This window comes from Onychomys torridus, chromosome X, assembly GCF_903995425.1.
Source record: "Onychomys torridus chromosome X, mOncTor1.1, whole genome shotgun sequence".
Taxonomy (NCBI): domain Eukaryota; kingdom Metazoa; phylum Chordata; class Mammalia; order Rodentia; family Cricetidae; genus Onychomys; species Onychomys torridus.
This window is the reverse complement of record NC_050466.1, coordinates 49,582,545-49,654,633: the sequence shown is the minus strand read 5'-3', so window position 1 is coordinate 49,654,633 and position 72,089 is coordinate 49,582,545. Positions and strand designations below refer to the sequence as shown.

Genomic DNA, 72,089 nt, shown 5'->3' with positions numbered 1-72,089 from the left:
CTGAAAGTTTCCAGGAGAGACAGGATAGTCTATAGGAAATAACTTTTCAAACTATCTTAGCTTGTTTTTCTGAGAACTCACTGTCAGTGGCAGCTGTCTCTCTTACCAACTCTACCCTCCTCACCCTTTCTACCCTCTTACTGTTGAGAGGAGGTGCAAGGGAATATAAGCCTAGATTTTTCCAGATATGTAGTTGTCCACACAGCATCTGCACTATATTGGATGTAAAAGTATCCCAAACATGGCTTAAAGTACACAGGCAGATGTGCATAGGAGTTATGAAAATAATGTGTGATTTTACATAAGGAACCAGAGCGTCTCAGAACTTCTGTTGTCCACAGAAGGAAAGTATCTATGAATCAGTCCCTTGCAGATGAGAAGAAAATGGCTGTCTATATGACAGGAAGACAGCTCTCACCATAAACTAATTGTGCTTGCATATTGGTCTTGGACTTCCCAAAGTTTATAATAGCAAGGAAAGAAAGGTTTGTTGTTTCAGGTACTGATTTATGGTTTTTATTCTAGGAGCACAAGCTAATATACCACTAATAAGTAACCAGGACTTTACCATTTACATGCATGTTCATTATCAGCTCTGTAACCTACAAATAGTGCAGACCTCATTCTGCAGGGAGGAAACAGGTCCCAAAAACATCCTCACTGACCCAAGGTCCCAGAGTGATATCAGCCAGAGTTGTGACTCAATTCTATGACTTCAGAGTCCAAGCCCTGCCTTTTCAAAGCGTGGCCCAAGACCAATAGAATCCCCTAAGGGGATCTTGTACAAGCAGATTCAGGGTCCCATCTCAGGATTGCCAAATAACTACATTAGAAGATGAGCAGATGAATCTTCACTTAAACTAGTTGCCAATTTTCAGATTTCCTCTCACAGAAAGAGCTGCTTTGTTTTGCTCAGGCTGTCATGACAGAGTGCCATGGATCAGGTGGCTTAAAAACAGAAATGGATTTTTCTACAGTTCCAGAGGCTAGAGTCATGAAACCAAGGTAGGGGCAGAGTTGGTTTCTTATAAGGCCTGTGACCATGCTTGTTGTGTTCACTTTCTTGTCCGTTCTCATAAGGACAGCATTCACATTGGATGAGGACCAACATTAACATTTTTATGTTACTTTAATCACTGCCTTAAAAATACCTTCTACAAACACAGTTAGAAATTTAACATAGAAATATTGAGAGGACACAATTTAATTTCTATAGGAAAGCTTAAACCAAATCATGATTCTTAAGCCATAAAAGCTCAATGAGAAGCAAATCATTTCTCTGTCTCTTTTTCTCTTAGTTCCAAATCCATTTAAAATAACATCATGTATCTTAACCTTGGTTGATACAGGAGCCTTTATATTTATTTATATACCTCTAAACCCAACAGGGGCCTTTGGCAAGCCTTAGGAAGCTGTGCTCAGACGTTGTTCCATGATGTGTGTCTATAAGTAACATATGGCGTATGACCTGGTGACTTGTGAAGAAAAGCTCTTGCCCTCAAGTATGTAAGTCTACAAGTCTCCTAGAGCAGTTATTAACACCAAACCAAGGGAATGCTCAATTCCAGAGGTAATTAAAATACAACAACTGCCCATTTTGGTATTCTACTTCCTGGTTGCCCAAGGCTGATGCTCCAAGGGTCACTTTCCAATGTTCCTAGATATGAAAGCATGTGTGTACTTGACCCTTAAGCATCCAAGAATCTCTGGGACATGACACAGAGTGGGAAGAGAAGTTTTGATGAGCTGTTATGTTCAAACAGGACTAAAGCAGCTTCTCAAGAAGCAGGAGGAAAGAGTAAGGAACAAGAAAAAGTAAGAAGAAAATAAAAGATGTCATGGAAGCTATGCTGTGTGTGGAGTATGCATGTCAGAGGCAATGAAAGCTCAGTCAGGGACCTCTCAAGTTTCCTGAGGCCACTCTGCTTATTCTTGCTGACTTATGACCTGGAGGTTGCTCTATAGATCTGCTTCCTAATCCAGATGTCGACCCTCTTTTCACTTTGATGGTAGAAATAGAAAGAAGGGAGATGCGGTATCTGTCCCTGAGTGAAGGTTTCTGAAGAGGGCCTAAGCATATTTATAAGACCCATCCCAACCAACTCACATTCAACAGACTGAGTATAGCAGCCCTAGAAATCAGCTGTTGCACTATCATCCCTTGAAGACAGCTGTGTGTCCCAGTAGGAGTGTGATGTCATCCCCCAGGCATCTGGAGTGAGATTTAAGAGCTCCCTTAATCCTGCCTTTGCCTTATTTATGAGCACATCTGTATTCTTCATTTAAGTGAATGCCCTTACAGTCAACAACTGCATCTGATTCCTGTTTCTATCACACTCATCTCTCTGCTCACATCCCAGAACCTGGCTCTGAGTACATGGTTCAATGTCCACAAGGGAACCCAGTAATCCAAGAAGCCTATGAAGATGAAGTATGAAGTCAGCAATGTAGATATGGGTTAAGAGATCATTAATTTTGGACAGGCATCCTTTCTCCTGAGACACAGCAATTGCCTAGCCCTGGGGCTGGGGCTGATGTGAGAACTATATGACTTTTTTTTTTAGGAGAGAAGTGAATGTTTTTAACTAAAATATAATTATATCCTTCCTCTGCCCCTTCCAACCTCTCCCATTATCACTTCCCCATCCTTTCTCAAATTCATACCATCTTTTTCTTTAATTCTTGCTGTTACATATATGTGTGCTTATATACATACAAACAACCCACTGAGTACATTCAGTATTTCTTGTACATATATGTTTTTAAGGATGGCCTCTTGGTGTTGGCCCATATACAAGGAATTAATGACCACTGAGAAAAGGATAATTAGTCTTCCCCAGGATGAGCTGTATGTTTATTAATTCAAAGGAGAATAACTGGCTGGCTGCTGTCCACCACTCACAATCAATGGGCAAAGCCTTCTAAAGAAGCATTAATTTCTCCAAAATATTCCCATACTCATGCTGGCTTTGCAAGGGTTCCTCTTTCTCCTCTTCTTCATTTTCCTTTCCCTCCTCCTCCTTCTGCCCTGCTAATGTTCCTCTCCCTCATCCTACTTTTTATCCTCTTCTTCCTTCTCATCTTTCTCTGCATATGTATTGACTTCTTTCAATTTGCCAGCAATACAGTATCATCATGGAACCTTTGACACATTCTAAATAAGACAAAGAAGGAGAAATCATCCACAGTCTAAGTACCCAAAGATATCCCCAGTTAATATGGAATGTTATGCTCCTGTGTTCCCTTTGATCTTTCTTAGCGTTGAAAGTTTGTGTGTGTTTGCTTTATTTCTACTGCTCAGGGACAGATGGCAACCAGGTGAAGAGGACAAATTATGGTAAGACAATGCAAATATCAAGCAAACTTAATTTGACTTCCAGCTGTTCTACTGATATGCTTCACAGTACTGAGCATACATTAGCTCTCTCTGGGCTCAGTGTTCTGAACTATATAACAGAGTATTGAATTGTATAAGTCTCTTTCATCTTGGTGATCATGAAGTAGGGAATGTTTCAAGGAGAGGGTTTTGTCTATACTGAGACAAAAGATGTCTGTTAAAGGTTTGGAAGAGAGCATTTTAGGATACTTCTGTGAATATGGTTGGAAGGGAGCATTCTAAGGGAGTGAAAAGACAGGTGCAATGACCAAAAAAAAAAAATGGAAAACAAAGCTAGTCCCAGAAGAAAGTTCTGTAAACTTGGTAATGTGGGAAATATAAAAGATAAAACTTAGGCTAGACACCAGAAACCTTCTGTCAAAAAGCACCTGGGTTGAAGATTCTCTGGCTCAAGATTGATGTCCATGAACATGTAAAGCATAGCAGTTAGGAGATATCAAAGGAACAAAGCCAGCTGTTACCCACCCAGTTATGAGAGGTCAGGGAAGCTCCAAGCTGTCTGGCACACATATACTTCTGTGGAATTATGTAGGATTGCAGTCAAGAACCTTAGTAAGCAGTCCAGTCCATAAGGCACAAATATGCCAAAATCTGAGATCAAAACTTTCAAAGTAACTGAAATGAGAAAGAGTGAAAGTTTGAAACAAAAGTAGAGTAAAACATGAGTTATCTGATGATCTTGATACACAATTAGGAAATCATGTCTCCATCTCCATGAGCTTTCCTTTTACTCCCATTCTGCAATGAAAATGCAGGTGGAGGTGAAGATGTTTAGAGAAAGAGTCCAACTTCCTAGGAAAGAATGCAGTTGTGATAATGGTCTGGGCCTTCATCTACCTACTTATTCAGCAAGTATGTCCACAGGGTCAGCGAGTGGCCAGCCCTGAGAAAGGTCACTAATGAGTTCCCAATCTTCCCAATACTCAAATATGCAAGATGAACCTATCAGAAACAGTGTGGTATTACCTAATACTTTGTCCAATTTAAATAAACTTTGAGGGAATGATAGTGCTTGGGTTACTGCCTCAAGGTTTGAACAGTTTGAATTTTTATGAACATTAACTAGATCAAAGGAAATGTAGCCTGTCTTTCACTTTATCCAAAGCACTTTATTATTATAAAACATAACAAGTGAATTTCAGGGTGGAACTTGAATTTGAAACCCATTTAGTCCAGATGCATTGCTACACATAATTAAACAGATCAGTAGATACAATTATTAGCTTCAATTGTTCTTAAAAAGAGGCAGTTTTCTAAATGAAAGTGAGTCCCCACTCACCCACCTCCCACTATTTGTCACCAAAGAAATTACATAGGCAGGCTCAATTGAGTGGCCCAAAGAGCTGATTCTGGGAGCCTTAAAGTCTTTCAGGAGTTTTGCATTGTGTTATGTGCTCACACAAGCCAGCATTTTCTCTCATCAGCAGGAGACCTATAGCTGATAGAATAATTTGGAAATAAGTTTTCTGGTAGCTCCAAGAATCTTTTTTCATCTCAGCTGTATTTTTATAGCCCCTTAGTCCCTTACTGCCTCTCTTGTATAATGATGGGGAGGAGGAGGAACAGAAAAACTGGAGCCTATCATAAGCACTCTGCGGTGGACTTTATCTGAAGGCAACTAACTCTGGAAACTTGAAACATGAATCCATGTATAAGGGGAACTCCAGGATCTAGAATCAGCTATGAGTCTACTTCCATATACCTCCTATGAAAGACAGAGCCTTGTTGATCCTATAGCTTATTAATGTTACCTTGTTTGCCATACCTCAACTCCTCTCTAGAAAAGGCAGGTAAATAATCCGACTTTGTATCTATGGCCATTCTATTATCATTCCTTTGTAGGAGACTGGGTGTAAATACAAGCATGTCCTGCTGAGTAGAAACAATCCTGGTCATGGCCTTGGTGCTAGTTACAATGAGGAGGTATGAATGGGAGAAGCAGAGTGGCCTGGCTTGGTAGAATCACTAGGAGGAACTCTACTTATCCCAGAAGGCCCTCAGCCCTGTCTCTATCCTGATGTTCTTCATACTCTTCATGCTTGATTGTTTGCTTGCTGCCTTCCTCCTTTTAAATGCAGCACAGCATAGTACAGGACCTGTAGAATTATGAGCTTTTCATAATGGTCATAAAGACAACTTTATTATCACCTCCCCTCATAAGACCAGCTATGGATCTCCCCTTTCCTCTGTCTATAGCTGTCAATATGCTTAAAGCTCAGGCTACAGATTAAATATCAACAGACTGATAAATGCCATATGCAGCAGAGGCAGAAATGCCAAACCACCTTAGCCCAGGCATTAATAGCTCATCCAACAAGGTCATGCTGATACAGGGATCCTAGGCCCTGAGGAAATCATTTTTAGATCTATAGAAGTATGTCCAAGCTCACTTGTGGCACATCACTTCCCTAGGTCATCTCAAGAAAGAGGAGGCCAGGGAATTCAGTTGATGCCATGAGATGCTAGAGTCCTAGGAGAGCAATCCTATATTCATGTGCTTTTAATCTTGAACAAACATGGAGCCCTTGTGACAAATATACACAAGGCCATCTATGCTGCAGCCTGAGAAAGGTATAAACTTATAGTAAAAGGTTTAGTTGAGGATCCAGGGCTGTCTCTATTCCAGGATCCACACAAGTGGAAGTGGAGAGAGATAGAAAAATGGAAAGTGCCATATTTGTGTGTTTCTACTACTTCCATGGTAAAATCTACCTCCATCACAGTGAATAAATTCCCAGCTAAACACTGAAGAATGTTGGAGGCTCATGGTATGATTCAACAACCACATCTCAAAAGGTTCACCATGATTTGCCTGCTTCTGAGGGGACTCCAAGGCATTTTCAAAATTCCTCCTTCTTTAAAACTGAAAGATGCAGGTTGTGAATCCCATGGGACCACATTGGTGCCCATACTAATTGGCAAATTCATCTCTGAGGCCTTTACATCATTGCAATCTGGTGGTTCTCACACTTGATTAATCATATTTCCTTGATGGAGCACTTATGCTGTCTCTGTTGCCTGTGATGCCACCAAATCTACTGTGGTTCTGATAAAGTGGAGGTGGGAGAGCAATGTGGCCAATACTGTGGTGTGAAAAATGATAAAGTCATGGCTTAATTCCTGGCATACTGTTGAGCATGGCTTCTATGGTACTCTGTGTCCCTTCCCAGAATCATCCATTTCTCCTGAAGACATATTTCTACCATCTCTAGCACAGATGAAGAGTACTATGTGCAAAGGCCTCTCTGTTCCCAAAATAATCTTGCTAATGTATGGCTCTGTAGTCATTGCAGCCACAGGAAACTCCTTATTGACAGGATTTTCTTCTTCATGTGGCACTCATGTGGGGCAAACTCCAAACACCTGGGAGGCCTCTGCGCTCAGCCTCCTCTGTGGCTGCTATGTCTTGCTTTACACACTTCCCACACTTCTCTGTCTCTTCTTCCCTGTCTCTTTTAAAATTCCCACCCCTCCTAGGGACCAAGTGCTAACCTGTTCAGCCCATAACCACCCTGTAGTGCTCTTTCCCTTCCCTTCCTTCCTTCCCCCCAGCTACCCTGCCAAGTTCTGTATAGCCAGGGAACACCTTTTGGCCAGTCTTGTTCCATTCCCAATGCAAGGGAGCAGCTGAGTCCTCTGGGTCCTGGTTCCCACGGCAAGCTAAACTTTAGACTCACAAATATAGGATAAATAGAATATTTTCTTTAATTTTGCCAAATACAAATAGACTAGATATTGTAATTACAATTCTTGCTTGATAATTGTTTGTTATATGTAATTTTACTATGTTAAAGTTAAAACCTTCCTTTTGAATAGAAAGAAAGGGGGAAATGATGGGTGATGTTGATCTGTATGCTGTGAATATGTGTTACTCTGATTGGTTGATAAATAAAGCTATTTGGCCAATAGTGAGGCAGAATAGGGTTAGGCAGGAGATTCTAACTAGAGAGTAGGAAGAAGAAAGGCCTAGAGCAGAGGACGATGCCAACTGCCACCATGAGAAGCAAGATGTGAGAGAACCAGTAAGCCGTGAGCCATGTGGCAAAGTATAGATTTATAGAAATGGGTTACTTTAAGATATAAGAACTAACAAGTGAGAATCCTGAGCCATTAGGCCATATCATTTGTAAATAATATAAGGCTCTGTGTGTTTACTTGGGTCTAAGCAGTTGCAGGACCAGGTAGGTCACAGGAATTTTATAAGTGGCTGTGGGAACTTGGTGCCAGGTGAGCACAGGAAACTTCAGCTACATGAATGAATGAATGAATGAATGAATGAGTAGATAACCAATAAGTAAAACAAAAGAATTATGAACAACATAACCAAAAGGCTTCTCAGACTCCAAGAGCTACTGCTTGCATAAGCCATTTCACCTGCTTCTCTAGTCATCTCGCAACATTTTCTCCAACTTGCATCTAGAATAGCCTCAGAAAGTACCCCAGGCTATTTTTGGAATCAGGGTTCACTAAAAATATTTTTTGTATATTAACAAAAGTCTAGCCTTCTGGTATTTAACCACTTCCACTACCTGGCCAACAGATGGATCCTCTTAGAGTTTCTAGGGTACACAAGCAGATGAGCTTTGGCACTTTCTCTTTAGAACTTATAGTCAATGACCTTCAAAGTGTCACCGTATTGTCCCAGAAGCCAACTCTTCATTGAACTGAACATGTCCTTCACTTCCTTTCCCATTTTGTTCCTCTTGGTCATTTACTTCACACACATCAGACTAAGCCTGCCTGTGGAAGTGTGGAGTTCAGAATTGAACTACAGACTCTGGGGGACATTCATTACTTACTACATTCTGAATGATTCAATGAGCTTTCATGTTAGCTAGTCCTATAAAAGGACACTATGGGCCTCTTTTTAGCTTTAGGATCTACCAACCTAGGAATGGTTTTATGCCTTTATTCACAGACCAAGCTCTTTCAATGGGAGTGCACAAAATTTTAAAGGTATGATGGACTTTAAAATGACTCTTAAAAATAATCTTATTGAGTTTAGCTGAGGTACTACAATGGGCATTGATTATGTCTCCCTGTCCAAGACTTGTTACCTTCTGTGCCTCCAGCAAAACTACTCTGTCTTCATTTGAATCATATATTAATTTAGAATGGATTAAGCTAAAGACCTAAGTTCTAAAAGATGTCCCTAAAGAAATATACCCAGTGTTGAACCTCAACTATTAGATACTCTTTTGGAATTGTTGCCTAGAAAGCTGTGAGTTCAGTCACTGGTTTAACTAACAATTTAGCTCACATGATGATACAGTTTCCTGAAAATGTCTGTTGCATTGAAAGAGACTAAGCTTTTTCTAGACCTGGCAGCCAAGTTAATAATATGCCTGAGAACTTTTAAGACTGTGTACTTAGCATGTTATGCTCTTGTGTACTCAGTCTGTTAAAGTTTAACCCTCATTTAAGAGAACAATGTAACCAACCATACTATGCCTTGGGTTGCCAAAGCAATCAGCTTTAACAACCTAATCTAATGGCATAGTTTTAATCTTAAACTATTGCCTAGGCCTAGCTTGTATGTGAGTGTGTGTGTGTGTGTGTGTGTGTGTGTGTGTGTGTGTGTGTGTGCATGTGTGAGCATGCATGTGTTGTGGTAATCATTTTCTGAAAGCAGCTAATGAGTCAAAAGCATCCGTATACAACAAATACATCATAATGTTGAAAACAACATGTGGATATAACATATGTTTATGGTTTTGAGTGTTATTCTGGATCAGTTTAAATAACTTCTTCCCTTATAAAACTCAGGTATTTCTATAAAGAATTCCTTGTCTCTTTCCCATACCACATTTTCTATGCTGGTCAATGAATACAGAGCAAAGACCTTGGTTTGGGATAGGAACAGCTTCAGACACCTACATACACAGGCACATCACACAAGTGTACATCACAGGCATCAGAAACATACAGATGAGACACATACAGCAGACAAATCACAGAAAGGCCATTAATCATATAGTACAGACAGAAGGAAGACATCAGAAGAGAAGTGGGGAATTCAAATCTGGACTCACTCTTGGGCAGTAGTAGCAAGCCAGAAATTTTACATCCATTTTTCTACAAATGAGATAATTTCATCCTTTTTCTTTCTTGTGTCTCACTATGTGTCTCCAGCTGGCCTGGAACTTGATATATAGATGAAGCTGGCCTTGAACTAAAATTGATCATTCTATGTCTTTATTTGTATTTGGAGCTGGATCCCTGGAGTCTGCAGTGGTGATCCTAAGCAAATTTAGGTCAGGATCACAGTAACTGGGGGATAAGTGTTGATGTAGTAGCCTAGACCATGGGATAAGTAGAGGGCAAACCTTTTGGAAGGTACCCAAACTATCACTGACTATCTTTAGCACTACTTTAAGGATGAGAAGCCTCTACCCTTACCTTCTTGTGCCATTTTCATGAGATGGACAGGTAAGAAAGAAAGAAATGCGTACAAAAATCTTACTGGTAAGTTTCTTTTTTTTTTCTTTATTAAGAGGTTTTTTTTATTCATTTTATGTACTAACCACAGATATCCCCTCCCTTCCCTCCTCCTCCTCCTCCAGCCTTCCCTCCCCAGCACACACCCCCATTCCCTCCTCTGAAAAGTTAAGGCCTCCCATGGGGAGTCAGCAGAGCCTGGTATATTCAATTGAGGGAGGTCTAAGCCCCTCCCCCTGCACCAAAGTTGTGCAAGGTATCCCACCATAGGTAGTGGGCTCCAAAAAGCTAGATCATGCACCAGTGGTAGATAGATCCTGATCCTACTGTTGTGGGGGAGTGCGCATAAGCAGAGCAAGCTGCACAACTGGCTTGCTTATGCAAAGGGCCTAGTCCAGTCCCATGGAGGCTCCATAGGTGTTGGTCTAAATTTCATGAGTTCCCATTAGTTTGATTTGGTTGTCTCTGTAGGTTCCCCCGTCATGATCTTGATGCCCTTTGCTCATAGAATCCCTCTTCCCTTAGTGGTAAGTTTCTTAACCAGATAACAAGCTTGGTATGCTGGTTTTGTTACTTACATACTCTCAGCTCCTTAAGCTCCATCTCCAGATATTATATATACCCTTTCACTAGAAAGAAGTCACTAATCAGAAAATGAGGAAGCCAGCATATTAGCTGCATATGTATCAAGTCTGAGCCTTTCTCAAGGCGGTCCTCTATCTCTGGCTTCTATGGCCTTAGGCCTTACCTGTGTCTCTACAGCTTGACACATCAGTGAGTTTCAGTTTCTCTCTCATTACTTTAATACATATTCATATTTTCTCTCTCTCTCTCTCTCTCTCTCTCTCTCTCTCCCTTCCTCCCTCTCTCCCTTCCACATTTCTGTTTCTTTTCACAGTGACCTTACGCCCACTTTCCAAGACCTGGAAACCTGAAACTTGAAGCTGCAAGTATTGAAAACTCCTCTCAGAAGCACCAACAGTTTTCCTACTAGATTTTTTCATTTTTAATATTATTATTGTATGTGTATGAGTGTTTTAACATAGATGTATGTGTACCAAGGGCATGCCTCTGCAGAGGCCAGAAGAGAGTATTGGATCCCCTGGAACTGGAGTTAAAGACAGTTGTGAGCTTTCATATATGTCCTGGGAATGGAACCCAGATTCTTTGGAAGACACAGTTCTCTTAACCAATGAGCCATCCCTCAGCCCTTAGTGGATTTTAGAGTTGCCTTCAGTTGCTTAACTTTGAACAAATGTTCTTGGAATACTTGGTATTGGCAATTTCACACAGACATCATTAGGAACCATAGAATCTCTTCTAGGCTTCAATAAGTGGAGAAAAGGAGAGGAGAAACACTGGGACTCCTCAGGTCTTGTCCTGTGATATGAAAATGCATCTGCATTTTTGAGGTGGTATATAACTAAGGGTTTCATTTAACAATTATTTATTGGACATCTATCATGCACCAGACGTTCTTCTGGGTATTGTGGTCAGTTTTAAACAAGGCACAAAGATCTTTACACTTGAAGACTTTGTAGGTTTATTGATATAAAAGAAAAAGAAAGAGGCAGATATTAAGTAATAAAAATATAATGACATGAGCTAAAAGATTTGGAAGATAGGTCTCAGGTTCAAGGAATACTTGTAAGAGACATCTTGACCTAGTCTAAATCGGGGAATTCCTCCTAGCAAGTGTAGTGTGTGAACTGAAACAGAAATAGGATGGATTGGTTGAATCTCTCCCAAAGCAACCAACATGTGCTTAAGCCTTTCAGGAAGAGACAACATCTATGTTTGATGACCAGCAAGGGAATCAGTGTAGCCCGAACCTATTGGAGTATGGGGAGAGATGCAGGAGATGATGTCACAAGGATACTGGGGTTTAAAGGCTGATGAAAAGACTGCCATTTACTTATAATTATTTGGAAAGCTACTGAAATGTTCTAAGGAGCAGAAGTCACAAGATTTGTAAAGATTCCACAGGATTATGCGCCAAAATATAATTGAGGAGACAGGGAGACCATTTAGGAGCCTGCTGCAGACACCTAGAAGACAGGTGGTGATGGTTGAAAGCAAGGTGGTAGCAGTAAGAATGCAGGAAATAAATATCTAAGAATTTGAGATGACATATTGGACTTAAGGCCCACAACCTATCCAATTACCAATAGCTATTGAGGTCATGGTCCTAGTAGAGAACCTACTACTGTCTCTTTCCTAAACCAATATAATTCCCAACTGTATTCTAAATACCTATCCTTATGTTCACAAATAAGTTTACCCATCATGAAACCTGCTATTTTTGAATGCTCATTTAAAAATAAAGATGTAGGCCCAAGAGTTTTACACACACACACAATAAGTATAAACACACATGCAAACAAACTATATTGCTAGTAGAACATTTGAGATGATAGATAGATAGATATATAGATAGATGATAGATAGATAGATAGATAGATAGATAGATTGATAGATTGATAGACAGATAGATTATAGACAGGTAGATATATGTATTGCAATAATTGATTCACTCAATTAAGAAGCTTGCTATACAAGTCTAAGTTCCAAAAAGTGGGCCATAAGAAAAGACAGATGGGAAACTCCCAAATAGGAAATGACACTGAAGTCTTTGGATTGAATTTCTTTCTCAGGGACACAGGGTTTTTTTTATTATTATTAAGGTCTCACAACCATCAGCTAAAACATACCCATATTTTCTAGGACAGTTTCATTTACTTCATGTTAATTGATGAAAAATGTTAACCACAGCTGCACAACACTTGCAAAATAGCATGTGGATTAGTGTTTGAACACTTGTAAACTACAGCCTGGTTAAGATGCACATAAACCAGCCATTGGTCACAAGTACCCAGGAGAAAAATATGGAGGAAGTGGAAGAAGTTCCAACAAATAGAGGGAGAACCATCTACTGTGGATGTGCTTGTAAGCAAAGTAGATCCATGTTCTTCTGGAACTGACAACCAAAAAAGCAAAAACTTCATTGATGTTGCCCCTTTAGGACTTGTTGCTTCCATCTCTCTACTGCCCTATGATCTCAAGCTCCAGAATTGAAGGCATGTGTGATTCAGTGCTGAATTCTCTCACCCAGGGCTTAGCATGGGAACTGGCAGCTAGAAGATGCTGATTCAATGTGTTATAATGAAGTGAAGTGGTCTGGACCATGACAGAAAATGTCCCTGCTTTGAGCAGATGCATAATGAGCATCTGCTCCATCATCCCTTTCTCAACCATGAAACCCTAGATAAGACAGCCTCAGCAATCACCAGAGTACATTCCATTCGTTTGACTTAAAATGGCTCATTTCCTATAATACTCTCTTCCCTTAGTGTGCCGTGGGAGCTTTGTGCAGCTGTTTCTCCACAGTCAGACACACCCAGACTCCTCTCCACCCTTTGGACTAAAGCCCTTGGAGTGTTGCCAGAGAAATTGTGACTCTGACCTGATAATTCCAATTTGAAAGCTACAGGGGCCCTCTGGACCAGGTTCAATCATTGCTAAGTCAGTATATGTTTATTTATTTCATAGAAAGCAGACTTAGGCTGGGCGGTGGTGGTGCATGCCTTTAATCCCAGGACTTGGGAGGCAGAGCCAGGTGGATCTCTGTGAGTTCGAGGCCAGCCTGGGCTACCAAGTGAGTTCCAGGAAAGGCACCAAAGCTACACAGAGAAACCCTGTCTCAGAAAAACAAAAACAAAACAAAACAAAAACAAAAAAAGCAGACTTAGAATACTTGAAACCACAATACAGTGTTTATGAAAATGTCACTGGTTTTTGGAACTTCAGAGGAAACTGTATAGGATTCCATGTATAGCATATAGCATAAATATGAGGTCAAAGACAAACTTATAGCAAACAGTTAATAAAGTAAGCTTAAAAGAGAGAAAAGGTAGTCTTGGATAACCAGGAGCAGAAATATAGTACTTTGGAACCCTCAGACCAGAAGTAACTCCTAAATTAATGGCCCTGCAAAGCCAAGCCACTCCAAGCCTAATGATGGAGGTCAAGTAGGAGATAAATACAGTGGTGAGATTAGGTATTGAAAGTCTCTGTTTCAACGGATCCCATTGATTGATTGTTTCTCTCAGTGTCTGAGCTATTGGTGTTATATTTAGAAAGTGATCTCCAGAGCCAATGCATTCAAGAATATTTCCTACTTTCTCTTCTATCAGGTTCAGAGTAGCTGTATTTATGTTGAGGTCTTTGATCCACTTGGACTTAAGTTTTGTGCAAGGTGACAGATATGTATCTATTTACAGCCTTCTACATGTTGACATCCAGTTATGCAAGCACCATTTGTTGGAGATGCTTTCTTTTATCCATTGAACAGTTTTGGCTCCTTTGTCAAAAATTATATGTTCATAGGTGTGCGGGTTAATGTAAAGGTCTTCATTTTGATTCCATTGGTTCATATGTCAGTTTTTATGCCAGTACCAAGCTGTTTTTATTACAGTGGCTCTATAGTAGAGCTTGAGGCCAGGGAATTGTGATGCCTCCAGAGGTTGCTTTATTGTACAGGATTCTTTTGGCTATCCTGGGTTTTTTGTTTTTCCATATGAAGTTGAGCATTATTCCTTCCATGTCTGTGAAGAATTGTGTTGGTAATTTGATGTGGATTGTGTTGAATCTGTAGATTGCTTTTGGTAAGATCACCATTTTTACTGTGTTAATCCTGCCTATCCATGAGTATGGGAGATCTTTCAATTTTCTGACATCAGAAGCTTTTGTAGAGCAAAGGAAATGGTCAACAAGACAAAGTGACAGCCTACAGAATGGGAAAAGGTCTTCACCAACCCCATATCTGACAGAGGGCTGATATCCAGAATATATGAAGAACTCAAGAAATTAGACATCAAAATGCCTAACAGTCCAATTAAGAAATGGGCTATAGAACTAAACAGAGAATTCTCAGTAGAAGAAGTTCAAATGGCTGAAAGACATTTAAGGAATTGCTCAACATCCCTAATTATCCGGGAAATGCAAAACAAAACAACTCTGAGATACCACCTTACACCTGTCAGAATGGCTAAGATCAAAAACACAGAAGACAGCTTATGCTGGAGAGGATGTAGAGCAAGGGGAGCTCTCCTCCATTGCTGGTGGGAATGCAAGCTTGTAAAGCCACTTTGGAAATCAATATGGCGCTTCCTTAGAAAATTGGAAATCCATCTCCCCCAAGCCCCAGCTGTAGCACTCTTGGGCATATACCCAAGGAATGCTCAATCATATCACAAGGGCATTTGCTCAGCTATGTTCATATCAGCATTGTTTGTAATAGTCAGAACCTGGAAACAACCTAGATGCCCTTCAACTGAAGAATGGATAAAGAAAATATGGTACATATACACAATGGAGTACTACTCAGCAGAGAAAAACAATGACATCATGAGGTTTGCAGACAAATGGATGGATCTAGAAAAAATCATCCTTAGTGAGGTAACCCAGACTCAGAAGGACAAACATGCTATGTACTCACTCATAGGAGGATATTAGATGTAAAACAAAGATGACTAGACTGCTACACAACTCCAGGGAGGCTACCTAGAAAACGGGACCCTAGAAAAGACCCAAGGATCACCCAATGACAGAGAAATGGATGAGATCTACATGAACAACCTGGACGACAGTGGGAGTAATGAAGGGCAAGATTTGAGGGAAAGAAAGCTTAGGGGAGCAGGAGATCCCAGCTGGATCAAGAACAGAAAGGGAGAATGAGGAATAACAGACCATGATAAATGAAGACCCCATGAGAACAGGAATAGGCAGAGTGCTGGAGAGGTCCCCAGAAATCCACAATGATACATCCTCTGTAGACTGTTGGCAATGGTGAAGAGAAAGCCCAAACTGACCTAGTCTGGTGATCAGATGGCCAAACACCCTAACTGTTGTGCTAGAACTCTCATCCAATAACTGATGGAAGTGGATGCAGAGATCCTCAGCCAGGCCCCTGGTGGAGCTCTAGGAATCCAGTTGTCAAGAAAGAGGAGGGACTGTAAGAGTATGAATTGTTGAGACCAAGATTGGAGAGGCACAGGGACAAATAGCCAAATGAATGGAAACACATGAATTATGACCCAAAGGCTGTGGAGCCCCCAGCTGGAGCAAGCCCTCTGGATAAGTGAGACAATTGAATAGCTTGAACTGTTTGGGAGGCATCCAGGCAGTGGGACCCGGACCTGTCCTTAGTGCATGAGCTGGCTGTTTAGAACCTTGGGCTTACACAGGGACACATGCTCAGCCTGGAAGGAGGGGACTGGACCTGCCTGTACTGAATCCTCCAGGTTTAAATGAATCCCCAGGGGAGTCTTGGCCCTGGAGGAGATGGGAATGGAGGGGAGGGGATGGGGGGAAGGTGGTGTCGGGGGCGGGAGGGGGGAGGACAGGGGAACCCATGGCTGCGTATAAAATTAAAACACAAATAAAATAAATTAAAAAAAAGAAAGTCTCTGACTTAACAATGGCTGGACTTCTAGTTTCTAGTTGTGCAAAAGAAGCATGTGTTCAGTGGGCACTATTCAACTTAGTTTGTAAAATTATGGACTTTTCACTAAATACAAAAAAGATAAAACAGTAAGTGGAATGGTTATTGAAAACTCTTTATGGCACTGGAGACAGACCTTTCCAACCCCAACTGGAGAATACTAAGATAATAATAATAATAATAATAATAATAATAATAATAATAATAATGACAGAATACTAAGCAGCATTGTGAAGTAAGAAGATGTATTTGGAATATGGCGTAATCTCAAAATTATAGTGCTGATTTCCTTTTTAAAAGCAAGAAACAGAGTAAGATTTATAGCATAATAACATTTATGCAAATTATAAACACATACCCCAAAACAACACTATTATTTTATAAGAACAGATACATATTCAGTGACTCATCTCAAATACGTTAGAGTGAGTACCCATGGAGGGAGCAAAGGGTGTAGGGACTTGGAAAAAAATCAGATGATAGGGGCTTTTGTCAATGCCATAGATAATTTTGACAACAAGTTATGAAATGTGAGGTAGATAGAATTAATTCAACTCTGCACCTGAAGTCCACAAATAAGTTTCAACAATAAATGTTTTTGTATTTTTTTATTTAAAAAAGAAGAGTACAAGATGAATGAGTGGCTGCTTTGTGGAAATAGTTTTGGAGTGCTAGATAAATTTTTCTAGAATTACAAAGTTATGATAGTTAGATGATTTTTTATTTTGTGTGTGTGCACACATGTGCATATGCCCATAGAGGCAAGAAGAGGGAATTGGATCCCATGGAGCTGGAGCTACAAGTGATTGTAAGCAGTCAGACATGGAAGCTGGGACGTGTGGGTGCTAGGAGTTGAACTTGTCTTCTGGAAAACCAAAAAGCGATTTTTACTCCCAAGCCAACTCTTAAACTTCCATATTTTACTGAGACAAGGTTTTCCTCTGTAATCCAGGCTATCTTAAAAATCTGTATGTAGTCCAGTTTAGCTTCAGATTCATAGAACCCCTTCTGCGTGAGCCTCCTGAATTCTAGGATTAGGGATGTGTGTCACCACACTAAGCTATTGCATATCATTTTAAATATACTAAATGCCATAGAAATGTACACTTTAAAATAGTTCAAATGCTAGTAGAAGGTGAGAAGGACTGACAAGTCTGGGAACCTTGCAATTCAGTCTGCTCCCATTTTGGCTCCTCTCCTTGTGGCAAGCCTGCTTCTTGACTCTTGGCCCTTGAGGCCAGCTTTCCTGCTACAGTACAGGGACCCTTTGGCATGGACTGCAGTAATCAAAACTGAAATTGTGAGGTCTGCTTGCTGTCCTCACATCTTTCTACCTCTCTGATAGCTAATTCTGAACCTATTTACTACCTAGACACATCGTGACGATTGAGTGGGCTGATGGATGAAAAACAGCTCAGTGCTCAACAAAGCACAGCACAGTATGAAGGATTATTAAGGATATTTATGACCACGATGAATTGCTCACAAGGCAATTTTCTTTCTCTTATTCCTTTTCTGACATGGCAGCCAATTTCCATTTCAGTGACTTGGGATTTTGAGGAGGCAATATTGCAACCTTCCCCTTCTTTTCCAGAGCATGCCAAAAATTTGGTCATTCCTCCTCATGTCAAATTAAAACAACTGAGAGACATACACTGTGTGCTGGGTTGGGGTGTGCAGGGTATTAAAATCCATCTCTCAAACACAAATGACTTCTCAAAGGTCACTTTGCTCCAAAGCCCTTTACAGAGATTCCTGTTTCATAAGGAGACTGTTCACATCTCCTCTCTTTTCTGCCTTTCTTGATAGGAAAAGACAATCACCATTAAATCAATCTCTCTCTCGCTCTCTCTCTCTCGCTCTCTCTCTCTCTCTCTCTCTCTCTCTCTCTCTCTCTCTCTCTCTGTGTGTGTGTGTGTGTGTGTGTCTGTCTGTCTGTCTGTCTGTCTGTCTCTCTGTGTGTGTATGTGTACATGTGTGTATGTGTGTGTGTGTGAATCCACACATGCACACACATAGGTGTATGCATGTTTGTGTGTATTCATGTGGAGACCAGAAGTCAACCTTAGCTGTTCCCTTCAATCCCTTCTTATTTTTTGAGATAGTGTTTCTCACAGAACCTGGAGCTCACCAATTCAGCTACACAGGCTGGCCAATAAGTTCCAAAGATCCTCTTGTCTTCAGCTTCCCAGAATTGTGTGCATTGTAGGAATGCATCACCATACTTATCTTTTATATAAGTGCTTGGGTATCCAAACTTGTTCAACAAGGATTTTACTGACCAAGTTATGTCTCCAGAACTAAAAAGTAACATTTAATTATGAGTGTCCTCTGCATCCAAACATTGCAAGTGAACAACCTAACAACACGAATTTCTGCACATAGCTTTCAAGGATATCTTAATTTCTTTTCTGTTGCTGTGATAAAATGCTCTGACAAAAGCAACCCAGGAAAGAAAGGGTTCACTATAATTCACAATTCCAAGGTGTAGTCTATCTTGGTAGAGAAATCAAGATGTCAGGAGTTTCAAGCACCTCCATGCCCAGGGACTAGGCTCATGATGAAATTCGCTGGAACCCCCATCTCTGCCACCTGAACCACACATAGGTTTTCTCTAGGTGGGTTCTATTTCATAGACACAGCTCAACATGGCAAATGCCTCCAGCATCTTCATTATTTTGGAGTCCCCACAGCAAGTGATGTTTCATAGCTTCACATAGTTGCCTCCTATATTGTTTATTTTCTGTTGCTCTGATAAAATGCTATGACCAAAAGCAAGTTATAGAAGAAGGGGAAATATTTTAGCTTACAGTTCCAGTGACATAGAGTCCATAATGGAAGGGAGGGCATGGTAACAGATGGCCATGATAGCAGGAATAGGAAGCTGATTGATCACAATTTCATCCACACACAGGAATCAGGGATAACACAAACTGGGGCAAGGCAATAAACCTTCAAGTCTTGCCCTCAGTGACATTCTTCCTCCAGCAATACTCCACCTCTTAAGGGTTCCATAATTTCCTCAAACAGTACAACAAACATGTTCAAATACACAACCTATGAAGAATATTTCTCAAACTACAGGAATTATGATCCAGCTACACATTGCCTCAACTACTCTACATGACATTCTCAACCTTGCATCTTTCATTGCTTCGAAATCAGTAACATGTGTATGACATTGCCAAGTTGTGCTGCTAGCTTGGAATAAGGACTGGTGTGCCTGGGTCACAGCTAAATCAGCTATGCTCATCTCAGAAAAACATTTTCCTAAGTTGTTGCTTTTGAGGAGCAGGGAACTCCTTCAGCTAAGACTTTCTTCCTTAAAAACGGTATCTACTTAAAATGGATCCTCAGATAAATAGAATTTTGCCATTAGAATACTTCTCCTATTGTCCCATTGCAGCACATGAAACTTCTCTTCAGTGGTGTTGATGTCTTTAAAAATTACATCTGCTTTCTCGGCAACAACTGGAATGCTCTCCTAGCTAGCATTTCCCCTGTGAAATAAACTAGCCCAACACTTTTAAATTCAACTTCATTAAAGTTCTCAGGACAATGCAAGAATGAAGTCAGATTATTGGCTAAAATACTACATAAATGATCCTGCCTCAGTTTCTGACAGAATATTTACTTCCCTCTGAAACCTCATAAGTCAGGTCTCTACAGTCCATATTTCTTTCTGCTTTACTGTCTGCCAAGCTCTAAGAGCCAGAGGTCAGGGATGACACTGCAGTGAAATAGTGTTTTGTGAACATGACAGGATCATTGCACTAATAAACTCACACTACCTGTGGTAGCCTGAACAAGACCAGGCCAGTAAACATCCTAAGCGATGGCTCCTAATAGGTTGACCACACTCCAGAAGGAGGCCCCACACCCATATATATGAACAACACAAATTGATATTGATGAATGATTCAATAAAAGTTTTAAAGGTGTGAAATTGGGGTGATAGGGAGCTGGGAGCAGGTCTAGAAGAAGTTAGGGGGAGGATTTGGGTGAATATGATCAAAATACATTGCATTAAATTATCAAAGAATTCATGAAATGATTTTAGAGGAAAGAATTTGGGGAAGAAAATGAAACAGTGGGGGAGAAGAGAACATAACTTACTGCCTAAAGTGAATAAAACACAGTTACATATATAAATATAAGTGTATGAAAATGTGATAAAACCCATTATTTGTATACTCATTTCAATTTTAATTTTAAATGCTTTATTAATTATGAAAAATAATATGTACTTTTTGGCTATGTATTTGTATTAGTGATTCTGTCATTTGATAAATACAAAATTGTATGCTTCTAGCTCAATAATGACTATATATGTTTTCAAACATTGTACATTATTGAGATCTACATGAAAAACCTGGACGACAGTGGGAGTAATGAAGGGCAAGATTCGAGGGAAAGAAAGCTTAGGGGAGCAGGAGATCCCAGCTGGATCAAGAATAGAAAGGGAGAACAAGGAATAACAGACCATGATAAATGAAGACCACATGAGAACAGGAATAGGCAGAGTGCTGGAGAGGTCCCCTGAAATCCACAATGATACATCCTCTGTAGACTGCTGGCAATGGTCGAGAGAAAGCCTGGTCTGACCTAGTCTGGTGATCAGATGGCCAAACACCCTAACAATCGTCTTGGAACTCTCATCCAATAACTGATGGAAGTGGATGCAGAGATCCTCGGCCAGGCCCCAGGTGGAGCTCCAGGACTCCAATTGTCGAGAAAGAGGAGGGATTGTAAGAGTGTGAATTGTTGAGACCAAGATTGGAAAAGCACAGGGACAATTGGCCAAACGAATGGAAACACATGAATTATGACCCAAAGGCTGTGGAGCCCCCAGCTGGATCAGGCCCTCTGGATAAGTGAGACAATTGAATAGCTTGAACTACTTGGGAGGCTCCCAGGCTGTGAGACCGGGACCTGTTCTTAGTGCATGAGCTGGCTGTTTGGAACCTTGGGCTTACACAGGGACACTTTGCTCAGCCTGGAAAGAGGGGACTGGACCTGCCTGTACTGAATCTACCAGGTTTAAATGAATCCCCAGGGGAGTCTTGGCCCTGGAGGAGATGGGTGGGAATGGAGGGGAGGGGATGGGGGGAAGGTGGTGTTGGGGGCAGGAGCGGGGAGGACAGGGGAACCCATGGATGATGTGTAAAATTAAAATACACACAAAAAAATAAAAATTTAGAGAAAGTATATTTATACATCCATAAAATCTAGTACTATGGCAAGGAGTGATTGTGCATACCTTTAATCCCAGCACTTGGTAGGCAGAGGAAGGCAGATCTCAGTGAGTTCAAGGCCAGCCTGGTCTATAGAGTGCATTCTAGGACAGTCAGAGCTACATAGAGAAACCCTCTCAAAAAAATTAGTACTATGTACTAGACCACTGGTTAGTCATTGTTTAAAATATTGAAATTATGATTAAATATATCTGTTTTCAAATGTAAAAGCCAGTTGGCCCATATCCTAGGAAACACTGGGGTTTTGCCTCCAGAGTGAAAGCAGCATGCTGAATGACTTTCCAAGACCCTTTGTGCTCCACAGTCCCATTAAGAACAAGCTGCTCAACAGACACAAACTGTGAGCTCTGGGTGTCAGATGCTGACCTGGCTAGAGAGCTTACCAATCTTTTTAAACTCTAGGAATTCTCTGAGTATGAGCCACCAGGATAGAAGCCCAGGTGTCCCCCTCCCCACGTTTTAGCTTTTTCCTTCCCTTTCTTCCTTTTTCCTTTTCTTTTTGCCATGCCTTCATTTTCCCTTCCTTTCTTCATTCAGAACTGACCACAGCCTTACCTCTTCTCCAAACTCTGGGGCCCCAGGTCTGTAATGAAGCCAACTAGAACCCAGGAGTGTACATATGTGTGGCAATAGCCTCTGGCTCTTTTCCAGAGCCCCTAGTCCAAGGGAATAGATCTTCTTAGATCTAAGTACTATCACTGACCATAAAAAAATATGCTTTCAAAATCACAGAAAAATTATAGAAATCAATATTGATGTTCCTCAAAATTTAGAAATAAAACTCCCATATGACCCATCTATACAAGCTTCTAAACATACTGCCTAATGACTCTATATCCTACCAAAAAGATACTTGAGCATTCAGGTTCATTTTTGCCCTTTTCACAATAGCTAGGAAATAGAACCAACCTAGATGTCCATCAACTGATGAATGGATAATGAAAATGTGGTACATCTACATAATATAATTTCATTCAGTTGTAAATAAAAATAAATGAAATTTGTGAGCAAATAGGTAGAACTGGAAAATATTGTATTAAGGTAATCTAGATTAAAAAAATGAATACCCCATATTTGTCCTTGTATGCAAATTTTAGCTATGTGTGTCTGTGTATTTTATGACATATTACTTTAACTATTTAAAGATATGTTACATTTTTTTATGTTGCATTTGTTTAATGATGTAAAGATGTGTTGATTTGCCTACCTAGGGCAGCTGACTGGTCTAATATAAAGCTGAACATCCAAGAGCTAGGCATTCTAGGGATAGGCCAGGATGGTGGGCAGAGAGAATAAGTATGAGGAGGCATCTAGGCTCGAGAGAAGGAAGAGAGAACAATGGAAAAAGAGAGGGAGACACCCGGAGCCAGCCAGCCATACATGGAAGAAGCAGGAAAATTAGGACACACAGAAGGAAAGAAAAGTAAAAAAGCCCTGAGGCAAAATGTAGATGAAGAGAAACAGGTTAAGTTATAAGAGCTAGTGGGACAAGCAAAAGATAAGACCAAGCATTCATAACTAATAATAAGTCTCTGTGTCATGATTTGGGAGCTGGTTGGTGGCCCAAAAGAAAGCCTGTTAGATGGGTCTGTCAGTTAAGAAAGTAGAAAGGTGACCATAAGAGGGGAAAAGAGATATTGAGTAAAAGGGTTATAATAGCAAAATGTGACATGAAAGCAGAAGAGTGTAGGGTTGAAAGATCCAAGGCAGGGGGTGGTGTGGGAGAAGTTTGAAGTTAGTGAGAGGTTAACAAAAAATAAATTATGTTTGAAAACACAATAATGAAACCTGATACTTTGTATGAAAATTAAAAAATAGAAATATTTTAAAATCACAGGCAAGTATATTAACAAGTAGATATGACTTTCACAACATTAAAAATTATTAAACACATGATAATATTTGAGAACACACAAAAATCAAGTTTGAGCCAGCTCCAAATAAAAAACCCCAAATGTTTCCAGTTTGCACAGTTCATCTGGTTGTGGTATTATCTCCATAACTGGGTTAATAACTAATCAGAAATCCAGGTTTCAGGCTCACAGTGGCTCATCGGAGGAGCTACTGCTGTCATTTGGACAGTCACTACTTTGCTCACCTTGGCTTCAGTCAAGAACAGAGAATGGGAAATATGGAACCTGCATAATTAACTGTATTTGCAGAACTCTTTGCAGGCTAATTTCTTCTTCCCCATACTCTCTCACAATACTACCTAACCATTGACTCACATCTTCACGGATCTCATCTATTTACCTAAAGTATTTCCTGTTTTGAATATAATTTGTTTCCTAAAGTCTATATTTTTATTTTATAAATGGAGTAGGAGACAGACAAGTCCACACACATAGAAATCAAGAGGACCTGAGTTCAGTCCCTGGACCCACATAATGGAAAGAGAGAATGAAATCCCAATAGCCCTCCACATGTGCAGTATGCCCTGCCCCAACGCACACACACACACATACACACACACACACAAAAAAAAAAAAAATCAGGAAAAACTGTTCGTTCCTCACTCTTTCAGCAAGCATTTACTGGAATCTAAATTTAACGAAGCACTGAACAGAGACAACAACAGGGAGCTTGATAAAACTCCAGGAGGGCTGCAAAGAGCCATGAGCAGGAATATCAAAACAACAGAAATTAGTTTAGCTCAAGAGGAAAAAGGTAAGGAGACACAGGCCCAAACTCTGCTGTGCCCATGACTTGTGCCTCTGTTTTCAAGGAAGGGCTCTAACCCAGCAGCTCTTTTGAAGCACATTGCACATCCTAGTGCTCAGAGCAGAAATTGATCTCCAGCAGTGACTCAGACAGGCAGTGCAGTCACAGAGCTCTGTCTGCATTCCTAATTTGCCTGCTCAAGTTCTCACCTTCTTAATGTTATTTACCAAATCCTATGGTCCTGATGCCTGTCCTCAGCCCTTGCAGGAGCCCTCCAGCCATTGTCCCTGTATGTATGTTACATCTTGTCACTGCCTCTGAATTCAACAGGTCCTGGCAGCCTGTCTACAGGCTCACTCTTGCAACCTAGGAGTCTGAAATATAGCCTGGAGTCTCCAATCCTATCCTTCCCACAACAAACCCCAACCTTACACCTTCCCAGAACACACCTCAGCCCTATCCCTTCCCAGAACAAAACGAAGAGGTGAATGGCCCACAACAAATAACTCCTCTATGTTCTAGGGCAAGAAGGAACAACTTATCACCAACAGTGCTGCAGCATGACCTTGTGCTGCTAGCATATGTGACCAGAGGTTCCATCAGGGAGAGGATGGGGGAAGGGCCAAAACCACCAGAAACACGGAGATCAGGAGATTTAGAGCCATCATTTGGAAATCTTCTTGTCACATTTTCTGTTTCTCATCTGTTCTTCCCAAATGCTTTGATAACTAAGGATTTTAGTGTAGCACTCTCAGCAAAATTGAGGTCATAGAGAAGGGTTCCCAGGATGTGGAGAGCAGGTGGGGGCTTGGAATCACCTGTGGCACTCTCTACTTGTGGTGGCTGGAAACAGAATAGCACAAGGGATAGCTTTCTGAAGCTTAGAGAGCAGGCTATAAACTGTAAGGTAGTCAGCTTGTTGTTGGACAAAAGTATTGTTTGACTCTATTTAAACAACATGCTCACCCCACATGCCTTGACTTTGAAGATCTGTGCTTCAGTACCAAACAAACCAGTAGTAAGTTAGTGATACTGGGGCATTTCCCACTGCCCTAGAGACTGAGTATTCTGAAATGCAAGAACGAAAGAGTCTCAAGAGGAGGGACCCACTAAACAGGGAAAAAAATGCTACAACATAAAGCAACCCTTGACCATGGACAGCAACAGGAACTTCTGATTAGTGTTCTCATCCAACCCTGGCCCTGAAGTCCACCTTAACCATACTTTTAGACAACAAAGGAAAGCTGAGTCCTGTAGTGGGTAGCCATTCCAGCTTTGACATGGAAGTTCCAACCCCCAATGAGGCTTCAGTAATTCTCATGCCTACAAGGCGGGGCTAGAGCTACCAGGTCAAATCTGGAATGGCTACCCACTACAGAGTCCCAAGGATTTGACCCCCAAGAACCAGAATAATACCCAATGACCCCCAGGATACCCACTCCTCTGCTACTCTCTGGTGCCATCACTCCAGAAGAAGTTGGGAGGACTTGGATATGGCACAGACCAGGTTATGAAATCAACTGGCATTTAAATGACCTAACAACAAATTGCTCAATTTAATTTTCTTACTCAATCCAATAAAGGAGAAACAAGAAAACCTATCTAATTTAAAAACATTGATCCACAGTAACTAGCAACTCCAAAGGCTTTGCTGGAAGTAGCACTTCAACAATGTGATACAAGGATATGAGAGAAGACAAATAGATTCTCCTCCTGTCGACAGGAGGAGTACAAAGGGTCTGAAAAACTCTGAGGTCAAAAAAATCAAATAATTTGATCACCTCAACAAGGAAAGCAAGATAATTATCAGATCTGTGAAGCCTAAGAAAGAATTCAATTCTTGCTCCACTGCTGTGGATATTGATCTGTATAAATAAAATGTTGATTGGCCAGTAGCCAGGCAGGACGTATAGGCAGGACAAGGAGAGAGGAGAATTCTGGGAAGTGGATGGCAAAGGCAGAGAGATAAGGCCAGTTGCTGCCATGACAAGATGTAAGGTACTGGTAAGCCACAAGTCATGTGGCAAAGTATAAATTAATTGAAATGGGCTAAATATAAGAGTAAGAGCTAGACAATGGTAGGCCTGAGCTAATGGCCAAGCAGTTTAAATAATATAAATGTCTGTGTGTTTATTTTATAAGTGGGTTGTTGGACTAATAGGGCTTGGCGGGGCTGGAGAGAAGCTCTCCAACTACAAATGGCGCCCAATGTGTTGGCTAGAGTTTCCACCTAAAACCTGAGAAAAAAGATTCTAAAACGGAGCTAAAAACAGCTTCCTAGTTGTTTCTCTTAAGTTAGCAGCAGCCCGCCAGTTTGAGCAACTATGGCAGGTTCTTGGTGTGTGCATCTGACCTGCAGTGTGGTGGGAATGAGGAGTCTACAAGCAACACTTTACTCTGCAACATGGTGGATTTAGCCTTTGCTATTTTAAAAAAAAAAATAGGTTTCTGGACTATGCACTGCTTTGATAGAACTGCTTCTGATAGTTGATGGTACACATGGCTCCAGACCCAGAGCTGGAAGTAAACTGTACCACTGCCATGTTGGGAAGCTGAGATGTGCGGAGCCAGCAGCCACAGCGGCGTTTCAGTCTTACAAAGATGGATATTACAGAGAATCTGGTTCATGTTGTCTTTGGAATTTTTAACTACAAAAAAAGATTTGATCATAAAAGCTGTTAAATTAAACAAATATGTAAATTTTAAAGGTACCTTGACTTCAAAATTTGGATATAAGGATATGTTGCTTTGGAAAAGAGTCTCTACTTTGGTTTCCACAGAAAGCCAGAGGCTGTAGATTTGCTCCAGATTAAGATACATCAGGTTTGACCAGCCAAGACCACCTGAAAGGTCTCCCATGACACCATGTCCCAGAGGATCCAACATCCAGAATGGTTTCAAGGCAACTGGCTCAGAGGTTTACCCTCACAGACTACTCCATAATCCTAAAATTTTCTTTATTTCCCCATAAGATACAACGCCCCCCTCCAGCAGGAAATAGTGAGAAAAACTAAGCCCAATTTCCTAAAATTATCAAGCTGGCTTTGGAGATGGAATTGGCTCACTCCTTCTCTAAACCCAGACATATAGCTGAAAGAAAAGGTTAAGAGATTTTTGTGTCCGAAATCAGAAGAGCCCTCTGGTGGGACAGAAAAAAAACAATATTTTTTTTGAAACAGGTTGATTATAAATGCAATCTCTTTCTAAAGAAGAAAAGGGGATATGATATAGATATAATAGGATGAAAGGGTAGATTAAGGAACTTATTTCTAAAGAGCAACAACTTGTTTAAAATGTTTTACAGTGGTATAGATTTTAGTCTATTGATACAAACTTAAAGTTAATTTTGTTATACTGTGTGTATCTTTCTACTCTTGTTTAAGGTATTATGTTTGTACAGCTCATTTAAAATTGTAATGGATAATTAAAATAGATTAATAATTAGTCATCTATGATAATCATACTCATAGCCATGTTAGTGAAGTCTTCTAGGTATACATAGATATATTTCAGATAGATAGGTAATCTTCAAATACTTCAAAGACCTAGAGAATATGGCATTTAAAATATTTTTAATATTTAGACTTTCTGGACAATGAGACATGTCTGCCCCTGGCAACACCAATTTACTTCAGAGAGGAGGATGGGCATTGAAGACACTTCATATCTTATCTTCACCTTGGCAAAAATAGCCATTTGGGCAAGAAACTGTTCTTGCCTGGACTGCTTGATTGACTGGACATGCAGGACCCATAGAAAGGTGACCACTAAACTTTGCTTGACAAAATGGTCCTTCAGGTTTCTGCTTCGTAGAGAAAACTGTCAGACATTCTACAGGATACTGAGAGAAGTGACCAAGAGACTCTAGCCCTGTGGGCTGAAGACAAATGCCCCAACTTTACAAAGGAACATTAGGTGACTGTCCAGGCTGCCAGGTGTCTCTGTCTACCCTGCAAGACTCCCAAAAGTTGCTTGCATCCTTCTCCCGGTTCTCAGGTAATATTATATCCTTCTGAGGTCTTTGATGTGGTTGAAGACTAGATAGTTATAATTTTCTCAGTTATGATAAAAGATAAGTTAGATATAAAAACCTCAGACTCACAAATAGATAGATAGGATATCTTCCTTAATATTGTAACTGTAATTCTTGCTTAATAATTGTTTTGTTATATGTAATTTTACTATGTAAAAGTTAAAACCTTCCTTTAAAAAAAAGAAAAGGGGAAGTGCTGTGGATATTGATCTGTATAAATAAAATGCTGATTGGCCAGTAGCCAGGCAGGAAGTATAGGCAGGACAAGGAGAGAGGAGAATTCTGGGAAGTGGAAGGTGAAGGCAGAGAGGTAAGGCCAGCTGCTGCCATGACAAGATGTAAGGTACTGGTAAGCCACAAGCCATGTGGCAAAGTATAGATTAATAGAAATGGGCTAAACATAAGAGTAAGAGCTAGACAATGGTAGGCCTGAGCTAATGGCCAAGCAGTTTAAATAATATGAATGTCTGTGTGTTTATTTTATAAGTGGCTTGTTGGACTAATAGGGCTTGGCGGGGGCCAGAAAGAAGCTCTCCAACTACACTCTACCACTCACTGGCAGCCACAGGCTCCACACATTCCCAGCCACAACTGGAACCCTTGTCCTATGGTCCTGCATCACTGCTTGGTTAGCTCCCTGGTGTGGCACTTATCAAATTTCATCTTTGAAGACCAGGCTAAGGTTCTTAGGAAGAAGTAAATATGTCCACAGAACATTCTCAGACTCTCTTAGAGCACTTTTCACTTTGAGCTATGCTCCAAGTACAGAAAATAGCAGGGTCTCACCAAGCCTGGAAAAAGTCACAGAAAGCACTAGCTATAAAGACTATGCTGTCTTCCCTAGATGTTGCTCCTACTCAATCCTCCATAGGACTGACTGGTCCTGATCCTACTCTGAGAGCTGAGACCATTACTGAATTGTGCATGGCAAACTTTTTAGTTCCAAGTGCATCTTCATTATTACCCTTCCCATTGGGGCCAGGTATAGCTTGCTTGCTGGAAAACCCTAAATCAGGGCTAGATTGTCCTTCCAGGGAAATATTCAACTCAGAGAGAAGGAAAATTGCTCAATATTTGGCAGCTCAGTCCCTTTCAGAGGAAAAGTGACCTGCAAGTGAACCCATAGCCAGCATGGCACACCATTCCTCCTGCTGGAACCGGATGGATTCTCAACTCTGCTTATCCAAGCTTCTTGTTCTGGTTGAAGTGCTGCCTTCAGCAGAACCCTCCAGAGCCTACGTAAACAACACACACAAACACACACACACACACACACACACACACACACACACACACCACAATACACAACAAAGTAGGCTACAAGCAGGCAAGATTAATCCCCCAGAGATCTCTCCTTAAAGAAGAAAGGGAGTGAAAGAAACCAATATCGATGAACACTAAGCAGAGGAATATACATCTCCTTTTAAGAGATAAAAGGAAGCTTCAGGGAGAAGGCGACTTTAAAGAAAAAGCGGAATGTATTAGGCAAAGTTTGGAGGCAAGGAGTAAGCTGAGTACCTTGCAGAAGAGTCATAGGGTAGGCAGTGGAATGTCCAGGAGTTGTATGTGAATGAAGCATACCTAGGACTAATTACAGGCAGAGAAATGAGGCTGAGAGTGTTGGGTCTAATTCAATGGAGAAAGAGAGGAAGCCATTACCTTGAGACTCTACCAGCATTTCCAGTTAGAGACACTGACATTCCAGTAGCAGCTCTAGATATTGGAGATGCAGTGGGAAGCCAACAAAACTGCATATCTTGGGGTACTGATATGAAGGGTGCTAAGTACTAAAAAGGAAAACCAAACAGGCTAGTGTGACAGCACACCATGGATGAAGTAGGGATTCTTCTCATTGTTGATCTATAAAGGATCCTGTAGAGTCCTAAAGACAGAAGAACCAATCTTGCAAGATCTAGAAGAGGGAGAACAAGTATGAGGCTACAGAGGCAGAAAGAAGCTTGGTGTGTGTGTGAGGAATCAAGGAGACTGGAATCCTGGAATGGAGAGAAGTAGGTGGTTGTAAGAAAGAGTCATCAGAGTCAGAGACTGGCAGGGCCATATCTTTTAGGAAGATGGAACTGGAGGCATGAATTTCAATTTTATCATAAGAATATTGGAAACCTACTACTGGGAGATTTTAAGTAAAGTGACAGGATATGGTTTTCTTGTGGATAATGGACTGAAAAGGACAAGGTCAGAAGTCAGAACACCTCTTTAGATGTGACTGTCCAGCAGAAACCTGGTGGTAGCCTTGGTCAGGACAAGAGGAGTAGAAGTTGGAGAGGTCCTGGGAAAGAGACTTTTCCAAGAGCCATGTGAGGCCCTGAAGGTGTCACCTAATTGTTGAAGCAGGGCCTGGTCTGGTGTGTGTGTGTGTGTGTGTGTGTGTGTGTGTGTGTGTGTGTGTGTGTAATAGAGAGGATGTGACAAATAATCCACCCTCTCGTGTTTGGGATCTTTGTCTGTGCCCTGAGGACTTACTTGTTCTTGGATTAAACAATGGAGGAGAACCCTCTACTTTGACCTCCCTCCAAGGAAGGATGTGACAAGTGGTCTATATTTCAGCCTCAGGCTAAGAAACAGATAGATTAATGCTGGTGAGGCTGCAGCTCTCCTTGGGCCAGGATGGGGGTGGCAGTCTGTAAGAGAGTCAGGGGCCAACAAGGGTCAGACAGAAAGAAGAGAAGATGTGGGAGGTAGTGGGGGCTTTTGTTTTCTATAGAAAGTCACCAATACAAAAGAAATTTAATGGTCATGTACAAATGTGGTAAATTATCTTTGGTGGATATTTTCAGAGCAAAACAAAACCATTCCAATTTAAACATTTGTAAATTAAGAGCTGAGAACATCAGGTTGCACTGAGTAAACACAGCACATAATGGAAAATATACTTCAGTTCTTACACTACAGCCAGTTACAGGAGAGAAGCGGGGGTGGCAGCCAGCAACAAGCAGCAGAGAGTCATGATCTTGCTGAGAGAATAGAGGAGAGGGGGTGGATAGAGTTTGGTCAGAAATAGACACTTGTCTGACTAGGCTGACGTCCAAAGGCTCACCGGATGTCTGCATTGTGTCCAAACAGACACACAAACACAGATATCAAATCTCTCTGTGTGTCTCTGTGTCTCTGTCTCTGTCTGTCTCTGTCTCTCTGTCTGTCTCTGTCTGTCTGTCTGTCTGTCTGTCTCTCTCTCTCTCTCTCTCTCTCTCTCTCTCTCTCTCTCTCACACACACACACACACACAAGATTAAGAGAACATTTACATATGATGAATAGCAAGAAGTTGTGGAAGTTGAAATGCAAGGATGTCTGGGAAAAGGGTAGTTGAACTCTAATGTTTGTGTCTTAAACCCAGTGAAGCAAAGGGGCACCCTGCTTTGGAAGCAGCTGTGAGGCTTGATTGGAGGTGAAGCAGATTCCATAGAGAAACTATCCCGTTCTTACTGATAGGAAGGCAAGCATTTTCAATACAGCCATCCACCTGTTTTTGGCACCAGTGCTTTTCTAAGCTTACAAGAATAACACCTATAGGTTCCAGTGCTAGGTAAAAAATGAACTTAGTGCAACCTTAGCAACAAGCATCATGGCAAGCAGCTGTTTAGGACTCTAGGGGCTCCTCCTCATGTTGGCTGGGTCTCTCTTAAGCTGAAGGGCTCAGAGTCTTTTTTCCAGCATAATATCAAACTAGAGAAGTCAAGTACACACAAAGTAGTGACCCATCACCAGTGCTGCCTCTCTACTGCCACCACCATGTGCCCTGGACCTGAGTCTGGGTGATGCTCCAGATCCCTCCAGGTGAGACTTCCTCTAGCTAAGGCTTTCTGCTGTAAGCCAAGGAATGAACCAAAAAACTACATTAAATTTAAAAGAAGCACATTTAAAAGAATTAAAATTCATACATTGAAAGGCACAGTCAAGAGAGTGAAAAGGCAACTTGAAGGACAAGAAACATATTTGCAAATGTGGTTGAGTTAATATCTATAATATATAAATAACACTTACAATTTGATGACTCAAAAGGGGCCAAAGAATTTAAAAGGATATTTTTCAAAAAAAGATATCCAAATGGCCAACAAACATGAAAAAACTTCACAGATCCATAACTCATAAGAGAAAGGCAAGTCAAAACCAAAATAAAAAACTGTCTCATGCCTAGTAGAAGGGATCATCTCCAAAAACCAAAAATAAATGTTGGTGAGGATGTGGAAAATTTGGAAAATTGAACAAGTGTGGTAGTTCCTAAAAATAAAAGAAACCATAGGACTCAACAATTCCACATCAAGATATATGTGTCTTCAAAAGAACTAAAAACAGGATCTCAGAGATATTTCCATATCCATAGTCACAGTTGTATTTCAATAGCCAAATCATAGACAGAAACTGAATATTCATCAGTAGCTGGATGAATAAGTAAAATGTGTCATATCTATACAGTGGAATATTATTTGGTCTTTGAAAAGAAAAGGAAATGTGACATGTGATGTAACATGGATGTATTTTAATGATACTGTGTGAAGTATGCTGACACAGAACAAATACTACAGGATCCCATTTATATGAGGTTCCTATAGCAGACACTTTTGTAAAAAATTGAATGTGTGTAGTCATGACCTGGGTTGGGTGGAAGAGGAATTGTTTAATGGATAATGAGTTTCTCAATATGAAAAAGGGTTGGTGACTGATTTTACAAAATAGTTAAGATGGTAAATTTTATATACCTCATAGTGAGTGGATGAGTGAATAAATGAGGGAGAGAATGAGGTAATAGCATGTGTGAACATGAAACTAAGGTCTGTATGTAGACAGTACCCAGTAGCTAGCACTTACTCCTGTAACTCCTGATCATCCAGCAATACCAAAGTCAGATATCTTTTCCTCCAGAGTCAGTATGTGGCTGCTTGCAGGTGGAAACAGGACTTTCAGTCACTTGTGTTACTTCTTTTTCACATTCATTCACTTGAACATTCTCTTACTCTCTAGGTGGATAAACATTGAATGCCTCTTCTGTGGAACACATGTCACCAAGGCTACAGCCAAACAGTAAGAGAGATTGCCTTGACCTTTCCTTCAAGGAGCCCACAGTCTGGAAGGAGAGCCATAGCTGTCAAAACTGACCCAGGAAAGAGGGTTCTCTGAGAAGTGTGGAAGCCTAGAGAAGGTGAGACTGCCCAATCGAGGAGAAGGTATAGGCAAGAGAATCTTCTGGTTCCAGGCATGAGTTCTAAAAGAGCAGTAAGGCTTAAGTGGGCAGAGAAAGATGCTCAAATATATGCCAGGAGGAAAACTCTTGGGAGAGAGGAAGAGAAATGTGAGGAAAGAAAGTAGAGATGAGCAATAACCACAAGTAGCTCAAAGAAATTTATTAACTTCTAAGTGCCTCTAATTCACAGTATCTCACCCAGTACTGTAGCCTTCACAAACCCTTCAGAATTTGTGTGCATAAAGGGGTGGTGCCTGAAGCTGCCAGCCACCTCTTTCTCACAGTGACATTGTCTGACAAGGAGGTATGACCCTGAGCAAGCACACTCAAACCCACCCTATTACTCCCCTCACAGCCCTTGCACGCCTTGGGTAACAACATACAGGGGCCCAGTTCTGCAGCCACTTCTTAAATACATACACATGCATGAAAATGGGCTGTTCAGAGCACATGTATGGGAAAGTATGCAGTAGGGAGTGACTAGATTTAATGAAACCAAAAGCAGGAGTCAGGCATTGAGGTGCACACTGTTCTTCAGAGTAGAACACTGTCCAGACTTCTGGTCCCAGGAAACCCCCCTTAAGGACAATTCAGTTGTTCCCTGGTTCCTTTTCAGACTTAGGCAGTACATTCTTGGAAATTCAACCACATAACCTACACTGTTCACAAGCATGGCTGTTAGCTGGACTTGGAGAGGGACTCCAAGACATTGTAGTCAAAACCTTAAGCCTTAGCAAGGCTTTGGGAAGAGTTCAGATGGACATGAAACGCATGTAAATGTGGAGTTCTATACAGTACTTCTAACTCCTGGGGTCAAAGCAAGGTTAGATAGGCACCTATGACTATTCATCAGCAGCTGGCTCAGGGGTGTTTATCCCATCTGATAGATAATCATCCTCGTGGTTCTGTTTCATCTTGGTCTCCAGCACTGTGATGCGTTGCTTGAGCTTCTGCTGGGCCCCAGTGTACTCAGCCAGCAGTCGGGCAAAGCGAGTGTACAATGTCTCCATGTTTGTCTCCAGCTGTTCCAGCTTCTCCTGAACATCTACCTCCATGCTGGCTGCCACCTCGTTCTCATCCAACAGACCTTCCTTCATAAGGATCTCCCGACCCCGCTCCTCTAGGACTTTCTTGGCATCAGGGTACTCAGTCACAGCTTCCATAAGATCATCCTTGGATAAGCAGAAGAGATCTGAGTAGCCCAGGCTACGGATATTGGCAGTACGCCGATTGCCCATTTTGCTGCCCTTAATATTAAGGATGCTAATCTCTCCAAAGCAGCTCCCAGCAGAGAGCAAGGCATACTGAGTCACACCATCATCGGCTACTACTGCCAACTTGCCCTCCTTGATGATGTACATTTCCTTGCCAATGTCCCCCTTACGGCAAATATAATCCCCAGGGCTAAAGACCTGAGGACGAAGCTTCAGTACCAGCTCCACCAGCAGGCCAGCCTCACAATCCTGAAATATGCGTACTTTCTTCAGGGTGGACAAGTGGACATTAATGGCTATCTCAGCCCTGAGCTTTGCTGGCAGGTTCTTGAGGACTTCTCGTTCATCTACTGTCTTCTTATTAGTCCACAAGTAGTCAAACCATTTAATAACCTTGGCTTCCATCTCTTTGCTGACCTTTCGGAACTGCATGTAGTGTTTGACAGCATCAATCTTGGCCTGAAACTCTGCTCGTGTGGCATTCATGTTGGAGATCATGGAGCCCACATTTCCCACAATAGTGGCAAAGATGAGGACACCAATCAGAAAGTCAAAGATGACAAAGAGGTACTCCTCATCCTTTACAGGGGGTGGTGTCTCTCCAATGGTGGTGAGGGTCAGTGTGGACCAGTAAAGGCAGTAAATGTACTCCCTAGCCAGGTAGCCATACTCAGGGTCAGTAATATTGGGATAAACCCAGGTGTCAACCCCAAAGCCGATAGATTTAGAGATGGCATAGTAAATGCAAGCATTCCAATGGATGATGACCAAAATGTAGAGGACCAGATTGCTGATTCGGAAGATGTTGGGGTAGCTGGTGCGTGTCTCAGTGCGGTCAAAGAACTCAAACATACGGGCAAAGTGTAACAGACGGTTGAAGCGCACTTCAGGGCTGTGGATACCCACAGCAAAATAGATGAGGTCAGTGGGGATGATGGAAGCCACATCCAGTTTGAACTGCAAGGTGTGGATATAGTTGTCTCGCAATTTCTTGGGGTCTTTGACCAGAAGTCCCTGTTCTAGAAAGCCTGATAGAGATACAAAGCAGCATGTCACTTCTGTCCTCAGATCAATCTCTCCTTAGAAGATAATTCTCAACAAGGAACAAACCTTCCTTCCCACAGAGAACTATAGACAACATAGCGAGACTGCCTAGAAGAACCTTAAGAAACCACTGCCAGATCTACATCTCCATAAATTTGTGGGGCCATAAGATTTAAAGAGTATCCTAGCAGAGGTCTACCCAGGTGGTGGACTTCAATACAATGTCCAGTTAGTTTCTTCAGATTTTGGATTCAATTCTTTGAACTTAGGAATCCAAATGCTGCTTGTGCAGCCCATGTGCTCACTCACCTGTACGCAGTCGAATGAAAAGGTCTGCAATGTAGACAGTATCTGAGAAGTAGTCCAGCGCCATCCATACCACAAAATAGTTTCTCTGTAGATCACTGAAGCAGGCTCTGTAAGAGGACAGGGCTGGCTTCACTAACAAAACCTGGTAAAATCCCCTACTGGCCCTAAACTGTATACCTAACTTTTGCAGGGAGAGTTTCACACGGCCACCAGGGACACCAGTGAGTCACAGTCGGCTTGATAACAATGACTAGTGACTTCTACCTCAACCCTTATTACTAAATAGGCACCACTGCGTGTGCATCACCATTGACCATCGATAGTCTTCTTCATCCACTAGATATGAGCTCAAGAAAGAGAACACATCTTAGTTGTGACTATATGCCACATCCCTAGTCCAGGACACCAGACTGCAAGTCATCAGTGGTTTAAGTAGAATAAATAAATAAGGCATTAGAAGAACAGCTGACTGGCTTCTGTATTAATTACTTCAATAGATTCCTATTTAACACAACATCAAACCCTGGAAGGTTGGGAATATAGATAGTAATGGGGTTTAAGCTAGAGATGGTTGAGACTAGAGAGATGTTAGTGGCTACAGGAGCTTTGTAGGAAGAAATTGGCAAGATTTGGACAATGAGTAGATAGAACCCAGGGAGGGGACAGAGGAAGGGAAAGATCTGATTATGTACTAGTCCAAGGGTAGAATGGTCACATTTAGAACCAAACTCCCAGACAATGTACAAAACAAACTGGACCACAGCCTTCAGCCATACTGGGCCATTGAGAGATAGGGGCCTTGCTCATGTTATTCTTTCTGTCCAGAATGCCCTCTCTGCCAGCCTCACATAGTTAAACAGATTGCTACCTCCCACCAAGATCTCAGCTAATGTCTCTGACAGGCCCATTATGATTCTCCAGCAACTTGCTACCTCCAGTCCCTGGTACTATCTTGCTCATTTCTTTTGTTGCATGTTTACATTCAGTCTAGCTGAGAACACTGGAAAAAAAAAAAAGCAGTGGTTGTGTCTGTCCTGATTTTCATTGTATATCCAAGAGAGAGCACAAAACTCAAATAATATACAGGTAATTATTCCTAAGTGAATGACTGACACAGAGTAGTGTTATGTGGACTACTGTCAGGAAAAGAGAGGACCAAGTTCAGTGGACCTTGAAGGTCAGCCTTAGAGTTTTATCATCAGAACAAAGGGGATACATTAAATGGTTTTGGAAGAGAAAGTAGCATAATCAAATCCAAGTTTCTACAAGAATATTAGTTGCAAGTGTGGCAGATGTACTAGAGGGGTCAAGTGTACCTCCAAGGCATAGAGGCAGGACTACTGTAGTTTTCCCAGATAGAGAAGGGGGGATGATGGCCTTACCAAGGACAGTACTGATGTGCATGACAAAGAAGCTGAAGATTACAGGAAAAGGACCAATATGAAGACTTGATGGCACATTGAATAGTGGGAGCATTGAGTAACAGAGTAGATGAAAAAGAATTCAGCAATCACAAAATTCAGAAAGAGCATTGGACTGTTGAATACTCTTTGTCCTGAGTTGAGATTGCTGTGATCTTAATCCCATTTCTTGTGGACTATGCTTCTGTAATCAATCCCACCCAGGCCCCTCCATGCTCACCTGGCCACCAACAGGCACCAGTTGTAAAGAACGGGCATGGCAATGACAAACAACCAGCGGTAATACCAGTCTCCAGCTGGATCCAAGACAAACAGTTCAAATTTCTTCCTGATGAGACAAATAGGGGTCACTAGAGTGCTAGACTCCAGGTTTCAGAACCACAAATTCTCAAAAATATCAATGAAATAAAAGTATTGTGGGTTGAGGGGTAGGTTGTCTTACAGTTTCCTTTGGCAGTGACCCACAGCCAAATAGCAGGCCTCCATTCTGACCATTGAAAGGTTCATTGCCTCCCCTGCACTTTAAAGGAGCCTTGCCAAGAAGATGTATCAAGGACAGAACTTGTAACACAGGTAGGCTTTGAGGGGGTCTGAGGAGGGTGTATCTCAGGATGGTAAAGAGCTTTAAGCCTGTTCCCACAGTCCCTTTGGGAAAAGAGAGAAACTCTAGGCAAGTGATCTGTATGTGCTTCCTTCCCATTCTCCCTTTCCATTCTCTAGACTCCAGCCTCCAAATCACTTTCCCAGATGCTTCATTCTAACCTGGCAGATCTTTTTCTCTCCACTGACCAGAGATAGTGGATGTCAACTTGTGCAGACATCCATTATCATCTACTTAGTCTTCAAACATCAGACCCTCTAATTATTCTATGTTTTACCTCCCCTCTCTTTCCTCCCTCTTCTGCTCAATAATCTGGGTATCATGCTCCTGACTCCCGTATAAGCCCCTTCAAAACCTGCTTTCTTAGCCATGGTGGAGCTAGAATGGGCATGGCTTCAACAGTACTCTGTGAAATACAGTCTTCCTGCCTGATCATCACATACTGACTACTGGATCTAGGCCTGGAGTGGTATGCCCTTGGTTGAGCTCTTCTCCTGCTGAAATTCACTCCATGAGCAGTAAAAGAATGTCTAACAAGGGTATGACTATGGTGTGAAAACACTCCAGTTTGCCATGGAAAGGAGATCACTGCTATTTGAGAGGCCCTTGGTAAGGACAATAGAAATATTCAGAGTACAAAGAAATGTAGGAGGTCATCCCTGCCCAGTTCTTTATCTGCTATCATAGAGCTTGGCATGGCTCTGCACCTCCCCTGATAATGGTTAGAATCCCCACTGAGATCTCCCATGGCAGGTGTGAGAGTTTTCATAGCCCACAGAAACTAGAGAGATGTACTTGGTGCCCTTTCCTTCACCGTCCTTGTCGCCTTTGCCATCCCCCTGATGTGTTGTCACAGTCTGGAGCTCAGGCCCACGGAAACGCTCTAGGAAGGAATCAGGCCTTGGTTCCTCCTCACGGAAATTCTTGTTGGCCCAGTCTCTGATGATCCCCACCAGGCGGACAATCCTAGAGGGGAAAAAGAATGAGTGTGTGCCGAAGAAATGCCCTGTACTGTTTAGGCAAGACCTGTCCAAGAGTGTTCACTGACAATTGAGGGAGAGGAGAGAGGAGGGAAAGCCAGACATAGATCAGTCCATGATTTCCTGTATGCTAAGACCTGGAAAGAAGCCAGCATTGTGGACAAGTGTTAGGGCTCAGGCATTATCTAAAGTGCATCCTGTGAGGGAGGATGCCCTCCAAAGATTTCCTGTGTAATGTGACTTTTCAGTTCACTGTCAAACACAAACAAGAGATCTTCAAGGCAAAACTTAGATTGTACAGAGTCAGGACAGGACAGTATGATGACAGTCCCAGGCTTCTTGATTTCCCTATGAGGCCTATGACCTTGAGACCCTATGTATAGGTTCTTCTACTGTAAAGAATTTCCTCTTCCCAGTGCTGAGGCAGCCAAACATGGAGGGAAGCCTCTCCTGTCTACTCCCATCTTGCCTCACAAAAGCCTCTAGCACGGTGAAATAACACCTCGGCCCTGTGATTTCTAAAGGCTCTCAAGGTGATTGTAAGTCACTGGTTCTCAACCTTCCTAATGCTGAGACCCTTTAATATAGTTATAAAATTATTTTCATTGCTACTTCATAACTGTAATTATAATATAAATATCTGTGTTTTCCAATGGTCTTAGGTGACCCCTGTGAAAGGGTCATTCAATCCCCAAAGGGGTAGTAACCCACAGATTAAGAATCACTGCTTGAGAGTCTTATAAAAAGACCTAGTGCAGCTGAGAGGAGGGCCATAGTAACCATTTGACAGGTCCTAAGAAAAGAAGGGGTAGCGGCAGGTCAGTTGAAGTGGAGAACTCACCTTCGGAAGCCACCCCTACCCCTCCGTGGGGTATCCATCTCTGCCAGCCTTTGCAGTTCTGAGGAAGTGTCATCATCAGCTGCCTCAGACTGTGGTCTGAATACAAAAGAACAGAGTTGACTCAGGTTCTCTTAGTATAAATTGTCTTTCCTCTTAGGACATCCCTAAACATCTCACAGTCCCTTTTGAAGATGTCCTAGAGCCAAATGTAGCTTGCTCTATGATTGTAAGTAAAAGCTACAAGGAGATAGTGCAGACTCTAGGTTATTAATGAAATCACCCAGTCTGAGCTGAGAGTGCAGCTCAGGGGGTAGAGTGCCTTCCTGGTATGTACACGACCCTGAGGTTTTATCCTAAGTTTGGCAAAAGAAAGAAAGAGGGTGGGGTAGGGAGTGGGAAAGAGGAAAGAAGATAAGGAAAACAAAAGTCATCTAACTTTAGTGGACTCACCTGCTACCTGTCCTGTGGTCATCTTTGCCATTGGCCTTGATGGTAGGAGGAGGATGATGGTTATGATTATTTGCTGGAGAGCTCTTCACACCATTGGATTTTTCAGTCATTCTCCATGTACATCTAGGGCTCTCACCTGACAAGGCAATAACCAGTGGACTCTAGTACCCATTGAGAGCAGGGGAGCTAGTGGTGAACAGTGAGAATACAACCAGGCCCACTGACCTTTCCAAATGTAATTTTGACTCTGTGATAACAATTTTGGGATCCTATATGTAGGCTCCTCTGCCATGAAGGATATTCCATGACTAGTTCATGTGTCAAAAATAATCACTAGGGTAAAGGTAAGAAAACTACATTGTGTAGTTTAGCACTATTTAGAGTTTAGATAACACATCAGAGTGAGGGAGTATAATCATTTCCTTGGCCCTTAGAGCCTGACATTGAAGCTAATGCTGAGTCGCATGGCTTCATAACGCTATAGAAGTCATTATTCATCATTATTTGGGGACTATGAGGTTTGTTCAAACATAGAAGAGATAAACAGAAGACATATTCACCAAATAGACTGAGAAAAAGAATATGAGGAAAGAACAAGCCAGAAGTGAGAAAGAAGGTTGTGTTCTACAGTGTCTCTCACCACAGCCAGGAAGAATAGGGGTCAGAGATCCTCAAAGTAGTTTTTCTGTTCTAAGGATGATCCGTATATACCACTAAATGTGGATAAAAAGGGTCAGCATGCCCCCAGATTTCTCATGGCTTCTGCTGCTGGGCTCACAGCCACACTCTGACTCCACAACACTGCTGTGAATTCTTAGACCCTAGAGAGTTGTGTAATTCAAGACTCCTGTGATGCAAACTGGGAGTGGGCAGGGCAAGTGTTCTTCATAGTTGGATGTCTCAGCACTGAGTGAAACAGAATATCCTTCACAGCAAAGGAGCCTACATATAGGATCCCAAAATTATCATCACAGAGTCAAAGTTCCATTTGGAAATCAGGAAGTGTGTGGTAACCTTTGTACTGGCCTTGCCTGATTGAACACAACCTACATCTTGCCCTGATGATCTTTCTGTTGTTACACAGGAAATCTTGTGATGACATCCACCCCCACAGGATGCACTCTAGGTCATGTCTGAACCCCAGCACTTGCCCTCAATGCTGACATTTTTCCAGCTTCTTTCACTTCTTCTAGCATCTGAAGCTGTTACCATGGTTACAGCAGTCACATCAAGCAGCCTCAGAGATGCTCTCCTAGTGCTCTCTGTGGGACTATTGCACCAGGATGCTAATGAGGACACATGAGGGAAAGGAACCAGCATCCACAAGTACTTGTTTAGACCCTAGAGGCAGTAGACCATGGAGATAGAAAGTACCGCACAATGCAAACAAATCCAAGGCCACTCACATTGATGAGTTTCAAGGCTAGTGGTACTAACTGAAAGCTTGCAGATCAGGAAAGACCATAACACATGTGTTCCCTCTTTATACTTCTGACATTAAAAAGGTTTCTTTCCCCGTGACCCCTGAATCTTATCTATCAGGAACAAGCCCTTCTATTTTGCTGATTCCCTTGTGACATCACCCAACCACACATGCCCTTTCATCAGAACTGTCCACTTAGGGGAACAAGGACAGGCAGTTAACTATTGCTTCAGCTCACCCATTCAGCCAAGTGGTTCTTACTGGCACACTCTACAAACAACTCATCTGATCCCAAGGCATTTGTTACCAACAGGTCTCTAATCAGCTTCCACACTCATATCTCCAGTTGCCTGCTAATCAATTCCTTTGAGGCACCTTTGACCCTCAAAGCCCACATAACCAAAACCACATTTAACACATTCACCTATAAATTAACCACTTTTTCAGTTTGCCAGTCTCCTAACAGAGATTTCTTTCTGTCAAGTCACTCAAGTCAGAAACCTGGATTTCACTGTAATTGCTTCCTTGATCACATCCAGTCAGCATCACTCAAGAATTAATCCATCCTCCTTCAAATTATCAAACATCTATCTTTCAATCTCCCTCTACCAGTGCTGCAATCTCTACTGTAGATCCCAAAGCCTATTGCAACAGGCTCTTTCAGGTTGGCACCCTCTGGAGTCTGGTGTGGACACTGTCCAAGTTTAACTGACAAGAAAGCTAATCTCTCATTGGGACAAAGGTATTCTCATATCATGAATGGACAAGGATGGAGAATGAAAGCAGCGTTCAAAAAAGCTGCAGTTGTGCAAATAGTCCAAGTAGCTGACCAAAGGGAAGACAAGGATGAGGACAGGTAGACAGCTTGAAAAGGCATAAGAAGAGAATCCCCAGGGAAGACGGATGCCAGAAAGCCAATGCCAAGTCTTAACAGAGAATCCATGCTTCTACCCTGTGAGATGAGAGGTGGAATAGAAGCTGTGGAGAACAACAAGATCTTTTGTGGGATAGTAATAAAAACTGCATAAATGAATTATGTTTTAGGAGGTGAGGAGGAGTAGGAGTTGAGGAACAAGAGATAGAGCTGTAACTAACTGCAATCTCAGCTGAAAAAGAGCAGAAATACAGTGGGAAGAGAAGATGAAGGGGATTGTGGGATTTAGCTCAGTGGTAGAGCACTTGCCTAGCAAACGCAAGGTCCTGGGTACAAAAGAAAAAAGAAAAAGGTCCTCTTTCTGTAACTATTGTTAATTTTTACTTTTGTGTTGCCATTGTTTTTTGCTTGTTTGTCTGGGGCTTTGGGGAGGTTTGTTGTTGTTGTTGTTAGTTTTGTTTTGTTTACATCAAGGGAATAGCAAAGCATGCTTGGCAGTTTTGAGAAGGGATTCAGTTAGAAAATTTTTTTTTGTGCTTGAGACCAGTTCTACTAGAGTAGAGCCTGTGAATGGTGAGTATGATAGGTCGGGTCAGATGCCAGAAGAGATGAGATGAAATTTATCAAGTGCATCAGGAAGGGCTACTGAGGAACAGTCAACAAAGAAAGTACCCACTAATTTCAATAGGATTAGAGATATAGTAAGAATCAGTTGAAAGGCAAAACTGCAAAACTCCAATATTATAAGTGAAGTGGGAGAGTATTCCACCTTCAGGGGTATCAGGCTGCCTTGTGTGCAAACTTTAGAGGAGGAAAGATTGCAGTGAGAATGAATAGGAGAATTCAAAGTAGTTTAAGTGCAAAACCAAGCTTGTCAAGCAAGACAACCAGCTACATAGTTGCCGCTGAGAACAGAGGTGGACTGAGGATCTTAGGCAAAGGGCAGGATACTCAAAAAAGTGCCTTTCAAATCTAGAGTAAGGCATGCTAATGCCATTTTCGAAAGAGCCCAATTTCAATCATGAGGTCCTTCTGAGTCTCTTCTCATCAGTTAGCTCACTAGCTGAGTAACCAGGATTATATAGATAAACACCCTGGCACAATGAATCCCCTGAACCATGGCTGCAAGTATTTTCAGAGTTTCCTCAGAGTATATATAGTGATGTGAAAGCCAGAAAGACTAGAAGTTCTGGTTCATAGCTCACTAAAATGTTCACTGATGTTCAATTCTCTTCTTCACTCATCTATCATACACCAGTCACCCACTGGGAGCCAGTCCCTGGGCTGGATACTAAAGCTAGAGAAGGTAGTCTAGCAGAGTCTACTGGAACCTCAGGGTTATTCCCAGATTAACTAAGAAGACAACCAGGAACACAGGCTATCTTAAAAGTCATTCTCTGTTCATGTTCTATTCTGTTTCCAGCAACCAATCAGCAATTATTCCCTCTTTCCTTGAAATAATAAGTTCTCTTCACCTTATTCCTCTCTCCCTTCCTTACCCACCACTTCCTCTGTTCTTTGAAGAAGTGTTCAAGAAAATTCAATTGTGAGCTCAGTATTTCACTGGAGTACATATTTTTCTATCTATCATTTCTCCCCAAGTGTGATGGCTTTTGATATATCTGAATTCCAGTGACTTGAAAACCCCTAACAGCAGCCAACCTCTTCTATGAACTTCAGATTGACCCCCTGACATAAGCATTTTGATGTGGAATAGGTACCTTGGGATTAATATGTCCAGAATTGACTATCTTCTCATACTCATCTGCATCTCAGAAAAGGCAAAGCCATATTTCTAGTAACTTGGGTCCAAACCCTTTGTGTTTTCGCCATTCCTTTCACATTTGTCCAACTACACATTCCAAGTATGTAGGCTCTACATTTAAAACATCACCAGTTCAATATCTCTGTTACAACTAAATTATCCAAGCTACCTACTTTTCTCAGTGCTTGGCTTTGTAGATAATGGATGAGCTTTGGATGGATTGTTGATGAATTGTCTCTTCATTTCTTCACTTTTTCTAAGCCACCTCTCCCCCACTTTATTATTCATCTTATGTTTCTTTTATGTTAGATAGGTTATTTTAAAGGAATATACAACATTATTTATTGGTTAAGATGGAGTAACAGAGATTGAATATATCCTCCAGAATGAAATAACCATACTTGGGAAAAAAGATATGAAATGACATTTCCCAAAACTTTAAATATTAGGCAACAAAGAGCAATAATTCTTAGGAGCAGGGAAACAAAGTGAGCTTGAGATCAACTCTCATTTTTCTTGTGATCTTTTTAGGCCATAACATAGAGGGAGAAATGAAAGTGAACTGTAATGGATTCCCTGGATTGAGAAGAAAGCAGAGACTCCAAAGAGAGCAGAGCAGCAAGGGAGTGCAGAGCAGAGTATTGGGAGAGGAGTGAGCCTGAGAGAGAGAGAGAGAGAGAGAGAGAGAGAGAGAGAGAGAGAGAGAGAGACAGAGAGAGACAGAGAGAGACAGAGAGAGACAGAGAGAGACAGAGAGATAGAGAGACAGACACAGACAGACAGACACAGAGAGACAGACACAGACAGAGAGAGATAGAAAGACAGAGACACAGAGACAGAGTTAAAGAGACATAGGCAAAGAGACACAGAAAGGACATATCAGCAAGCTCTGGGAATCTAAAAGTGGACCCTGTCACATATTCAGCTTAGTACATATACCATCCTCCTAAATTCAATATTACAGGTCTCAGTCTTTAGATGGAGTCTGATGCCACCTGTCAGGAACATTTAATTGTTTGTGTGATCTTGATTAGAATACCCAGAAGGGCCTTGATCAGCAGTGAGTAATGAGTAGTCCCTACACTAAGCCATGTTGTGATCTTACTGAAAACTCATAAAAGTATAACCAAATTGTACTAAATTCTTCCCAGGAAACTAAAATGCAATCCAGAAGAAAGCCCAAAATGTTACTGGAAATATAAAAATAGGCAAAAGAGTCAGAGGCAGACCCTCTCCCACTGTCACGAGTCCCACAATAACATTAGCTAAGAACTATAACATATTTGCAGAGGACCTAGAGCAGGCTCATGCAGACCTCATGCTTGCTACTTCAGTTTCTGTGAGCCCATATGATATGTGCTTAATAGATTATGCAGGCCATGTTCTCCTGGTGTCTTCCATCCCCTCTGACTCCTATGGTCTTTCCTCTCCCTCTTCAGTGCGGTTTCCTACCTCTAAGGGGAGGGACCCAAATGAGACCTGAGACCTCCAATTTAGACTTAATGTCTGGCTGTGGGTCTCTGTACCCGTTCCCATCTTTGGACAGAGGAAGCCTCTCTGATGATGACTGGATAGGCACTGATCTATGAGTACAGCAAAATATCATTAGGAATAATTTCATTGATTAATTTTTGTCCTGTCCAATCTCAATATAAAGATTTTTGCCTTGTCTTATTGTATCTTTTTTTGTCCTGTTTGGCTAGTCTCTTGGAGGCATGCTCTTTTCTGAAAAGGAATCAGGAGAGGGAGTCGGGGGAGAGGTGAGGTGGAGGAGAGCTGGGAGCAGAAACTGCATTTGGGATGCAATGTATGAAAGAATAATCTGTTTTCAATAAAATATAAAAATAAAAATATAAAACTCCAATATTCAATAAGGTAATATTCATAATGTATCCACTGAAAAATTACAAGATATACAAATAATTCCCCATAATGAGAAGTAAACAAGCTATTCATTAAAATAAGACTAGAATTGGTATAGATGTAGAATTAACAGACAACACCTTAAAAGTTCCTAAAATTGTATTTCCTATATTCAAAGAATTTAAGTTTTAGTATGAAATTTATGTTAAAAAGTACTAAACTCAAACTTCTAGAGATTAAAAATGCAATTTATGGTATAAAAAAATACCACAGTGGTATTTCTATGTGGTGATTGAATCCACGGTCTTACTTAGGATCAGAAATCTGACAATGCTCAAATCCTTTTCAGAGAAGGTCTAGCACCATATATACATATGAACAAGGCAGGTTCTCCCATACTCTTTAAGCATTTTAAAAGTGATTGATTGTATTTTATGTGATTGGATGTTTTGCCTGCGTGTATGTATGTGTACCTCGTGCATGCCTGGTGCCCACAGAGGTCATAAAAGGGTACTGCAACCCCTGAAACTGAAATTACAGATGTTTATGAAGCACCATGTAGGTGTTAGGTACTGAACAGGGATCCTCTGCAAGAGCAATGAGTGCTCTAGTTGCTAAGGCATGTCTCCAACCATTCCCAAATTCTTTAAACTGTCTCTAGATGTTTTATAATACCTAAGGCAATGCCAATGCTATAAGAATCCAAGAAAAGAACCAAGTATTAGTAAGATGTGTGACAAGTTCAGTGGCATGCTGTAGGTGTCCATAAAGTTCCCAGAGGAGAAAGAGTTAAAGAGATATTTTGAACATTTTCCCAAACTTAATGAAAACTATAAATCTACACAGATATAAGATCACTTAAAGATATAAATCTACAACTATAAACTCAATCACACACACACACACACACACACACACACACACACACACACACTATGAAGAAAAGTTCATGGAGGCAAAGTATAATTAAATTGTCTAAATTAACTGATAATGGGAAATTTTAAAGGTAATTTGTAAAATAAGGTACATTATTTATACATTGAGTGGGAAGCATAAGGACAGTATCATGTATCCAGTAATGACAACACAAACATCTCTGCTAAACTTCAGGCTTCCCTTCCAACTTTCAATCAACAATTATTCTCTTATTGCCTGTAAAAAGCTATAGTACATCCTGTCCCAAGTCACACTGAGTTTTTCACACTCCTCAGCTATTTAATAGCAGATGTTTATGGTTTATGAGTGGCCTGGACTTCAAGGCTTTTAACTGCTAGCCTTCAGGATGGCTTGGCATGCAACCTTCCACATAAAGAGGATGCTCAATCTCTTCCTCTATGTCTGCAATTTTCTACCAAGTTTCCGAAGTCCAGTAGTGAATGCTGTATCCAAACCATACTAGCCTTATTGAAAGTACCCTTCAGTACAGTATGTCATGCAAACAACCCTACCCAATGCTAGAACTGCCTCCTAGAAAACAGGCATGCACAGTGGTGAAAGGAAAGTAGAAGTAAAGCAGCGAGTGAGGAAGATAGGCAAGGATAGAGGGATGGAGGCATAAAGACTAGAATTGATGAAGTTCTGTGGACTCTCAGAAGACAGATTTCAGAGAATAGAAATGCTAATCATAAACCATGGAGCATGGAAGGGTAGTCATGATGAGTCTTCTGAAGGAGTTCATAAGACCATTTAGAGGACAAGATATCCCAGATTCTCTTAAAATCCAGCTCAATCTGAAGTTTAGTTCAAGTTAATACCAGGTCTAGCCAAAGATTTTCCACAATGTGATCTTTTTCATGACTGACAACATATAGAGGCAGACTCTACATCTTAGCTAGAAATTAGTCCCCAGTTTCAGTCATTGTAGAGGAAAAGTCCAGAGTGGTGAGTAAGGGATTGTACCAAGTTCTATGTCATTTATACTGTAAGTATGGGGCATTAGTGAAAGTTGGAAGGCACAAAGCAATATGGGGGACCAAATGGAAGCAATGGCCCTCCCATCAAGCAGCTGGAACCTCATGATTGGGGATTAAGAGCACAATTACTATGCATTTACCTTGTGCTAAGCCATGGATTGAAATCAATTTATTTATTCCTCATGACAACTTCACTAGACTGATGTTATGCTGCCCACTGCACAGATTCACAGCCTGACAATTTGTCTCTAAAAGCACATTCAGCCATAGGCTAACGTGGAATGCACACAGAGCCAGGGAATTGCTTATTAGTACCAAGGAGACAACTAGGGTCAGAATTGTGAAAAGAGTGGCAGGCTCTTGAGGTTCACTTTTGAGGGTGGAGCTGAAGTTGCTGTGATCCAGGAAGGATAGTTGTTTGGAGCTCACCTGTGAGGAGAGCCAGAAGAGCTGAGGGTAGGAAGAAAGTAAGTGACTGGTGTTCAGTAGGTGGGCCCATTCAGCAGGTGAAAGCCCTTGATACTTTTATTAGCTGTTCTGAGGCCAGGCTCCAGAGAGTCCCTCTACAAAATTGACATGGTCTTGCTCTGTGTTTGATGAACAAAACCCTCAGCACAACATGTCAGCTTTGCCCAAGAGTTCTGATGGATTAATGCAGTTGCTCATTACTTTAATAAGCAGTTGGAACATATAGTATAGATTCTTTGTTATCAGTAACTTGTGTCTGGTATGCTCTTTCCAAGACATACTTCATAACTTTACAGCAAAATATAAGGTGGCATATTTAGTATCAGCTACACACAGTCCATGCCCAAAGGGAAGACCCTTCTAGAAAGCCACTCAGGACAGGCTGGAGCCCAGAAATTGGAATTTATTTCCAAAACCCTCATGTCCTCATATCCTCAAATACTTACAAGCTATCTATGTCTCCCCACTCTCCTGCACAAATCATGTCTAAGCAAACTTTCTGCCATCCTCTTCATCATCTTCCTATTCAAAAGCAAAGTTTGAGTGTCTTAGGGAAAGTCTGCTATGACATTTACTGCCACCACACTCCTTGAGGACCCAATATTACACTTGGTTGCTTTAATAAGGCACAAAATTTTCCCCAAATAGCCACTTGCCTCTGCTCTACTGAGGAGAGTGATACACAGAGGGCCTTTGCAATCACAGATTTAGGGTTTGTGAGTTTTATTTTCTTGAGTCCCAACCCTGACCTCCATAGAATCCATCAGCCAGTGGACACAGGAAAGTTTCAGCACCCTTTGCTCACCAGTCAGATGGCTTCAGAAGCAGAGTCCCGGGGCCACAGTCAACAACTATTGTTCCATCCACACCACCTCCAATAAAAGACAAGCTCTTGGGAGCTCATGAGCACTGGAATCTGCAGAGATTTCCTGCTTCTTCTGCTGCCCAGCCAAGGAAGGTTCTTTGAGACTTCAACAAATAGCAACAGCTTCCCAATCAGAGAGCTGCTCCGCATTGCCTGATGCCAGCCCGGGAAGCCAACAGAGGCCCAATGGAACACATAACCACAGCTAGGTGAGTTTAAGAGCCTGGTTCAGGGTGCCCTTGGTGAAGCTGTCTTCAGTGTGTGCCCTACACACCCCAGGCTGTGGACAGCTGAGGATTGGACTGCCTGTCTGTTGAAGCAGCTTGTCTGGCCCCTCCCAAACTCCCTGAGGGACTCCCTCTTGCACAGAGCAGGTGTAAAGCTTTCTGTCTGAAGATTGAAAACTGCAAGCTCGTGGCCACCAAACCACTGCTTTAAAATGTTGACAGAGTTCTAGGCAGCCAACCTGATTGGAGGCTGAATCAGAGGGAAATCTGAGATAGCTGAGAGAAATCCAGAGTGGGGCCAGCCACAGGGGCCAGAATTTGCGAATTGAAAGGGCAAATAACCCTTTGGCTCCTTTTCAAGAGACCAGGATTCCATGCTGTTCCTAGGTCCCCGCCTGGACCTTCCCTTCCTACAACCTGATGTCCCCTCCTTCCCTCAGCTATTAGGAGGCCAAGCTGAAAAAAAAGAGTTGAGGTATTGAGTTTCAGCCTCTGCTCAGGGCTGGCTGTGACTAGGAACCAGACTTGTAGGGAGGGTCCTACTGGGAGCCTCCAGTTTCCACACCTGTACAGGTGGCTTGGATAGCTAACCCCTCCCTTGGGGGATAGCCAGGAGAGTTATCACTAACATCCTGGGCTCAAAGCCTAGGATAAACACAGATACATATAAACTCTGCATAGGACAGCATGGAGAGTTTGCAGGGACATACACGTGGAAGGGCTTGGTGGGAGTTGAGGGCTATGTTAGCTAATGTCTGCCCTTTTCAGGAGAATGTGTTCATATGTGACATGTACAATTGGAATTTTTGAAAATATAACATGGATGGCACATAGGGATATTTAGCACAGAAAAGTGGTAGTTAAAATGAACTTACTTCAGTGGAGAAGGTTTCTTCCTAGAAAGTGCTCCTTAAAGCCCAAGTGCATAACTGTGGACGAAATTATGCTCTGAGGATATTGATGGAAGGTTTCCTACCAGCTTTTTCCTTCTGCTGGGCCTCAGTGATGCAGAAGGCAGTGAAAACTGCATCCTACACACTCATAAGCTACTAGACAGTAAGATGCTTATGTGTTCCCCTAATCCTGGACCTAGATGGTGTGGAAAGCCTTTCATGGTGATAAGCAGCATGTCTTAGAAAAGTTTCCTCCCCTGTTGCCAGATGTAAATGAGTTCCTTCCCGTATCCATGCACACTGGGGAGAGTCACAGTTTTGGAAAGCAGGGAATGTAATCAGAAGACAAATGCTCCAGACAGATCATAGCTGAAGAGACAAGCAGAGAATCTTGCCATTAGCCATTTTGTCCCAGTAGCTCTTAAGAAAACAGTGCTGACTTTTCAGGCTGCCACAGAGATTAACCAGAGGAACTTTGGCAGAAGTTCAGATTTGATCTGGCAGACCTCCTAGGTGAGGCAGGCAGTTGGAAGAAGCCCTAGTCTTGTCAGAAGCAGCTAAGCTGTCACATAGCAGGGTAGGAAGAGAGGCAGTCAGGGAGCATCCAAGGGCTCCACCTGAGCTCACCTAAGTCAAGAGGTGTTCCTCCAGGGGGGCCACCAGGCTGTTTGTTTGCAACTCAGCTAAATTGCTCCCAGGAGGGAGCCGTTGTTTCACAACATATTTTCAACCAGACTTTTTCTGAAAACATGTCTTGTCTGCACAGGCACAAAAGGATCCAGGCCCCAAAAGGCAGACTTCGCCCAACCTAGTTTCAGCCCTCTCTTCCTTGTAGTTTCCCTGTGGAGCCAAGTTGGGACAGAATGGAAGAGTTGCCTTTAGGCTAACCATGTGAGGGATGACCTCTTGGTGTCTAGTTAATAATCCCATGTCTACCCCAGGTTCACCTTTCACAACACTGAAGGCAGTGGAATCACTGTGATGGCAGTAGGAAGTGCCAAATGCTACCTTTGTGTGAACAGATGGGTTTTTCCATCTACCTGTTTCCCTTAACTATTCTCTGCATTTTGAAGGTATAGGCAGGACTTCCAGACAGAGAAAGAGGAAGTGAGAAATGAATCTAGGCATGCAGGAGAAACCAACAAGACATGGAGGGAGTCAGACATACAGAATGAAAGAAAGGTAAAAAGCCAGGAGCCAAAATGTAGATTAATATAAATAGGTCAATTTAAGTTACAAGAGCTATGGGATAAGCCTAAGTTATAGGCTGAGCTTTCATAATTAATAAGTCTCCATGTCATTATTTGGGAGCTGGCTGGTATAACAGAAAAAGACTCGTTACAGACCCCATTCTCCCCTGGGGCTGCAGAGAGTGGAGGGAATGTCTTCCAAAATGTCTCTCAACCCTGCTCTTAGCCCTTGGGTGTGCTCTGAGTCTTCAGGGCCCATTTAGAGGGCAGATAGTGCCCCTGGTTCTCCTGGTGCAAAGCACTTATGATTACGCAGTGTCTTTTTCATTATGCAAAGGGTTTCCTCTGGCACCCCACTACCCTCTGTGCTCTGGGGCCAGAGAGAAAACCTGTCAAGCATCTAAGTGGCCTTCTCTCACCTTCTAGTGGGGTGAGGCTCCAAGGCCATATATCTAGGATCTCACTGAGTTGACAGCAGTCCATGTATTCTCATCTCAGAAGCACATCAGTCCCCAGAATATTTGGAGTAAAAGAAGCCTTGCATTGCATAGGTTCCCCTAAAGATGAGAGAGAGGTGACAAGGTAATGGCCAAATAGAATTTGGAACTCAAGCCTCTTTGCTCTTTGCCATTTCTCTCTCCCCTCCTCTCTCCCCTCTTTCCATCCCCCATCCCCTATACACAGTTCTCTTCATATTTTATTACACACATTCTCCTACAAATGGAGAAGTCTTGATAGATTTGGCTACTTGGGGAAGCTCCACTTGCCACAAAGGTGATGTAAAAGTTCTAGGTTCCCACACCCAGAAAGATTTATTTTGGTTATTTTTCTGTCACTGAGCCCTTCTTCATTCATTCCATCAAAGCCCTCATGAGCTAAACATCTCTATAAATGACCCTCTCACACACACAAATCTGGACTCTGATAGTGTAGACACTAACTCCAAGCCAGTGGGCAATCAATCTTAAAACTATTAAATGTGTGTCAACTTGGTCCCAGGGAAAGGACTAGCAGCCAGGTAAGACTGCCTAGTGACTAGGCTATCTGAGATGTGACTTTTAGGGCTATTAGTACAAGGGGCAGGACTGTAGCCTCTAGAGCTCTCTCAAGACCTCATCCTCAGACATTCAGTAGGAAGCAGGACACACCTTAGCTGAGGACTTGGGAGAACCAAGCCTAGACACAATGTTTTCCCAGTCTTGCTAGAAAACCCCAGAGACCTGTAGTTCATCTCAGGAACTCATTTTCCCTGAGAAAATGGAAAGATTTCTGGTCCTTTCCATGACATTTTCTTTGATTGAGTCTCTATACCATCTGATGTGTCCTACATGCAATCATTGACATGACATCAATGGGAAGGACTGTGTGAAGCCTTTTTTGGGCTAGAGACAGTGAAGGTGCAGAATAGCAGGCAGTGGAGGACACCAGGGACCTTGGGGAAATGGCAGCAACCAAATTGCAGGCACAATCTTGGACCATAGTGTAGCATGAATCTTAAAAGGTATTTATTAATAAAAAATAAACCTGGAGCCAGGTAGTGGGGTCAATGTTGAAAGATCAGAGAAGCAGAACAAGTCACAGCCACCTCACCTTGCCAATTCCTCAGCTGATCCTGTTTCCTCAGACTGGAGGCCTCTCAGCTGAACTGTGCTGCTCAAAAGCCTAAAGGCTTAACCGGCTCTGGTTCCTGGTCCTCAAGCCTTATATAACTTTCTGCCATCACTTCCTGGGATTAAAGGCTCACTTCCTGGGGTTAAAGGTATGAGTCACCATGCCTGGCTGTTTCCAGTATGGCTTTAAACTCACAGAAATGCGGATGGATCTTTGCCTTCAGAATGCTAGGATTAAAGGTATGAGTGCCACCATTTTCTGGCCTCTGTATCTAGTGGCTCTTCTGTTCTCTGACCCCAGATAAGTTTATGAGGGTGCACAATATTTTTGGGGAACACAATATCACCACACCAGAGGGCTATCTCCTAGTGTAACTCCCCAATCCTGCCCTAAGTGAGGTGTAGATGAAGAATTTCTGGAGCCAGGTTTTGCTGTAGTCATGAAGCATTTATTGAGCATGTTCTCCAAGCAAAGGCTTGAGTGGTGTGGGAGGAAGCAAGGGAGGGATACAAAGCCAAACCCCACCCACAGAGGACTGAAGAGAAGAAATGGGGGGGGCAGTTTACAAAGGCCAGGCCCACAGAGCTTGGCTCTATGTGCACGCAAGTTATGTAGTGCTTATACTGATGTTTCTGTCAGGGCTGGTGACATCCTCTAATCCCTCCAGAGGAGTGATATCTCCACTCAGGCACATCTGTGTGATGCTACCCAGTGGTTTGCTAGCCTCACAGCAGATAGAATCTCATAGTTGAGTGAGCTCATCTAAAGGCAGGAGGCTTGAGCAGAAGGGTAAAATGACCCAAATGGTACCTGGAGGCTGCTGGGTGATAGAATGGGGTGGGTAAGGGCATCCCTGAAAGCAAAGGGAAGAGGAGAGGAAGGGATGGATCTAGCAGGGCTGTGATGTCTGTGAAACTTTATTGGCGCATCCAAAGCCACAGGTTGGCTATGAACACTGGCATCAACAGACTAAAGAGCACAGTCTCTTTATGGTGCCAAGTGGCATTCTGATCCTCAAAGGGCATGCAGCCTCCCAGAAATCACTTGTATCTGTGGAGGGACCAAACACAGGGCTTGTGAGCAGGAATCACTCTTATGAGAAAGGCAAGACATAATGGTAAGGGGAAAGTATGAGCTTGAAACAAAATAAATCTTTGTTCCCCTTTCTACTTCTTTTTCTCTTCCTCAATTCCTATTCCACATCTCCACCATAAAGGAAAGTCAAGGGTGAGCATCAACATAAGGTACCCAAGCCATGAGGCCTAAGAAGAAGAGAAAGGGGAGCCTGACCTCATTTCATTTGCTACAGGATATGATATTATGACAAAGGCTATGAAAATTCAGGGGGTGACTTTGTTCACAGCTGCCAAAACCACCTACTCCAAGGGACTATGATGCTTCCTCCAACTGTACAACAGATGCTCACCTGCCTTCTCATGACTTCCATCTCTAGCCCATTGAGCTGTTCCAGGCTAATCTCTGCCACTATATCTGCCTCCAGACTGTTGTGAGGAAAGGTTACATGGGTCAGAAGTGCTGGTGGTCATAGAAAAGATATAGAGCAATCACATAAGCCTGGACGCTTTTTGGATAAAGACTCCAGTCCTCTCCGTGTTTGGTAAAGCAGCCTGAGGGCTTACCAAAGCATATGAAGATTCCCAAATGGCCAGGAGACAATAGTACCCCAATATTTCAGATACATACAACTGCTTCTTGACTCAGATGTTCACCAGTGCTTATGGCCCTGTTCCCCTGTTTGTCTCCCACCCCCCCCCCCTCAAGGAACAAGACAGTTGAGCTCTTACCACTCGTAAGGGAATCTCCCCCCTTGGAAGTTGCCAGGAAATTCCTGAAGATGGGCATCCCCCTGACTCTGATCTCTTGGCATCAAGGGCACCTGCACCTGATGTCCCTACAGAAAGAATGGAAACACCTTCCAAGCAACCTGCTGAGCCCCACATTTTGCAGGATCAGCAGTGCACTCCATAGGAGTCCCACGATGCCATATCATCTTCCTACACCACCAACACCAACACCAACACCCCACCACACACACACTGTTCCTATTGGTAGCTTCTAGCCTTGCATGCTGTGTCAAGGGAAATGCAATGACAGGCTTCTCTGTCCTCTGGTAGAACTTTTACATGTAGGCATCCCTTGAAAGGCCAAGCTGCCTACTGAAGAAGAATGTAAACCCTCAATTTGATTTTAAGTAATTTAAAAGAAAACATAATTTAACAACATGGAGGTTTATAAAGAATGTGTACTCATCCCTTGGTATCCATGGAGACTGTTTCTAGAACATCCCCCTCCCTATGGTTACCCAAATCTGCAGATTCTCCAGTCCCTTGTATAAAAGGTCACAATATTAGAATATAGTACCAGCATATCTTCTTATATAATTGAAATAATTTCTATATTACTTATAATGCCTAATAAAATATAAATGCTATCTAAGTAGTTCTTATACTGTATTGTGTAGAGAATCATGGCAAGTAAAAATCCTGCACATGTTCTCTACAGATGTAATCACCCCACCCCCCCCCCCAGATACTATCATCCATCTATGGTTGGTTGAGTCAATGGATGCAAGACCTATGAATGCGGAGGACCAACTATAAATGTATTCTCCCATCAACATGTTTGTTAGGCATGCAAATTTCCAGTGTTGAAGCCCAAGCATTATACAGGACAGCCCCAATCTTTCAGTGGTCTACCCTGCTTTCATTTGCTTTCTTGGCATATGGACACTTCCTCCTCCCAATAACCAACTTCTAGCTAGATCTACCATGGGAAGACAGGAGTACCAAAGTAAGTACTTCCCACCCTAAGATAGCCATCATGTGTCAAAACCCCTTTCTTGAGACAAGATCCAGTCACATTCCAAAATGACTGGCTTGAACCAGATCCAGCATGTTATTACTCTGCTCTTGGATGTCTTTGGAATCCCCACAGTGACCGGGACCCACGTTCAGTTATTTCTAGAAAGAAGAATAGAGACTTCTCTGAATACTGTTAAAAGCTGTACCAGGACTTACTGGGTACTGAAGACAGCAGAAATCACTCAATGCCAATTCACTTCTGACTCTCAGCCTATTCATTTGTCTATTCAACAGGTCAGTATGTGTTTAGTGAAGGCCTGGCTCTATACCTAGTATTCTGTTGAGTGAACAAGGATCAAGAGATAAAATCCCAAACACCAATCATCTCTATGTAAGGGGGAATAGGAAATATAAATAAGAAAATAATCCATCCATGTAAATTCAGATAAGCAAATGGTTCATGATTGATTAAAAACCAAAACAGGCTAATATGGCAGGAGAAAAGCAGAAGTCAACATTGAAAAACCCAAAATAGACAAATAACCTTCCAGACTAAATGAACAGCATACATAATGGTGTGGGAAGTAGAAGTGATTAACTATTAACTATTAACTATTAACTATTAACTACATGATTAACTATTGTCAAGAGGCATTTTAAGGGATTCTCACCTGGCATTGTCTGTTCTTGGCTTTGCTCAATGTTTCCAGTCCCTAGATCTTCAAAAATGGACATTTTTAACTCTTCTTTGACAACAGAAGGGCGTCCTGCCATCACCACCAGGTATTCATTTCTAAGGATTCTCAGGATGGAAGGCACAAAGAAGACATGGAAACTCTCCTCTTCCAGGGGTAGAAATGCAAGGGAGATACACTGGCACAAGAAAGTGGAGGCAGCTTTCCCTGTCTGTGCTCAGGTCTTGGATTGGTACCTTTTGTTTCCACTGTATCTTGTTGGTGGGTCCCATGGCCTTCTCTTTTGCTGTTTAAGCAACTTGGAGAAGAGATAGGGCTCCAAGCCATGCTGTCTGTGGGAGCTGTCCTAATTCATCTTCCCTTAATGTTGCTATTTATGAGTAGGAGGACCCATCCTCCATTATGGTCTAGGAAGAGACAAGGGCTGGCATAAGGTCTAAGCATCCATAAGTGCCCAAAGCAGTTGTAGGTCACATGCTTATCATGGTTTCTACAAGCCCAGCGCTTGCCAATAATCTAGGGTACAACTTTCTATCAGAGAAGATTCTCTGTACAGAGTATCCTGCCTCCAATGCAGAGTCTCCAAGCAAAGTAGATGGCCTTCTCTGATCTGAATCCTGGACAGAAAGCAGGGAGTGGCAAGAAGAATATGCTGGGGTTATGTACCCTAATATATGTTTTGGCTCTGCCTCCATTTTTCCTACAGACTAGACCAGCTGCATGTGTCAATTTAGTCAGATCCTGATCCCCAGTGAGTTGATCAAACACTCAGCTCTCAGTAAGTCTGCAAAGCTATACTGCAGCTGTGATTATTATCCCTAATGGACTTTAAATAAAGTAGCTTGCACTCAGTCAGGTGCTAGTACTCAATCAATCTACTGAAAGAATCAAGTGCAAACATTAAGGTTTCCAGGAGGAAGAAAATGTCTGCTCCAGGATTGCAGCAACAATTTTTGCCCAAATTCACAACCAATCACATTGCCTGCAGTCCCAGGAGCCAATTGTTTAAATGAATTTCCACATACGTAAGCATCTGCATGTGCATCCTGTCTGTTATGTTCCTTTGTAGTACCTTGGGCTAATGTCATTATTAATGGTCAAACCTTGGCTCTAAATTCCAGAGCCATTGAAGGAAGAGGAGAATATTTGTCAAAGGAATCAATCACAGCTGAGCCCAGCTGGTAAGAGAAGAGAGACGTAAAACAAGGGGAAGGAGGGGAAGAAAAGGAGGAAGGAAGAGGAGGAAACAGGACTAATAGAGAGAATGTCGCCTGGTGATACCCCCCCCTCAGCCCACTCCTCCAGGACAGAAATAAATGGGACCTTACCGCATTCCTGAGGGTCTGAGCAATTCTCCCCTTGGAACAGCCACAATGAAACCTGAGCTTTGTGGAGGAACACATATTAGCAGAAGAGAAAGCGCCTAGTGCCTTCAGTAAAACCTAGAAGCTCCAGAAGCTGACCCTTACATTTCTGTCCAACCAGTCACCAGATTGAGCAAATAAAACATGAGAACCAATAAATTTGTACTTTAGATAAGAAAAATATCATTATTAGCATCAGTATTGTGTTCCATGCAACATTTGAAATCTATTTACTCTAAAATTATTCGTGTTAATCCAGTATCAAATGTAAATGGATGTCCTGTATTTTATTTGACAACCACAACTTGCCCTCTCCTCAAGACTTCAGTGTTGGTTGAACAATGCTATTGTCTTCTTTCCCTACAGGGTCTGGGTTGAGAGAAGAGCTCAGAAGTCAGCTGCACTGACTTGTCACATTGACTTGAACTAAGGTTAGTAGCCCAGATTCACCTCTGCTGCCAACTGGACTTGACCTCCTGGGGCTTCCTGGGAACAGAAACAATGGTCCTTGTGCATGTGGAGGCACTGCCCCCTGGTGGCAGAGGAACCCAACACCTAAATCAAAGCAAGGATTTTATTCCCCATTCCTGGGCCCCTAAGGTCATCCAGAACCACTAGCTCTTTACATTCTTTGTGTACCTTCTTCTCTTGAATTGGATGCCAAGGATGGCTGGGAGATAAGACACAATCCTCTGCATGACTTTAAATTTATTCCATAGTACATGTCTAACATGGTACCCTTTATATAACTTTAGCAATATCATAATTTCAATCTGAAATGTTTCTAAACTTGGAATCCAAAAACTCTGAAAGTCTTCTATTGTTTATTTTGCTAACCTTGAAATTTCAAAGGCCTACATCCTCTGCCAAGTCTTCCATCATACACAGATCTGGAAGGATGGCCATGGCCAAGTGTACAAAGTAGGCAACAGAAAGCTTCAATGGTAGGCTCCCAGAGAAGAAGCCATGGCATTCTCACATGGAAGTTAGACAGATGTCTCTGCAAATGGTAAGGAAGAGATTAGAACACTTGTGGCTTAGAGTTGTGTCTCTGTGTTTGCAGTATACAAAGACCTCACATAAATGAAATCATATATCTGAGGAGTATGCTATTAGCCAACTTATTTTGTAAGTGAACAGTATGTTCTGGAGTCCCCACCTGCATCAGAAGCATCAAATTTCTTCTCAACTCAGCCCACTACCTTTCTCTCCTGACCTGTGAACACCATGAGAGTCCAGAGCTGTTTGCTTCTACAAAACAGTGGTACTGAGTGTTTCTAGGCATTCCTCGTTGCATGGATGTGCCCATAGAACAGGAAGTGGCACTGTGAGGTTCAAAGGCATGTGTGTTGATGACTTTGAGTTGTACTGGCCAACTATTATAAAAGTGCATCCAAAGAGGCTGCACAAAGTAGGACCCACCAAGGAAAGATATTATGGGACTTTTAAATGGGCATCATTATGATAGGTGAAAATGTTATCTCATTGTTGCTTTAATTTATATTGCTTTAATTATGAGTAAACCTGAAACATTTTTCATTTGTTTATTGATCTGCATTTCTTCCCTATCAGCTATCTGCTGGAGGGTTTGAATCTTTATTAAAATATGAGCTATGTAATTAGCACAAAGGAATGGGAGTGAAAATTCTCTCTCCCTTCAAGCCAAGCTCCTTCACAGGAAATATATCATCATTTTCCTTAAGGAGATGCTCCACTGGGACCAAACACATTCAGTTCATTAACTCCTACAAAGAGAAGGCATTTAACCACACAAACTGATGCTGCTGTCTCTCTCCTCCTCCACCTGCGCACGTGCGTGTGCATGTGTGTGTGTGTGTGTGTGTGTGTGTGTGTGTGTGTGTGTGTTGGTCTGGTCTCAGGCTGCCTCATCACCTGCTCCCAACAATACCTCTCAGGCATCAGCCTATTCTAGCTGTTGCACAAGCTGAGCACTCTACTCAGATTCCCATTTCCACCTGCTTTGGCAGGAGTGGTGGGAGGTGGCAGAAGCCCAGATATAGTCAATTACCAGGAAGTGACTACTAGGCTTGTCAGTGGAGCATCTTGGATAAGTTGCTTCTTTTTGTTCTCTGAATTTCATTTTCCTATCTTCATGTGGAAGATAGAGCCAAACCAAAATTTCAAACTGTGTTTCATTGTTTTAGGGAAGTACACTGGAAGAAAACAGGGCTTCCTAACAGACACTAGGCTCTCTCCATGCAGAGCAGTCTTCTCTTAACCATTTTCTTCTTTGGGGTCTACAAAAAGCAACTTTGGACAGAAAGGGATGATTATTTGGCTCACAATTCCAGTTTAGAATCCATTATTGGGGAAAACTCAACTCATGAAATTTAAACAGCTAGTCACATCATATCCACAGTCAAAAGCAGAGAGAAATGAAGGCAAGCATGCTCAGCTCAACTCTTGCACTCATACATTAATTAATTTATTTTAGACCCCACCCACAGGCCAACCCAATACAGATAATCCTGCATTGAAAACATCTTCCCATGTTGTGTACAGCTGACAATGTTAACCATCACAGCATGTAATAATTCATTAACAAAAGATATTTGGAGAAATCCCAAACGCCATTGGGTACAATAACCTCCTCCCTCCAAGGCCTGCCTACAGGGCTGTCTAAACAGCTGCATCCCTCAACTCAAGCAAGTGAACCCACCAGATCATATCTTCTAGGCAGCTGGGAATTTCCTCTCTGCTTGCTAATGAGGTTTATAGACCAGTAAACAATTCTGCAGCCTCCTGGAAGCAGCTGGTACTGATGTCATACTTTAAGCCCCAGGCTGCTACCCCCACTAGACAGGAAAGAGAAGGGGCCCAGTGAAGCCTTAAAGAGACAGGATGTACAAACAAAAGGGCCCAGGGTCAGGTTGCAAAGAGCTGGAGTAGGCCTGGAGAAGGAAGGTCTTTGTGAGCAGAGGGAAGGAAATAAAAACTGGAAACCCCTTTTCATGGTAGTGGTTTTATTTTCATGGTAGTAGTTTTATTGATCCATGAGCATGAGAAGTCTTCTAACTTCTAGTGTCTTCTTAAATCTTTCCAGCATTTTAAGTTTTTCATGATAGATGTGCTTCTGCCTCTCCCATTAAATTATTTGTAAAGTGTTTTTAAGGCTACTGTGAATGGGATTTATTTTCTTTTTCAGCATGTTTTTTTTATAGATATATAGAAAAGCTACTGATACTTGCAGGCTGGTTTTCATAATGTGTTACTTTGTTGAAAGAAATACATGAGACTTGGAAAAACAAATATGAAGTTTTCTCTCTCACATGGAAAACACACACGCGCGCGCGCACACACACACACACACACACACACACACACACACACACACGCACACTGATGTGAAAGTAGAAGAAACACTATTTGGGAACAGGAAGGTGGCTAGAAAAGAGGAGTGAGGACTGAAGGTTACTGTGTAACAGACACACAGGAGCTGCTTTGGCTTTTAGACCCACAAGGTGACTAACAGCAGAATGAAAGTCTGCCATCACTGCCTGCTCTTTGTGTCTAACTTGTTTACTTTGAATCTGACTTCTGCTTGAGTTTACATACGGATGTTAATCTTTCAAGGAGCACCTGCCTTCTTGGCTTATTCATCCTCCCTCAAGCCTTCAGACACAGAGATAAGTCATTGTCCTAAACCTGCAGTCACCTTGGATTCCAAGAACAGCAAGGCTACATCCTGAAGCAGCTTAAATGGTCCCCCACATGATGATGACAGTGATTAACAGATTAATAATTTAGAAGACCACGTTGTAGAATTTGAACTAAGAGAACATTAGTCAGGATTGTATATTGAGTATGATTGGTTAATCATGCATACTCTTGACCCCCTATAGTTCATATCAATACCCTAAAGATTAATTTGGGGTCAATGGCATCCTTTATCTGTTTCTCTTCCCACACTTTTGATTAAATTTTCTTTCACTATTTTTCAGCACTACTATCTAAATGATATTTAGGAGCCAGAAACCAAACAGAACTTGTTGAGGCTTAGATCTGAGGCTTTTGCCTGAAAACTCAAGTTACAATAGGGATGAATAAGGTCAAAGTACATAGTATGCTTGAATGAAGTGGTCTTTGTGAAACCTCATCAGCTTGCACAATATGTGCAAATCTCTTTTAAATAAGTAAATAAAACACTTTGAATGGGGAAAAAATGTGACAGCACTACCTGGAACAGCCGTAAGATCACTCAATTTCAACTTTTTGGACTCACCCAGCATGCTTGTCTTTTGCTACAATTAACTGTGTGGTAAGTGCTAAGGGATAAAGTCTCTGTCCTTTTGGAGTCCATGTTCTATGGGCAAACAGCATCAATCAGATAGAAAGTAGACGGATCTTTGGAGATTCTAGCTATGCCTGCTTCTTTTAGAATGTGATGAGTGCTGACTAGAACTTTGCCAGCATAACAGGGAGAGCAAAAGGACATTTTGCTCAATCACACCAATAACTTTTCTGCAATGAATATAAATGAATTCAGTGGAGGGGATGAGCTATTCCAGTAAAGTTGTGTTGGAGCCTCAGACAGTGCCACTCTTAGCTTACATTCCAGGAGGTAGAACTAATGCCAAGAAGCCTACACTACACCTCGGTGCTCATAGCCAGAATACTGTCTGCTGCATCTCTAGGTCGTTGCTGAACAGTACCTGATGGCTTCCTCTGGGGAGGGAAACCGGTTCAGCAACTGAAGGAGCTGCCAAGGTCAGGGTGAATTTGTTGCTCCTGGTTGACATGATGAGCGATAGTCTTCAGCCAATAGACATAATGAGCAAGAAGATGGGGCACTCACATCCTAGTGTTGACAACTTCTGTCACTGCCTACTCTATATTCTAGCTTCTCCTTTCCTCTTTACTGACCCAGGAATTGTTACCACCACCACCCAAAAAATGGCAGCAGATCTTGAAACCTGAAGAGGCTCTGTCATCTATCTATAGAGTGGCCCAATGTCCACCTCCCTTCATGTGTTTCTAAAGAACCACTGAAACTCATGGTGGAAAGTCTCTTTGCTAGTATGCAGGAAGATTTGGTAAAGGGACCTTGTGGAATTCTCGACCACATGGTGATTTCTCAGACAAAAATGATTCTGTTTTCAACTGTTTCTGTGGCCACTGACTGAAATGTGATATGTACATAAAAGTCAAAAATAGCAGAAGCCAAAGGAAAATGGCCATAGATAATGAAGAGGTGAAAAAAGTGGTGTCAACTCTCACACTAGACAGCTCCAAAAGATAAACAGAAGCTGCCCCAATAACCTGGAAGGAGATGTTGTCAAAGAGGTGAGTAGACTCTACACACATTTTCTCATACATTATGTTCACAACAAACACACTCCTGTATTGGTTACTGGTCTCACTGCCATGACAAAAAGATGTTTATTTTTTGGCTCATAGTTTTTGAGGATGCTGTCCATTAAGTTGGAGAAGACAGGGAAACAGGATGGTGAGGCCATTGGTCACATTGTATCTCTGTCAGTAAGCAGAGAGAGATGAATACTGGTGCTTAGTTTTCTCCTTCTTCTTCTTCTACTTCTTCTTCTTCTTCTTCTTCTTCTTCTTCTTCTTCTTCTTCTTCTTCTTCTTCTTCTTCTCCTTCTTCTTCTTCTTTTATTTTTTTCCATTCTGGGATGCCAACCCCCATACCACAGAGTTGTGTCATATACATTCAAGGTGGGTCTTCCCACCTCAGTTAAACTTGGGAAATACACTCACAGACACACCAAGAGATGTTTCTTCTGCTCCTAAATCCAGTCAAGTTAACAATGAAGATCACCCATCACAACTCCCATCTCTAAAGTTGATAGTCTCCCAAGTATCCCTCCAGTTTACATATGGAAAAGCTGAGGAGGGCCAGATGTGACCCAATTTGCTGACTCAGTGGCACATTAGTCATAGTCTGTGGTAGGCAGGCAATTAGGAAGTACTGAGGAAAGAGTGTACTCACTAAAGTTTAAGGAAACTTGCTCCAACCTCTATTCTGTGCTGGTCTGCACTTCATTCTTGGAAACTGGAGGTGAGTAGACAGGTTGAATCTCAACACCCTGCTGACAAATGAGCCTCCAATCATTCCCAGTCTTGGGTTTCACTGCTAAACTCTCACCCTGGGGAATTCACTTATCTTCACTGTGCCTCCATAATCCTGCCCCAGAAAGATAAAGGGCCATGTAATGTGAAGCATTTCATTCCTAGCACAGAGGTCATTCTTAGGGCTTGTGAATTGCTGTAAGTTTCCCACAGTGTCTGAGTTCTTCCTTGTGCCTTTCCTGGTCTCCAAAAGTGAGGCCTCCATGTACACTATCTCTACTCTTCCATCTCACAGGCATTGTACTACTCATTCTAATCCCATTTGCTTTGTCATTCAGCTGAAACCAACCCTTGTTGGAGTCATCAGATACCTTTGTTGAATCTGTCTAATAAATCAACTGTAGGTGTCATCTTTACTCTCTTCATGGAAGCATTTGACATCATTCTCCAATCTTTCCTTCCAGAAACAGTCTCTTCCCTTGGTTTCTAAAACATCAAACTCTTCACAGTTTCCTCTGCTTCTATGGCTTCTCTCCTCAAGCCTTCACTTGCTATCTTTTTGGTAACTTGAGCAAAAGTGATTTCTCCTGTTCTAACCCAGGAGTCCCTCCTCAGCTCTACATGCTCCACATCACACCAATGAGCTATCCCAGAATGAAACTCCAGTCTTTGTTTCTCCCAACCTGTTGCTTTACCAGGAAAATCTTTCACAGGTAATGGCTCCACCATCTAAATTTGAATGCCTTCTCCCCCTTTTCCAATTATTAGTTCCCTTACAGGGTTCTGCCTTCTAATTATATTATGTATTTCTCCCAGGCTGACCCAAAGATCCCAACAAAAAAATAAACTGAATTCATTTGGACAGCAATGCATATTCATGGTCCCAAGGCCTTCTTGTGGTTTTGAAATCTTCATTTGAAATCACCACATGACCATAATGTCTACCAAAGTTAGAGTAAAACCTTATCAATAGTATATTTTTCTTTATCTCCTCTAGCTGATGTCCCTTATCAGGATGATTGCAAACACCTAGCCTACCTACCTGGTCATTTGAGTTTTGATCCTCTCCAGACCTTTCTCCATATGGCAGATAAGAGCACACCTGGACAGGTCTTCTTGCTTATTATGACCAATTCTCATGAGTCCATTAAATGGATAACAGATATATATTGAGAAAATACCCTCACAAATACAGAATGGAGTAGACAGCTGAAGTTGTCCTCTGATCTGCTGGGAGTGAATCCACCTCACAGGCAGTAACACGGAGAAGGGGCATGTGATCCTTCTCCAACTCCTTATAAGAGGTCATGTACAAAGGCAGGAAGCACCATCTCCTTTGGGCTGCATAGCCCAAGGTCATGGTGGAGCAAATACCACAACATTTCCCTTTTTGTCTAAATAAGAAGGTTCTAATCTTAATGCAAACTATATACAATAAGAATGATTATCAAGTATTGTCCAGGAAAAACAAAGGGTAATGACAAAAACAAAAATGAAAGTACAACCAACAAGAATAACATCAGACAAGAATGACATGCTAAATGTCCAGAAATGTCCAGAACATGGGTAAATGGCAAATTACTGAGATTACTCCAATAGCTGTCTTATCTTCAAGATTTTAACTCTAATATGTTCTAGCTAAGCTACAAGAAGATTGAAACTGTAATTATCTAGTGTTTACCTCCATCAAAGACCTGAGAAGGAACATAATAACTGAGAAAATGGAAAAGGCAAGTAAATTATTTCCAAAATTCTTATAAGAGTAGACAGAGACAGCTGGCAGCCTGGACAGTCACCTAAAGTTTCTCAGCATCATTGGGGCATCCAATTTGGTTACAGGCCTAGAATATCTGACAGACCATTTTCAGAAGCAGAGGTTTTACAAGACCATCTTACTCTGTCTTGGTAAGGTTCAGTAGTCGCTTTTCCTTGTGTCCTGCTCATCCTGAAAGGACAGCATTCATACTATCAGCAGTCGAGGAAAGGGCAGTTCTTTGCCCAGCAGGCCAATTTGTGCCAAGAAGAAGACAAACTTCCAAATGGAAATGTCTTAGAAGCCCAACATTCTCTCAGGATCAGATTGGTACTGCAAGAAGCAGTCATGTCTCACATCAACAAGACTTCTAAGTTATCAAAACATTTAAATACCATATTCTCTAGGTCTACGAAATGTTTGAAGATTACCTATCCATTTGATATATGTTTTTGTAAATCTGGACAACCTAACGTAGCTATAGAAATGACAAGCATGGGTGACTATAGTTCTGTAAGTCTTATCTACCTAAATAACTGAAGGACTAAGGCTTCACATTAAGGTAAATAGTCTGTAAGCAGATGTACCATATAAGGGACAATGACCTCAAAATTGTGACAATACACAAAATATCTTAAACAGAGGTAGAAATGTATAGTGCAAAATGCAATGTGACAATAATATCCTTAATTTGTATCAATATACAACACATCCTAAACAGAGGTAGAACATACAGTATGATAAATATAATATTATATTTGTATCAATATACAAAATATTTCAAACAGGAGTAGGAACATGTGTACAATACAACAAATACAGTTTTGTATTTGTATCAATATACAGATTGCCTTAAATAGGAATATAAGAATAATTTACATTTGGATCAATATACAAGAATCCATATCAGTGCAAATTATCTCAGGCTGGTATTTTACTGAATTAGTTTACTAGTAAATACAAGAATCTACCTTAATATCCTATACCTATCCATTTTCCTTTTTCTTTTCTAAAAGAGAATACTGAGTCCAAATTTTATTGTTCCACCTCGAACCCTATAACCCCATCCATCCATAACCCTGTGAAAAATGAAACCTTTGGGAGAGGGGTGTTGTTTTCTTAGAATTACTTCCTGCTGTTTAGGGGGCAATGGTATCTCTGTGGGGCCCCTGCAAGAAATCTTAGTTAGGTCTCAATAGGACTAGCCATAGAACCTGCAGTCAGTCTCAGTAATGGATAAGATTGTCTGAGATGCTGGCTAGAAGTGTAGTATGATGGACAATCTCATCTTAGAACTGTCCTGAACAGTTTTTAGTCCAAAGCTGATCATTGAGTAATGTTCTTAGGTACCGTGGCATCTTTCTGGACAGAGTAGAGTCATTGTTGTAGGGCCCCATCTTTCTTCTGGAGACTTCAGAGATTGCTATTGGGAAGATTTATTTTCACTATGGAAAACTTCCTGTCTAGCTCAATCAGTAGAGCATGGGACTCCTAATCTCAGGGTCATGGGTTTGGGCTCCACATTGGGTGCCATTTATTATGATCAATCCATGTGAGTCTAAATGGGTAACAGAATTTATCAAGATATAAATTAAGAAAATACACTTAAGAGTACAGAATGGAGTACACAGCTGAAGTTGTCCTCTGATTTGACCAGGAAAGAATCCAGCTCACAGGTAGGAGCAGGGAGAAGGGGCACGTGACTCTTCTCCAGCTCCTTTTAAGAAGTCATGTACAACAGTGTGGTGGTATTGTGTTCCCCAAAATATTGTATACCCTAATAAACTTATCTGGGGTCAGAGAACAGAATAGCCACTAGATACAGAGGCCAGAAAATGGTGGCACTCATGCCTTTAATCCTAGCATTCCTAAGGCAAAGATCCATCTGGATCTCTGTGAGTTCAAGGCCACACTAGAAACAGCCAGGCTTGGTGACACATGCCTTTAATCCCAGGAAGTGAGCCATTAATCCCAGGAAGTGATGGCAGAAAGCAAAAAGGTATATAAGGCATGAAAACCAGGAACTAGCTGGTTAAGCTTTTAGGCTTTTGAGTAGCAGTTCAGCTGAGACCCATTTGGAGAAGGACTCAGAAGCTTCCAGGAGGAAACAGGATCAGCTGAGGAACTGGCAAGGTGAGGTGGCTGTGGCTTGTTCTGCTTCTCTGATCTTCCAGCATTCACCCCAATAACTGGCCAGGTTTGTTTTTATTAATAAGACTCTTTAAGATTTCTGCTATATAACAGCAGGAAGCACCTCCTTCTTTGGGCCATATAGCCCAAGGTCATGGGTGGAGCAAATATCACTACACTTGTTCTTTAAAGTGCTTCTCTATGGCCTCTCATAATCACTAGCACAGAGAACAATTCTAAAAAGGACCTAAATGGCCTTGCACCTCATCTTGCATAACACTTACCTCATGTTACCCTGGCTTCTTGTTGCCTTAACAACAGGAAGGGGTTGGTAGACTCTGAGACTTTTCATATATTATCCTTCTGCCTGATTTCATTGAGTTGACTCCCATGTTCACTGTCTAATAATTATTTGAGCTGGCCATGGTGTCCTAAAAGAATGCTGTCTCATGGAGTCTCCATATCAAGCCCTGCTTGTCTTCTCTAAACTCTAAGTTCAACCTGCACCTTAATTATGGATTTCTATGTACCACTCCCCAAATGTGTTCAGTGCTGCTGGTAGCTGGGCCCTGGCATGTTGTACTGTACACCTTCTGGAACCTTGTAGACTGGCTTGAGGCAAGGATATCTTGGCTTGTTGATGTTCTACCAGCACCTAACCTTGTATGTACTCTCAGCTTTAAAGTATCATCACTGACTGCCCTACCTATTGGTTTTCTGGGATCCAGTACCACCAGCCTCATAGAAAACATTCTCCTGTTTCTTATTTATTTTATTTTGTTTGTATGGATGTTTTACCTGCATGCATGTATACGCACCACATATGTGCAGTGCCAGCAGAGGCCAGAAAAAGATGAGGGTCCCCTGGAACTGGAGTTACATATGGTTGTGAGCCACCATGTGGGTCTGTGAGCTGGATCTGGGTCCCCTGGAAGAGCAGTTAGTGCTCTTAACTGCTGAGCCATGTCTCAAGCCATACAGTGTCTTTTTTAATGAATACATATAATTAATCCCACAGTTTGAATTCTTTGGTAAGACTGCAGGAAATCACTGTTATTATTGGAGTTATTGCTCTTGTGATTCTTGAAAACAATATTTTTCATCTAGAAAAGTCATAGGACAGGGTCCAATACATTTTATCTTTTATTTGGGGCGGGGAATAGGCTTTCATATTATATCTCACAAAGAGGCTCAACTTCTCCTCCCCCAGCCTTACCAGCCCATAAGGACCCTAGTAATTGTCCTGAGTCCTTTCACCAGTATTAGGGAAGGAACAGGTTCAGAGTCTGGTTTGAAACTAGCAAGGTAGACTCATCTTTGACAACACTGAAGAGAAGTCATGCTTTTCACCATACTTCTTTTTTGTGTATGGTGTTTTCAAGTTTGGGGGAAAGCACAAAGACTCACCTTGTCATGAGTGGGGTGTTCTTGGATGAATGGTACCTTCAATTCATATGTTGAGTTACAAATTAGAAGTTAAGATCTTGCAAATGATAAATTGGATAAAGTGAACTCTTTAAGGTGCTCCTAAGCTCGTGTGACTGCTCTTCCTTAAGAGATTAAAATATAGATAAGTACAGAAAGAAGATAACATGGAGATACAAAGAGAAGAGGGCTATTTATAATATAACCCAAGGAGACAGGCCTTAGGAGTTAACTCTGCAGAGATGTTGATCTTGAATTCCAATCTTTGGGAGTGTGATGAAACAAGTTCTTGTAGAAATCACCATATTCTGGTGGTTTATGAAAGCAGCCCTAGAAAGCTAAGTCCCAGCACTGAGACTTTGATTACAGAATATAACCGGTCAACACATTTGATTTTGAGTGAGCACTTACTGTAAGCCAGACACCATGCTGTGCTCTATGGAAGAGGTAAGATGTTATATATGATCACTGCACTTCTGAGGATAACAGTAAAATAGGAAAGGCGGGGGCATGTTGAAAGGAATGGACAGTTAACAGGAAAGCCAAACTCAGACCTTTCTCCAAGGGAGGCCCCATAGTGTCACTGGAATAGCATGAGGTATAATTGAGGAAATATCTGCAATCATGAGATGAGCATAACACTTCTTCCTCATAAGCCATTAGTCAAACTGCATTCCCAGTCAGGCTGTGCTTCCCCCAGTTGTGAAGTAAGAGTTAATTAGAAACCCCATATGTTGGGAGGACTGTTCCAGTTCACACAGGTACAGGACCTGACACAAACTAACTATTCAATAAATTCTGGCTGTGATAATTTAGAAATAGTCCATATATCCCCCTCACCATGGACACTTCAGAAGTCTGGGTCCTCTTTGTATATTAGTTTCCTTGCAGGTGCTAGCCCATGGCACCAAAGTACTTATCTCTGGAGGAAAGCTCCTAGAGATTCAAAACCTGAGCCCAGCTTGTACTGGGATCTGTTCAAAGAGCCTTCACTTAACCAGGGATCAGGTGACTAGGAAGTTGCTAAACATGATCTATGACAGATCTTACTAGCCTCATCCTACAGAGGGATGGGACAGAGGATCATATTACACACTGTGGGCACAAACTTTAGGATCCAGACTATCTCTGCTTCCAACTGGCTCCTAAACTGGTTTGGGTTGTTTCCTTATCTATACAATCTGACTTTTGGTTCCACAAATTTGACCTCCAGCCTTCCACACTCTGGGAAACTCAGGGAGTCATCTAGGATCTATGATGGACCAGGACAAGGTACAAGTGGATGCCATTTGTTCTTTATTTTTACTCACTGTTTTCTTATACAGAAAGACACAAAAGTTAACAGCTAAACTCAACACTTGTAAAAAAGGAGCCAGAGAGCTTGAATGAGATAGGTCAGAAGCAAGTTGGTTTGTTGCCCCCAGGCTCCATTTGAAATCCCAACGTATGACTGAATATACAGATATCCCAGCTGACACTGGTCAACACATGAATACAAGCACAGTTTCAAATGGTACCAAAATTAATCCATTTCACAGCAATCATTTCTATAAGCTCAGTTGCACATATCAGGGTTGCCACTGTCACAAATTCACAACGACAGAGTGAAATAGCAGGTGGAATCAGGCCTGGGAAAGTGGTATCAGTGAGGCAAGGCAAGTTGGGAGGCAAAAAGCAGCTGGAGGGTTGGTCCCAATCCTAGATATCAGTCTTAATGCTCACTGGGAGCTGGAGAAGGGCAGGCACGTTCAGAGGTCAGATAGCAGTACAATGAAAACAACTGTTGAGGCATTAAGCTGAGGGGGTGTGCTGTTTGGAGATTTTTGTCAGAGAAATTCTTGTTAAGAGAGAGAAATTCACCTCCCACAGCCTGGGAAAGGAGAAGCTCCAAAGTTTGAAGACTTAGGGGTGAATGAGAGCAGGCAGTCTGTTAGTGCAACATCTGCTTTAAAGAACACTTAGAAAATCATGTACTGGTGTTGAAATTGCAGTCAAGATCACAAACTATGTTATTCATGGGGTAAATACAGACACGGAGTAGAAGGCTGCATTATCTAGCATCCCCACAATGGAGAGAGAACAAGAGATCACTCTGCACAGAAAGAGCCTTACACTCAACAAGTGCTAAACTCCAAGCTGAAGGCACAATGAAGGGATCCTTGGCGCCTCAAGCGTTTCCTTTGAAAAGGGTACCCATTTTAAACCGAATCCCTTTCACAAAGAAGTCCCTGAAGACTGACTGAGGGAAGACGCTTTCAAACACTTTTATGTAGCAAGAATAGCAGTTACTGTGAATTATCTTCAATTTGGATTTCCTCTAAGTTCTGAATTAGTGGGCTCAAATTAATGGGCTTTTACTGTAGTTGGAAGCAGTGTGATTACAGCAGTCTAAAATTAGCTAATTATACTGATTA

General features: G+C 41.9%; 2 protein-coding genes across 2 annotated transcripts; both read right to left on the bottom strand.

The window, feature by feature from the left end:
* Nucleotides 1-33,631: 33,631 nt before the first annotated feature.
* Cnga2 (cyclic nucleotide gated channel subunit alpha 2) lies at nt 33,632-49,810 on the bottom strand. The gene is made up of 7 exons (XM_036174780.1): nt 49,458-49,810; nt 40,347-40,482; nt 39,897-39,992; nt 38,871-39,041; nt 37,695-37,802; nt 36,054-36,160; nt 33,632-35,728 (listed from the first exon to the last, which is right to left on the bottom strand). Exons 2-7 carry the CDS (start codon nt 40,454-40,456, stop codon nt 34,329-34,331), a joined length of 1,992 nt encoding a protein of 663 aa, XP_036030673.1. The 5' UTR covers nt 40,457-40,482; nt 49,458-49,810; the 3' UTR covers nt 33,632-34,328.
* A 4,545-nt stretch (nt 49,811-54,355) lies between these two features.
* Nucleotides 54,356-57,034, bottom strand: Fate1 (fetal and adult testis expressed 1). Its single transcript, XM_036175570.1, is given in 5 exon segments — nt 54,356-54,454; nt 54,456-54,488; nt 54,865-54,940; nt 55,244-55,350; nt 56,891-57,034. Coding segments are annotated over 5 exon segments (459 nt in total).
* Nucleotides 57,035-72,089: the final 15,055 nt, after the last annotated feature.

Excerpts from the sequence above, each read along its gene's own strand:
- Cnga2 (XM_036174780.1), bottom strand. The coding sequence starts at position 40,456 with ATGACTGAAAAATCCAATGGTGTGAAGAGCTCTCCAGCAAATAATCAT. Across the intron at positions 37,803-38,870 it reads GGTGAAGGAAAGGGCACCAA|GAAGAAATTTGAACTGTTTG; the intron begins GTACATCTCTCT and ends TTGTCTCATCAG. Across the intron at positions 35,729-36,053 it reads TTTCATTCGACTGCGTACAG|GCTTTCTAGAACAGGGACTT; the intron begins GTGAGTGAGCAC and ends TATCTCTATCAG.